The sequence below is a fragment of the Tinamus guttatus genome, unplaced genomic scaffold (genome assembly GCF_059628265.1).
Source record: "Tinamus guttatus ecotype Peru unplaced genomic scaffold, ASM5962826v1 Tinamus_guttatus_pri_ptg000076l, whole genome shotgun sequence".
Taxonomy (NCBI): domain Eukaryota; kingdom Metazoa; phylum Chordata; class Aves; order Tinamiformes; family Tinamidae; genus Tinamus; species Tinamus guttatus.
The window spans coordinates 779,835-851,923 of NW_028288610.1; positions in this window are offsets into that span (position 1 = coordinate 779,835).

The following is a 72,089-nucleotide window of genomic DNA, read 5'->3' on the forward strand; positions in this document are numbered from 1 at the left end:
TGCAAATGCAAACCTGACTTAGTGTTAAGGATAGCTTCAGCTGCTTGCATGTTAATGTCCTGACTCTGAGAATCACTTGAAAATTTCACTGCACTTAAAGATGCTTACATTAAATTAGAAATGTGAGAAGCCAGTATTACTACCTTTTACATAGCGCACCTATTTTCTGATTATGATGTGGCTCCTCACATTTTCGGTTAGATTCTTAGATTAGTACAGTGAAGATTATTGTTGAAGAAGGGTAGAATTTGATATAAAACTTAAATAATACAAAATGCTGATAACTGTTTTTTCATCAAATAAGATTTATCCCTAATTTCCAAAGTGAGTGTCCATGTTCCTAGTGCTAGCCTAAAGATATTATATGTTGGTCTGACTCTATGTGTTGTCAAATGTTTTATTTGGGCTTATCATCTTATCATCATACGGACATTTGAGTAGTGTCTGTTGGAGGGCAGAATCTGCATGATGGGAACCTAATTTTCACCCTAGATTTTGTAAGAACATTTTACAAAGCATGGATGACATACACAAGTTAAAGTAAACACTCATTTGGTGCTCACTATTCTTAAAAGCTAAGTTGTCTGTCTTTTCATGTTTATTAACTTAGATTTGACTGCATGTATCTGAGCAGAGCATGATATTAATACCTTTCTTAAAATATGTGCAGATCATTCTGTTCCTGTGATAGGAGAGTTACAGTGAGCAGCAGACCAGCTAGTGTTTGGGTTTTAATAGTAGGATCTAAAGGTTTTCTGCAAGCTCATTATCCTCTGTCATTTTTTTCCACCTAGATGAGGATATGCCTATACACCTAGTTCAGCCAGTGTTTTGGAATAATTTTCTCCAAAATGTACCACATCAGTTATATGATGTAATCCAAAAGGCTTATTTTTCTGACTTTGGACAGCTCATCAGAGACAGCCTCTGTTTGCACTCAGTCCCCGATCAGATATGGCACACTGCTTTTTAACTTTTTTTTGATGGTAAGTCAGCATTAAACAAAAAATGAGTGGATGGCATCAAAATACAGTTGTAGACCTTCCAGAAAAAAAGAAAAATACAGCTAACCTTAAAAAAGATTAAACTGAAATTATGTTAAACTTTTATGTAGCAGTTCATGCTTTGAAGTTCAAATATAAAAAAAATCTCGCAAGGTATTTAGAGGGAAAATAACAATGTTCCTTTTTTTTCTTTTCAGAAATTAAAATTTACTTATTTATATGGCATGTGGGAATCTAAGCTTATTAAAAAAAACAAATACAAACATGTAAAGAAATGTAAAGAAATCTACATTTCTTAAACACCTGAAATTACATTGAATTTTGATAAATGGCAATTTTAAGAAGAGCTGGAAGGGGAAAAAAAAACAGTAACTTGAAAATAATCCTTACAGTTTACACAGCAACTGTTGCTTCACCTGATACACAGCCCACTCTTTCACAGCACACTGACATGCAATAATAACAATGTAAATGAGTAAGTCATAGGAGCATTTTGGCATTAATTTCTCAGACTGAGGTTTGCAGAAAAAAGTACAGCTTGACCCTCAGAAGACTTATATAATATTACACTTCCATCTTTCCAGGCAATGGAGTCTTTCCTCAAAGAGTACGATTTCATAAATATAATAGGAAAAATTTAAACATATACATATATATATATATATAAATATATATATATTTGCAGACACCCAACACACCACACATATATAGAGAGAAAGAGAGAGAGAGAGAGAGAGAGAGAAACTGAGCTTTTAGAAAACATACATCTTAAGATTTTATGATTTATAAATGCAGTTGTGATTTTATCATTTCCAAATTCAAATTGGGCAGAGAAATGGATTGAAAACCTTTGTGATATTAAATCATTTGCCACAGAGAGTCATGAAGTCATGAATAGGACTAATTACATGCAAAGGAAATAGAACATTAAAAAGAAGCCTTGAATTTTTAATAAAACAATTAGAAGAACTATTTTTCCTTATCTACTTATTCATAGTCAGTTCATGTTTGCTATGTGTAGTAATGTAAAGTCTGCTTGTTATCAAAACAGAAGATAAATACTGCTCAAAGTTGACAGTCAACATGAGGAAAAATAAGAGCAACATGAAATATTATTAAACTTTGGACAAATACTGGAAGTACTAGATAGTAGATTAGAAGAGTATGATTCCCTCAGTAATTGACAGGTTCTGAATTCTAATAGTTATATACCTATAAATGGTAATACAATAAAAACTTTTTATTCTAATAATCAATATTAAATGTATTGGGTTCAAATCCAAGAAGACAGACTGCCTTCTCACAAAATTCATTTGATTTCCTCCGCAAGGAAACAACAAAGAAAAAATGTATGTGAAAGGGTTTAATCTGAGGAACAGAGATCTTCACTGTAGTTAAGCTTGAATGCAAAGAGTGATAAAAATGCTCTGCAAAATATAACTGCAGCTCATAAAAGGAAAAGATATGGATGTTAAAAAAGCAAAATAATGATAATAAGAAAGCAGACGGAGAGACAACTCATGCAGCTTCTGATTAGAGGGATACAACCTAAAGCAGAGCCAAGTGATTGGTGCTTGCCAGTTTAGAAAAAATAAAGAAACTATAAAACGTAATATAAATTAACTACTGGGAAAATTATCTCAGAGTTAATAGCAGAAAGAGAAAACTTAAGGGGAAGTAGAAATAAAAATTGATTAAATAACAAAAACCAAAAAACTATCTGTTAGTAAAGCTTCTGTTCGCCTCTCTTAACTTTCACTTTTATACTATTTCTTTCTTTTTTATCCATCTACTTTAATAAGTTTGACTATTATAAAATTTCCATTCTCTATCAACTTTTCAAGCCATGGGCAGTTATATTTAGTTCAAATATAAAGCAAGGCAGAATTCATCTGAAAGAAAACTGGTTGAGGACACACTTGACAGGCTCAGCCTCTTGTTTCTCATTCTCCGTAGGCCCTGCTTAGTCCTCTACCAAATTAAGATTGAATTTTGTCTCAATTGTTAATATACCCTAAAGTTTATACTTTGAAGGACTAATGTGCAAGAATTATCCGATCTGAACTAACTCCAAATGAGTCTATGATTCTATGATTTGGATGTTTAAAATGTATCTAAATCCTACATTAAGATCTTAGAAACTTCATTCAGGTGTTGCTGTTTTTTGGGGTTATTAAATTAATATTTCAGCTGAACTTGAGGCATCCAAAGTTCTGCATCTCAGCATGCCTGGAGTTGCCATACTCTTGTCTCTACAGAGAAACTTAGCAGCCACTCCAGGCAGCTAACACTGACAGAGTGCTTTACTAAGGCCTAGAAATTTTGTGTTCAAATGTATAATATTTGGCAGTTCTTTTTCAAGTATATAGTTCTCAGTTCTACAGTTTTGCATAGAGTATGTTAAGATTAAGTTGAAAAAAAATAGAAATATATTTGGTTTAATCTATGCTTATATTATTATATTTAATCTAAATAAACAGAAAAAAATCTGATTATACATTTTAAATAATCATCCTTTAGATGCTTTATTCTTTTTTTTTTAATCCAAATTTATCATTTTTTTAAAACTTGAAGAAAGAATGATTCAAATGAAACCATTAAAAATATTTAAGGAATAGAATTTAAAAGAACATTACTCATAATGTAGTATGAAAGTGGGAATGAAACTTTCAGTTAGATTATAAAAAATATTAGGAAAAGTTAATATAAAAAGCAAAATAATAACAATAATAACTTTTTTTCTTTTTCAGATAAAAGTTGATCTTCTTCTATTCTTAGCAACTGTAACTATCCTGAAGTCTGCCCTAAAATGGAGCTATATGATAATAGGCTAGATAAATTCTGCTTATATTGCATTAAGTCCAGAATTTGTTGTAGGGGGAGAAGATAAGAGAAAGAGGAATCTCAGAAGTATGTGCCAATGAGACTATTTTAATGAAAGGGTTATAAGAACCTTATAAGAAACTCTGAATTCATTCATCAGGAAAAGAAATTCTGGAAAAAAGCAGTGCCCCAAATGAGTTTTGAAATGATTTTTAATCATTTAATCATGATCTTGAAGTTTGTCAGTTTATAATAATAATAAAAAAGGTCAGTGTTCGTGAAACACTTTGCTCCAGATAATTCAATATTTTTTTCTGATTATTTTTTGAAAATGGGTTAGAATTAACCGTGAACATCATAGTGGGCTATGAAAGCTATAACTATATCTGACCAGTCTTTGTAAATTCAGAATTCATAATCCCTCTTTCTTAGAATGAACTCTTGAGTTACACATGCACAAAATTTACAGAGAAGGCTGAAATACTCCACAGAGTATGTTGTACTGTGTAACTTCTTTTGAGCAAATAGAATGCTTACTTTTTGAAAGATGAGATCATCAAAAAGGCAATTTGAAAAAAAAAGTGTCAATTTCTCATTTCTTTCATCCCACATTATGCTTCTTGCAACAATACTGACTGATACAGAAATGTTGATATAATTATGATACTGTGCTTGTCAGATTTCCATAGCTAGATGTTTATAGACGCTTTTGTTCATTTACTGTATTTGAATGTGATGCCCTGAAAGCTGTGCACTTAAATGAGGCATTCAGTTGTATATATGCCGTTCTGAAAATCTTTTCTTAGCTGTAATTGTATACAATTAGATTGTTAGGATGCAAAAGTTAGTAGTACTTGTACACATGTCAGTGATGATATTAGGTACATAGCAAGTTTTGGCAGCTGCCAGTCTCTCTGGCTGCGGTTAATTTTGCTTTGCTTTAGGCAATATGCATTGTATGATGTTTGAGAAAGATTTCAGTGTCGTATTTATTTGATGTTTGCAAATATGGCAATCTTTAGGGCATACACTCTTTTTTTATGTGCACTTAAATAGACTCTGTGATGTAAATATGACTAGCTCTTGTTGAAGCATGTTAGCATCTAGCTTTCTCTCTTCCAGCTTCCTTTTCGTAATACTAAAATATATGATTGACTTAAGTTTGGTGAAGTTATCTGTGACCTGCAGAAGGTCACAAGGTATGTCAAGTCTCATCAGGATCACAGAACGTTGTCTCTGAGTAACATTTTTTTCTCAGGGCCTAATTCTGACCTCTTGTATACGGTAAAGCTTCACCATCCAACTGGTGCAAAGCTATACTTCAGCCAAAAGGAAGCAGCTGCCACGGTTTCCAGCACAAGGAAGATGGGAAGTGCTCTGTGACATGTTTTTGTCTAGACCAGCTCTTGTACGGAGCTGCCCTGCCTGTGTGACTTGTCCAAGTGCCTGACTGGACTAGAAGTGCCTCCTAGGGCAATCACCACCCACCTCTCTGGTCCAGTCCTCAAAAGCAGCATCATTAACAGCATCTCTAATCTCCCAGGATTTACAACAGCATTTTAAATATCTGCTCCTTACTACTATGTTAATTTCTGTGAAGCAAGAATGCTAGTCCAGGCACCAGCTTTGGGTAGGAGCAAATCTTTCTATAAAGAAGATATTTTGGGGTATGAACCTACTGGACAAAAACTGGACAAAAACTTCAAGGAGAGCAGAATTAAATCACAGAATTCTTGTTTGAAATTCTGTGTGTGGTAACTTATCATAACATTGTGAATGGACTAATGGCCTGGCTAAATCTAATGGCATAATACCAAGGGCTAGCACAGTCCATCCTAATGGTTTGAAGAAATGGCTGTAATGTCTCATGTCAAAAAAGCACTAAAGTGTGTCAGTGAGCAGACAATCCTGGCTCAAATGGACAAATTTCAGAGTACTATGGCAGGGAATGAAAAGGAAATGCCTAGTGGTGACCTAAATTTAACTTGCAATGATGTGCTTTATTCCTATAACTAACACTAAATTAGAAAAAAGGAGATAACTACAAGGGTGGCAGGACCAAGGTAAACAAGGAAGCTTAGTGGTTATGGTCCTACAGTGTTTGAGATGTCTATATAAATAGTTTTATGTGAGATGTTAAAGAATTTTTTGTTTTTCCAAAAGATCCATACAATATTCTCATATGGCTTTTTTTCTCCCTTCAACTATAGTTTTCCTTGTTTTTCTGTATTTTACATGCAGGTTTTTTGGCCTTTATAAACAAGACAAAGAAAAGGAATAAGCCTATACTGATTTCAATCAACTGAATGTGTCTCATTTCAACTCCTCATTTTTTTTTGGTCTGTTTTACTTCTTGCTAAATGTGATTCGGTATAAAGGCTTTTGTCCTCCAGCTGATATTAAGTACCATTTGATATCTTTCTGTGTGCATCTATGCCAACAGGGCAGACATTTGGGTCTGAAATTATAACTTGGTACTATTCCAGTTTCATTCTTTGTAGAGGAGCAAACAATTAAATCAGTATCTGTGTTTGTCATATGAGAAGGAAGGTAATTCATTCTTCGTGTCTTCATAACCTCTTTGTAGCAGCCTGACTGGGTAAAATTATGGCATTTTAAGTGGCTGGACGTAACTGAAAGTAAAGACAGGGATGGTGCTGTCCTGTGTCCCATCCTCCTTAAAGGGAAGGGCCCTCCATACCTTTCCTCAGAGAAGACTAGCAGGAGACTTAAAGACCTCTTTTGGTTAGGAGAGGAGTAGGCCAAGAATCTACATTGCCACAGAAGAGAAAAATAGTCCTCTTTCATCCCTTCATGTGCTCCCACAGGCTGACTCATAGGCAAAGGTATGCAAATATCTCACACACAAGGCTGCTAATTGGGAGCAAATGTTACTTTATCCTGGAGCAAGTTCTAATGTCTGCTGGTCTGTCTTTTCAGGTGAACCTTTAATCACATAATAACCTCAAGGGTTGGAAACAGTCATGTTTCATGCAGCTCTAGCTTTCTGTGCTCTTTTAATTTTTGCAGGATAATGCAATAGTAGGGAGTCTCTTCAAGGGATAAATATAAAGAGTGTATGCATGATACAAACATTGACAGAGTAAGAATAGGTATAGGTAGATTTTTCTGGAAAAATGAAGAAGTCATTTTCTTCTGAGATAAGAGCAAATATGTGTCCCTATTTTTAGTCTTTTTCTCCATTTTATGCAAAAGTGAATTTCTAAATTACTGTAAATTGTTATTGAAAATATATCTTTAATTCAATAAGAAGAGTGTAGTGTGAATGTTGTTTGCACACTAAATAAATTTCACAATTTCGCAGCTCCGTTTTAGTATTCCGCTCCTATAATTTCTTTTGAGTTACTGTCTTTGGTGTCTCATTCAGATCTTGTCAAGCTGAAGACTCTGTTTACAAATTATGTTGATGAAATTCTCGGGGGAGGGGAGTGGAAAAGGATCTCTCCATTTCCGTTCAAATGATTCTTAGCCTATTAATATCTCTGCAGAGATAAAAGGGATGGGGTCTATTTACTCCTCAGAGCTGAGTAGGTACTGCAGGATCAGTTCTAAATAGCAGGTGGGAGTTGTTTTGAATTGAGCAAGAATCCCACATCTGAAATTTCTAGAGCTGGCACCTAAGTTGAAAAAAAAAAAAAAAAAAAAAAAAAAACCATGTAATGAGATTGAATTCCAATAGAGAACAGTAATGGATCTAGGAACAGTACTCCTGCTCCTACTACTCTGAGGAACATTATGACTAAACATCTGGCAGCTGGGCTCTGAATGTACTAGCCCACTAGCCTTTGAACCCAATGGTCACAAATTTTCTATTCATTTTGTGATCTTCTCACCAAATAAATTCCTCTCCAATTAATATATTGTGCCTTTTCCAAATCAGCAAGGACCAAGTCACCAAGTTGCCATGGCCTTTCAAAGATAATAAGGAAAGGCCTCACCATGATACTGGGCCAAGAGAACTGTCTAATTTAGAAGCATTTCTTATGACCCCATGGGCATCCATATGCCCAGGTTACACCTTAATTCAATTGTCCTCTATTGTGGGTAATATTTTTCTCCTCTGAACTTTGTCAGGTCTGTGAAAACCTGGAGGGAATGAAAGATGACCTTACCAGGAAAATCTGAAACAAAGGAGACTGCCATATTTCCATCCTTTTCTAGATCCTATTTTAGATTGTTCAGCTTTCCTTGGGACTTTTACAAGTGACACACATCAGCGCACTCTACTACAGCATCCTTCCTACTAGGACCCGTAACAAGCTTGAAGTTTGCTCCTCTTAAATCTGAGGTCATCATTCTCCTGCACACCTTCTTCACATCCCTTGGTCACTGCAGCCACAATTGTCATCAACCTTTATCTCCCTAACTAGCTTCTCCTTGTTCATGAATCCAACTGAGTGGCTTTCTTAATTAGTCTCTATACCATTTGTCCCAATAAATTGTTTTCAATGCACTTTTTAGAAATTGCCTGGATTACTTGTGTCCTGCCATGTTGTCATTTTGGAGATATCAGAGTTTTTAAAAATTTCCAGGAAAAAACAGGACCTGTGAGTACTGAAGCTCCTTAGTTTTGCTCAAAAAAAGAAAAAAAAAAAAAAGCTTTATTCATCTCTTCTTAGTATAATAAAACACCGTAAGGAAATCAGAAGAAATTCTAAATGTGTTTCTATATCATTGAGTGATATAGCAGCAAAAAAGAAATCATTGTTTTCAGTAAGAATATGGTCTGAAAAAGTGGTCTTTTAAAGTGGACAAACATTAAAATCTTGTTATATTTAGTTGCTTAAATGACCAGTATTTTGTAGAGGGACTGAACCATATTCAGCATTGACTGCAAGAATACTGAATGAGTCAGTAACTTCCACGGAGCTGCATATTGGCACTGAAAATAGCCTCTAGGATGGTCAGGGAATACCTGTAATAGGCAATTCCCAATTCAGAGAGATGTTGCAGGTGAAGAAAAGCATTGTTAACTTGAAGTCACTGTGCTTTGTCTATTCAGAACCTTTTTCCTGTGTATTTCAAATATTTTCTATCTTTGCATGTGAAGCACCCCCTTTGAAATATTTTACTGAAAAAATAATCCACACATACAATAAATGAGGAAAGTGTCTTTTCCTGTTTAAAAGAAAGAAATGAAACATCACTCTTGCAGACTTCTTTCCTGCAGAGAAGCTCATTGCTGTATACATTTGTGTTCTTGCTGCGGTAGTGAACTACTCTCACTACCTGCAGAGAATATTTTCTTCACCTCAGAGAGCTTGTAAGACCCGGAGAGCGAGGACAGTGATGGATGAAGGTCTTTTGGAGGCTTGACATTCAGTTTGTGAGAGGTAGTGGAGAATGTAAGCAGACTGCTACAAGGATGCATAGGGGGAATTACCCTTTAGCTGTAGAGAGCAGTGAGCTCTGTGAGCTGGAGATCTCAAAGCTTCTGTGAGCTGCTTCATGATCAGAAACCTCATTCCAATCAGGAGTGATATCAGAAAACCATAAAAATGAGACCTGAGAGATTTTCACTGATATCACTCTCTAGTGAAAACACAGTGTGTCACACAGATAGTCAAAACACTATCAGCCTCTAAAATCACTTTTTGATACTTCTATTTTTACTGCTTTCTCATATAAGCATGAAGTGTTAGAGCAAATATTGGTCATCACCTACTACAATTAAGTTTACATAATTGCTTTATTCTAATTTGATTTTCAGACAGGTATACACCTTGTAAAGCTTTCACCTTTGCAGGCAACATGTTTTCATACATTGTCAGCATTCCAGTATGTTACTGAGAAATATTGTTCATCCACACTTATCTGCCAGGAGACCAATAAAAATTTTCTGCAGGGAAAAAATAATTTTCTGCAACTTGTTTGAAGAGTATGATAGGGTAAAGGTGAAATTTGTAAAGGAGTTATCTGTCAAGAGCTTGCTTGCTCTTCTGACAAAATAACCTTATGGTGTTATGTCATTTAACATAATATTTACCATAATTTTATGTGTAGAAGTGAATCCTATTCAGTACTGATTAATCTAGATGTGACCAAATCTGCCTAAAGTGTGTGTTTCATTATGCTTTTGAATAGGAAGTGTTGGTCATGATGAGTGCAAAGAAAGTAAAGAAAAACGGAGTTCATCTTAGGAGTTCAATCTGTCTAGCACTGTCTTCACCTCAAGTGTGAACAGGCATATGGGTTTGAAAATAAGGTGTCATTAGTTTAAATAATAATAATTTTAAAAAAAGTTTAAAAAATATTGCTTGGGGTCTAGAATAACTTAGGTCTGGAAGATGGAATTCAGAATTTGACTTTGAGGACACCAGTTAGCATAATGCTGATCATGATTTATGCCTGCTCATACCATTTGCAAACGTATGTTCAGCATTGCATTAGGAACAATAAGTCATTTCAATGTTAAATGCTAATTTAGCATGATTTTCTACTGTAGAAAGGTAGTAGCTTGCTTTTGAGCTGACAGTACACTGAAAATGAAAAATCATATATTAAACTGAAAAGTAGAATTTAAGTGACAAAATGTACATCCAAGTAAGGTGATGATGGACATTATAGGTTGATTAATCAATTTTATGCATATTCATTTATTCTCTTGCCATTCGAGCTTTCATTTTCTCAAGCGAATTTCTTTATTTAGTAAAGTGTATGGGGCAGAAATGAAATCTCTGCGAAGACATGATATGTTCAGTATGATTTCTGTGAGAAAATAAGTCAGGGAAGTAATAACTCAGAATTTTCCTCACAAATATGTGACTTCTGACAGAAAAACTTCATTGCTGTTTGTAGCCATGCAGAAGACAATGGGGCCAAATATATCACATAGACACGGGGCATCATTAGCTCCTGATTACCATGTTGGAAAAGGATGTTAACAGAATAGAGTGAGTTTGTGCCTGCCTTAATGAGAACACCAAAAAAAAAAAAAAAAAAAAAAAAAAAAAAGTCTTCCCGTTCTCAAAGGAAGATTTTAAGGAATAAAATATCAGGATCTAATACGAAAACTAGTTGCCTTACAGAAAAGCATAAACATTTTTGATCTTGGCAGTGCTACAGTTCTTAACGGAAATCAACCAAGCCCAACTGACTTGCAGCTGGCATGCTAAGTTATGCAATTTCAGATCACCGACTGATAGAGTTTCTTGCTTTTTCACTTTGAACACATTAAGCAGCTTCAAAATTTGTGATTGTTTGTTTACAAGGTATAAGCTGAAAATAATACTACTTTTTTTTTTTTTGGTGTGTGTGTACTATGTCCATCAGCTGTAAAATATATAGTAAAGAGGACATAATTGCCATTCTTTAGAGACTAGGTCTCCTAACTAATGAAAGAGGGAACTTATAACCACCTTGATAAGTCATCCTTAACCATTTTAATTGAGGGGAATGCTGTTCTCATACAGATGAGAGACTCTGAAATCTTAAGGCTAAGAATAGATCAGCTTAAGAAACAGATTCCTCCCATCCTTGTGCACGGCTGTCGAGTCAGAAGTGACCTGGGAACAAGATTCTCAGAGTTATCAAGATTAATCTTTGCCTGAGAAAGACCCAAAGTTTCGAGTTACGAATTCAGAAAAAAAGCAAAGAAAGAAGTCCATAGGGACACAAAATAATGAAAATCTCCAGTGTGTATTTTTTTTAAGGTGCAACTGCCAAATGTCTGTCCTCCTTGAAAAGTGAGGGGGAAATTATCTGGATACTTTTTTTTCCTGTAAGTTTCTAGTGCCCAGTGAAACAGCTTCTATGGACAAAAGATTGTCCATGCAGGAAAAAAAAAAATCTCAAAGGCTGAACTACTTTAAGCATCTTTTCAAAAATCATTTTTCCAGACAACTTACCTGAAGGACTTCTCCTCAGGAGTGATCAAAAAAACTGTGAAGGGACCATCACATTTTTCCATCAACCAACAAAATAACTCCAGTCATATCCAAAGATCAGACTACTAGTGGTGAGAAGTAGGTTTGTTAGAAGGTTTTACTGTGTGACAAGGGAAAATAAAAAAAATAAGAAAAAAGGATGAATTAATCTCCACTATTCCAAAATCTTTAAAAATAGGTTAGAAATATGATAAGAAAGGAGTTTCCTGTGCTTAAATAATAAAAGCTACAAGCTACAAAACTAAAAGCTACATGGTAAAAGGCTTTTGGAAAATTCACCTCTAGCATATAAAGACTTGGCTAGGTTTGCCTAGAAATACTAAAAGTGCTCACTTGCAGTAAGTTGGTTTGATTCAGGCTGAATCTAAGATAGGTAATATTTACTATTCTGAAGATCTGTCATGTGCTCTGACAAAATATTCAGAAATGGACTCCTTTGCAGTCCATCCTGTATTTCCAGCTCATTATCTCTAAACACGCTGCTTTTACTCCCACATACGAACACAGTCAGTCAGTCAGTCAGTCACTCACTCACTCACTCACTCACTCTCTCCCTCTCTTCATATACATGTATATACCTCACACATGTATTTCCCACTACTTTACTTTATGAGGAAATAACATTCAACTACATAAGCCTAAAAGCAAATCCGTGTATATCTGTTTCAAATTTAAGGTGAAGGACACAGATGTATTTTTCAGTTGTGGTGGTATTACGAAGAACAAATGAACTCCTGCCAAAGAAAAGAAGGCTAAGTTGCCATCTTTTTGCTGTTAAGCAGCCATTTTCCTTTTCATTTTATCAGGAAAATCCACAGTTGTTAATGACAGACTTGAAAAGAACTTCCAAAAAGTATAACCTAGATCTAAATGCTGCAGACTTCTCAGATCTGGAAATTTGTATTTTATCCTTGTCAGTAACAGTAGTTCAACTTATGCCTCCAACTACTTTCAAGTCTTTGGGACGCTGGGCAGTTTGCTCTCTTTTTCTTATGTACCTGTGATGGTGAGATGCAGCAGTGTAGATGCTTTACAAACACATGATCACGGCTTGCACCAAAGAAAAAGGAAATATTTATTTCACTGCCATCATTGGATAAGGAGCCAATTTTCATTCTTCTTTGCCAACAAGGGGCAGTGGTGAGTTAGGGAGATTCATCATAGCAGTATTGCAGAAATGTCCTTTGAATATCCTTTGAATCAATCAAAATATTTTTCTCGGGTACATATGTTTGTGTGTGTGTGTGTGTGTAATGAGCCCATAGGTCTGTCGGGATTTGAAGTGTTTCCCCAGGTCACCCCATGGACAGGACCATGCCATGCATTTCACTGTCTGTTTCAGGGCCTAAGTCACAAAGATCTGGGTAGGAGAAGAGTATTTAGCCTTTCTGAATCCTGCTCTCTGCCTCTCCTTTTAACAGCTGAGCCTCACATCTTGCAGAATCAGTGATGAAATGAGCCTAGGGGTATAAAGGCAGTTGTGCAAGATTCAGTGCAACTTTCCAAGGTAGCTTAATGAATCAAAAAACTCTCTAGGCTGACTGAAAGAGCAGTGTAGCTACAACTGCACACATACGTACAACTGCAGTGTGTATCTCTGCCTGGAGATTGACAGATATTTTCCCAATATGACTGAGCCTTTACTGCAGCATAGCAAGCACTGTTCTAGCTCTTCAATCTTCACTTCATTTGGGGTTTTCTCTAGTCTTTGTAGAACTCCAGCACCTAGAGCTCCACATAGGAACTCCTGGTTTCTGGCAGTAGTCTGCAAAACTGTGCTTTAATTATTGTCAGCACTCATTTGAATGTTTTAATATTTTTCTTCTGGATGCATCTGTTTTAAAATATATTAATGATAAGCACATTGATAAAGTATTAATTTTACCTGTGCTTAGACATAAACTAGTTAGGCCTATAGGATATTTAACAATGAAACAATTTAAATTGTCTGTCTCTCTCTGCATACCGCTGGACAGAGAGAAAGCGAGTGCCCCAGTCACCAGGCAAGCCTGCTCTAGAGAGAAAGATGCTCTCCACATTGCTTGCTGCAGATATGCAAGTCATTTCCAGGTGCGAAAGTGGGGACATGGCTTCCAGCTTCTCTGTGGGATGAAAGGAGCTTGGCTTTCAGTGCAAAGTGAAATTTGCTTTCGTATCCCACTGCCGTTTCATGAAAATATACAATTATTTTCCCATTTTTTCTCCAAGCGGTGCTCCTCTCTGTAAGAAATTCAGCAGCATCAACAAATTCCATCCCTCTCTTACACCATCCAGCTTTTAAAGCAAGGGATGGTTGAGAGAATCTGTCCCTGTACAATTAATTCATGGGTTGGATCAAGTGTCTTGTTTCCAAATTCTGATCATCTGTTAATGCGAAATAAATTCAGATCTGTCCACACCTGTGAAATGTGCTTCTGCACAGTCTCACAGATCTGATATATGTACATTCGGATGATTTTGAAGCTAAAAAGTAAGGGGGTTGTGGAGTTACACAGTGTAAACCTACAGCAGAGAAAAGGTTTTCGGATCATCCTGGTTACAGATGACTAACCTCTGATGAAATTGTGCTTTCAAATTCTTAACTCCAGGATGTTGTCTTTTAGCTCATGAATGCCAAAACCCACAGCATCAATACATATACATTTACAGATAGAGAGTGTATTTTTACTTGTAATTTTAGTGCTTTTGCACTTATTAAGAGATTGGGGATGATAGAAAAATCTGTAATCAATATTACTTCTCGGCTTTGGACCACGATTAATTTAATGTGGTGACAGTAACAAAAGCAAACAAACAAACAAAAAAATCAAACTAAATGAGTAAAGAGGTCACCTAATGGTAACATTATAATAATAAGAAGAACAATAATGTGCTGCATTACTTGTAGTTTAAATACTCTTTCCACTGTGCTTTCTTTATAGATGATAAAACCCGAGATCTCTAATTTTATTGCCTTGCTAATGCTTCTACATTTTGTATGTAAAGTAGACATTGCACTACTTGCTCCTTATTAGATCCTAAAGGGAATCTTCATTTTTCAAGAGCATACTCACAGCAGTGTCTGATAATTAGCTTACTGTAATTGATTATGAAATATATTGAAAACATAAACCGTTCACCTTGGGTTCAACTGCTGACCATTTTGACAGAGTCTGCAGAATGATGACTCCTGGCAGCTGCCCAAGTGCCTTTACATCAAATGTGGCATCAGCTAATGTGGTATTCTGCATAGTATTAATTTTCTCTGCCCTATAGATAAGAAAATAAAAGGAACTGCAATAAAAATAGAATCAGGATGTTGTTAAATATAAAATTTTCACTATAATACATGAGGGATATTCTTATAAAGATGCATAACATCAAATGGTATGGGTTATCCATTTATTTAACTTGGTTTAGTCCAGGAGTTGATTGATATTTATCTAATCTCTCTGCTATGAGGCTGACAGCATGACAGATCCATACTATCATATTTGCAGAGATTTTTAGCACTTTCCGATTTTGAACAGACAGTACCTCCTGCTATGCCAGAACCACAGATTCTTTCAGATCTAAAATAATTATTTTAAAATGTTTTATTATGTTTTTCCTGCCAAAATAGCTATTTTAATTTGTCTTTTTCTGCTCATTCTACTTTAAAGAGCCATTACAAAGGAGAATTGACAGCTCAAACTGTAAATCATTTACAAGATAGGATTCTCTACTTCAAATAGAGGACCTTTAGAATAAAGGCAGTGGAAATATTTCTTCTTATTTCCTGATGTCTGTGATATAACTGATGTGTTACCTTTCTTCATTGCCACTATTTATTATCTTCTGAAACTCTGTAATCCCATGCACATTTCCAGTATCTCTGATTCCAGGCTTGTATGTAGCAACATTTTTAGTAAAATCCTTTCAAGTTATTAAAACATTCCATATTCCTTCCTTCCTTCCTTCCTTCCTTCCTTCCTTCCTTCCTTCCTCCCTCCCTTCCTTCCTTCCTTCCTTCCTCCCTCCCTTCCTTCCTTCCTTCCTTCCTTCCTCCCTTCCTTCCTTCCTTCCTTCCTTCCTTCCTTCCTTCCTTCCTTCCTTCCTTCCTTCCTTCCTTCCTTCCTTCCTTCCTTCCTTCCTTCCTTCCTTCCTTCCTTCCTTCCTTCCTTCCTTCCTTCCTTCCTTCCTTCCTTCCTTCCTTCCTTCCTTCCTTCCTTCCTTCCTTCCTTCCTTCCTTCCTTCCTTCCTTCCTTCCTTCCTTCCTTCCTTCCTTCCTTCCTTCCTCCTTTTCCTTCAAACTATAAGCCACCAAGAAGAGCTTTTCTCTTCTTGGGTACCTAAAATAGCTTATGGACAGTTGTATGGGCATAACGCTGTCTGAAATAATCAGCCATAGAAGCACAAGATTGAATTCTGATCCTCTCCTAAAGCTATACAAAATGGTCAGATCAGCCTTGACAATATCATCAAATGGAAAGCAAGATGATCATGAAGAATTAACTGGGTGATGCAGCTGCATTAAAGTTACTATCTCTACTGACAAACACAGTTCTCCCTGCATTTTCTGTGTTTTTAAACGGTAAGTTTTTATTGAAAGCAGCTGCATTTCTTTTCCCAAAGAAGTGGCAGTGTGGAACAACATAGTTAGGGAGAGGAGGATAAGGCTACTTCAGTTTTCATGGAAACACATGAAAAAAAAAATAGAAAAGTTAAACTTTCAACAATGTGAAAGAATTCAAATGCTAGTCCAAAATATTTCATTCTGGCAAAATGAGAGAGAAAAAGTCAGAAACTAGTATACAATAAACTCCTTTCCCTGTTGGTTCCAACAGCATCTTCTAAAGCAATTTTTTTTTCCTATATGTCCCATAATGACTTTTGCTATGGAGGGCCAGAGGCCCTCTTCTGTTAGATTTACATAGCAAGTGCTCAGCTGATACTTAAGAAAGTTTTACTTATCCTTGGTGAGGAGGTGTAGAAAAGAAGTGGGCGTCATGAAGTCTGAGAATAGTGTAGGAGGTGACTCATTAACCACAGAAGTTGCACAGAAAGCTGACCACCTCAGCACAGAGGGGACCAGGTCTTTGTTTTAGATGCACAACTATATCCATTGACTGGAGCAGGTGGTGTAAATATTTCTCTCTCAGTTAGCCAGATGAACATGGGAGGGAAAAGTACATATGAATTGGTCAAAATCATCCAGTATTGTGTTATAGAGATTTCTAGTGACAATCACACTGGTATGGTGATTAAACTGTATATTGCAATTTCTGTATTTTGCAAAGTGTATACATTTTTATTGTGTTTTCAGTATATTGCTGTATGAATCTTCTAAATCAAAAATTGTGTGTCACATCAAATATCTTCAAAGCAAACTTCTGTGTTAGACATTGTTTACATTAAACAGTTTTCATGTGTGCAATATCTAAAAGAATCTAGTCAGAAAGTTTTAAACCCTGATGGCTTATTGAGTTGTTTTAGAGTGCAAATGGGAAGGAATATTATCCACTTTTTCTTTTTTTTTAAATAGTAAATTCTATTTTAAAGGAAGGGCCTGCAGGAGGCACTAAATATACCTTCCTTGGCAGCAGAAAGAGCATTACAGATTTTTTTCTTCTACATAGAAACACATTTTTTGGGGATACTTGACGAAGGAAGATCAGAGGATCAGAAATCAAATCAGAAATCTACTGTTTTTTGAATTCCATGAGGGTTCAGACGGATCAAGAATTGAAGTAAATGTAACACTCTTCATACTATGTTTTGAAGTGATCTGACAGTTGATGATACAGTTGCATCAACTGTATGATCTTATTAATTCTCGGTGGTGATGCAAATGTGTCATTTTCTTTCTTATGTTCAGATACATCTGCTACAATTGAACGTGTGCTGACAATTATTCAAAAGCTCAAACCAATATTATATACAAAAGTTAAGCGTGAGCAAAACTTAATTTTGTAGGAGAGGAAATGAGCAGCCCAAAGTTCTAGGCTATTTTTTTTTTTTTTTGTTCTTAGTTATCAAATTGTTACCATCCATTTTTACCATTGCTATCTTTTTTTTTTTTTTTTTTGAGTTTGAGTTTGCATGATTATATCCCTCTTGCCTTGCCTGAGACAGTCCTTTTTTTTTTTTTTTTTTTTTTTATTAGTTTCTTAATTTAAAAGGATCTTGGGAAGATACTAGCTTAGTGACAAAACTGGCAGTTCCTACACCAAACAGGAGAAGAAAAAAATATTTCAACTGTCCAAGCAAAAACCCAACCCTTTTCTTCTTGCCTCCCTCATCATCATATTGGTCTCTATTTTGCTCTGTTTTGGATATGGCAGCTTCTGATTTCAGTTAGAATCTATAGAAAGACTCAGAAATAGCAGGTTAATTCTTTATTTTCAAAATATCTTCTCTGTATGAAAGTGGAAGTGCTAAAACATCATGGGACAGATTTGCTTTGAAGTTATTTCTAGCTCTATTGAAAGTGTGTAGACATGCAATTTACATAACTTCTTTTTGATTTCAATTTTTTTAATTGGTTTGATTTTGCCATTCTGAAGATGTTTGCATGATGTTCATATGTTATTCAATTTCCGTAGTGACTGCTAGAAAATGGATGTTGACATGTTCCTATTTCTGAACTTGAGCCTCAAACAGAAAAACAGGATGGCTTTGCCATACAAAATAAGAGATATACCTGGTCTGTGTACAGTCAGAATTGCTTCTTTTCTTGAGCTTTATCTAAGTTGGTAGATGGATCATTCTCTCTTTGCTTAAAGACATGTATCAGATGTCATCATACATTTTAACTGTCTCAGCAATAAGTATTGCAATATGTATAGATGGGATGTTTGCTAGAGTGGAGTTTCAAGTAGAAAGTGTTTTCTGCTTGAAAAGTTATTTTAGAGTTTTTTTTTCCTACTATTTCCTGTATAACAAAATATATGACTAGATCTTAAAAAGTCAGAAAATTTCTTCAATACATATTACTGTAGGCCTTAGTTTTGTGCAAATGATGTGGATAGACCTAAGATTCCACACTTATTAAAGCCTAAAGACAAATCTTAATCTTTCGCAAGAAAAAAAAAATGCTTGTCTTTATTAAAAAAGACCCTTTTATTTGGTGAGGAGGAGGAGACATATTATGGTGAAGGGTGGACATATAATGCATGGTTGTCTTATTTGAAATCCTAAACAAACAAGGTCATCAGAGCTTGGCTTTTAGTGTTACTGTGCGTGATTTGTACAATAGTGTTTAGATTTTTATAAAAGAGCACATGATAAGCAAATTTTGTGTTGTGGAAAATAAAATGTACAGAATCTGATTTTTCCCTTTATCCTAGCTTTAATCAAGTCAATGGTGTTAAGCAGACTTAAGGATAGAAAAATCTCTCAATCTAAAGTAGTTTCTTTAAAAGGAAACTTTCAGTCTAAATTCTGGGAAATATTAATATATCATTTGAGTTAGGAATTATATTTCCTAATGTGTAACTTTTATAGTTTTGTGCTGGGTTTCTGGCCACCAGGATAAGTAATATAATAGAACATATATTATGAAAAAATGTAGCAAGTGATCAACAGAAGGCAAGTGTTTATGCCAACATGAGGTAAACCAGTGTTTGTACAATTACACTGTAGGCACTTTTTAACTGGTTTGTCTGTTTTATTGTCAACTGTTATGGACACTAGCATGGTGGGACTCCTGTAGTGAAATCTGACCCTCAACAAACTGACAGAAGACTGATTTTGGTTGAAAAAAAGCTTAACAAATAAATCAGAAAAGTATGTACATACATTTTTGCCCATCATCTTTATTGTTACAGGAATACAACTGAAGTCACACTGTAAAGAAAGATAAGTGCCATTCCTCGATAATGAAGCAAGGGGACACAACTTTTATAGAAATAATTGCAGACCAATGCACTGGAAAAGCTTGAACTAACATTTATAAAATATAGTAGACCAAAGGGTTATTGAAAGTCTGCTAAACTGACAGATACTTAATACTTGTAGCAAGGTGTTGGGAATATGAGTATGCATAATATATTTGCTGTATGCTGTACCATCCTGGAGTACGCTCCAGGCACGAGCATATCCACACTGGGCAGCCAAAAAGCTGCCATGTAATTGCTTTTTTAATTATCTTTACCTTACAGACCATGTCCCCATGCATAAAAATATAGTACTTGCAAGCTCCTGAGGAGCCTGAGACAATAAAAATTAGGAAGGCTAGTGACTGCATTATCATTTAAACATTTTTCAGCATTAATATTTACTTCTTTTAGTTTGCTGGAACCTGAGTGAGCTGAATGTTACACATTTTATACTCTTAAACAGGGAAGGACCAAAAGTGGCTAGAAATACACTTACTGTGTATTTGGTATTCTCAGAGTTTGTAAAGTCCCCACATATATTGAAGCATTTTAGATGCTTCTGAAAACAACCTTTAACTTAAATTATTACGTTCCCCCTCCACCAGGGTTTTCAGAGAGGCAAAGCAAAAGGCGAATGACAAATCCTCCCATTTGTTTCAACGGCTGGATATTGCAGAGATGATTCTTTTCCTGGAGCTGACATTTTCTAGAAAAAAATGCATATTGAAATGTGTAAGAAAGGGCAGAATTATTAGATTGTATCAAATATTGTATTCTAAAGAGTAGCCATAGTTTCCTTATATGATTAGCCTTTAACAGTAACACATATTATAATGAAGATAACTTGGGTGCTGAAAGGGGCATAATACCAGAACTGGCTTGAATTATAGTATAATGAAAACCTAATCATATTAGAATAAAAGGAGCAAAGAGGAACTTAAATATATCTTCAATTTTTAAAAAGAGAAATAAATAAAATAAAACACCCTATGGCTGAGACAAAGAAAGGGCAATAACCTTTTGCGGATATGCTGGGATTGGCTTCAAGCTACATTTACAAATTATTTGAAAGATGCTAATTATCAACCAAGGGAAAACGCTCTTGGAAATATTTTCCAGTATACTCTTATGACTCTAGATATTGTCTTTTTTATAATGTCAAGTGTACAAGTTATCATGGTGAAGGCCAAGACTGCAAAACTGAAAGCAAAGTCACATTCAAGTTTACTGCTTGGAACTCATATCAATGCGGTGTTTAAAAAAATTGTTCTTATGGCCATTATATATTTTAAAATTCAAAAATCTCTCAAAGCATAACATGTTTCAATAACATTCTATAAACTTTGAAAATGCTTACTTTGGGCTGTCTGAATAGCAGCATAGCTCAGTTGGAGGCAAAAGAAATGTAGGAAGGTGGTTTGAAACACCTGCATTAGCTTTTTGAAATGAGTTCCAGCGTTCTGGAGGTACTTGATTTGTGTCCATTTTGTTGATAGGCATTCTTACAATCTGGGAAGTCAAGGGATATATCACCTCAATGAAAACACCTGAAAACAAAGGTCCAGAGCACTCTCTAACTGATGCTGTTATGTGGAAACTAAAGTGTTTTATTCCCAAATTAGAAGTATCTCAATGTGGAGGCATAGTAGCTTGTCAGTAGATAATAGATGCCTTGTTACTAGAGAGTTAACCCCAAGGATGTCAGTCTTATCAGCAGATAAGGAGCAGAGCAGGAAAAGGAGGAGGATTGCAACCTCCATGCAGAATGTCTTGTCAGAAGGCAAGAAACAAAGCCAGGAAAAGAAGATGTTTACAACCACACGGGTGGCGATATGCTGATCGGTTGTAAGCTTTGTAACACTTGCGTTAAGTGAATATAAAAAGAAGTTGGTTTGAAAATAAAATTGTCTCATTCTGTATCCCAGACTGAGTTCGTTCCTTCACAAGGTGCAACATCTTAATTCAAAAAAAATTTAGTTTAACTGTTATTATTAATATTTTATATGCCTTGGTAAAATGCAAGTTTTATGCATTAGCAGATGTATGAGACCTATGAAATAATGTTTCTGATATCAGTGGTTCAGCAGGGAAAGCGGTTACATTTGAGGTTATAACAGTACTCTAAAATTGCTTTGGTTATCTGCTTTTTTACTTGTTCAGCATTTGAAACACTATCATATCAGAACTTCATTTTCTAAAACCACAGTATGTGGCAGTATTGGAAAACATATTTTAGAGCATAGTTACATGACAATACTCTAAAATATGATTTCATTTAAAGTTTTATTTATGTAAGATTTTTACAGTTCCCAAATAATTTCTAAAGTGTCTTAGTTCTTTCTTTTTGTCTTTTTTTTTCAACTAGTGATTCTTTGTTTCCCTTTTAAGCTTTCCTTTTCAATCTATCTCAGAACGGGTTTGTTGCTGTAGAGCTGAAAGAGAACACTTGGGAAACTTACTTGGACTTCCTTAAAACATGTCGAATATCAGAGAAAATTGGCATTTCTGGTCAACTGCTTAAATTTAATTAAATCTTTCAGATTTATACTCAGTATTGACAGGAGAATTTAAAGGAAAGTCTGGAATTAGATTTTGTCTTTTATTTTTCAGTCAGGATTGTGGATTGAAATTCTGAGTATACAATGAGACATTAGTATATGTTGCTGATGGTTGTTGGCATTGAGATTACCCAATATTACTAGACATTTAGCTTAAGTACATAGAAACTGTGGATTTATTTCCATTCTAATAAACTTCTTTTTTTTTTTTACACTAATACACTAATACACATTCTTCATACACTAATGTAGAGTGGGAAGTTTCTTACCTGGCTAGAGGACCTCTTTTTGTTTACAACTGAGTTCAGCTGAATCTTACACAATAATTGTAATGATTTCTTTTACTATGCTGGTACAAGGAAGAACACAGAAGAGAATAGAAAATGTTATTCCCTCCCACTTCTCTACAAAGGATCAAAATAAAATACTTTGATCTATTTAGCTCCAACCTTTTAATCTACTTATTTGCTTATTTATTTTAATCCTTGCCATGGCTAGAGGAGGCTGTAAGATATTTTACCAAACAACTAAAGACACTACGTGTTGCCAGCAGCTGAACTTGACAGATGACAATTGAAATGAGCCAAATGCCTCTTGCATGGGAAGTCCGTGTCTTCATTTTTGCACTGGTGTAGCCAGTTGGATCCCACACTGCTGGTTTCTGTTTGTACCTGATTTTGATAAGTTCAGGGGTCTCCAAATGCAATGCTGTCATATGATCCAGCAGCAGATATTAACATACAAGCAAGTCTTCTAGTCCTATTCCATGAGACCGTGTAATGAAAGAAACATCTTTGATTTGCCTGAGCACTGTTAAGCTCTAAAGTAAAGCCGATATCTCCGTCTGAGAGATCTTACAGTTTAACAGGTTTGAGCCAATTATTTTTTCAAATTGTTTTCAATCACCTTCTATGACGTGTGAATTTTCAATGCTTCAGAATCTGTCCAGACTTTCAATAAATAAAATATCAATTGCATTCCCTTATTAAAAAGAAACTACATGACTGAAAACAAGTTCTCTGTTAGAAGAATTTTTTTAAAAGGGCTTAAGTATCTTGAAACCAACCCTTCTTCATTTCCCAAGAGTAATTATCTCATAATAGACCCTAGGCTTAACTCCAAGAATGATTCAAATGTTTTAATACAAGAAGCATTAAAAGATTCTTGTACAGCAGAACAGGGCCACCTGGGGATACCTCCTAAATGAGATCTTATTAAACAGTTTGTTATGTGAAGAGTAAGGCAGTAGTTTTGGTACAGAAGCCTCGAGAATAATTCATAAAACTATTGTACCTTCATTAAAATAATTTTCCTGTTGCATTTGTGAACTAAAATCTTCAGTCTGCATATGTGAGGTTTTTTATGACTTTAATGCAAGACATTAAATGTAGCACAGCTTTAATCGTAGGAAGTAAGAGTGCCAAAATAACATATTTATCTGTGTGCTGTTCATAAAGTATGCTTCTATGCCTAGCTGTTTTTCCCACATGCACTTGAAGTGACTGTAAAAGATTAAGAGGCAATATAATCTCAAGAGTTCATGTAAATGGAGGAAAAAGTCTCTGAAAAGGGCATATACAATTTCCTTAATAGGATACATCACTTTCCATTTCTATGTAGATAGATCCAGTAAAAGAAAAAAGGAAAAATAAATTGGGAGAAGGATTTAGCCAGCAATGAATGAAAGAAACAGAAGGAAAAATCTCTTTAGCAAGTGAATCTCTATGCAACATATGAAAAAAGTACTACTAAGAAGTTTAAAAGCCAGATAAAAGACAGCATTAGATTCTAATCTTAATTACACTGATGCGAAATGAGGGCTACTTTGCTGGCTGTGGTGGCTCTTTACTTATGGAACAAAGATGAGTTCTGCAATACTTATACTTAAGTATACTTAAGTATACTTAAAAGCTAGCATGTTAGAAAACATTAATAAATACATTTCATGATGCTGAAAAATACAGACAAGGTGTCACAGGGAAGATCTACCCAGTTCATGCTGTTAAATCAAACCAGAATCAAAATAATTAGCTAGCTATCAGTGAACTGAATACTCGAGATCAACTTCAGTAATGCAACAGATAATTTGCCACAGTAGAAGCCTCTTAGGCAGTGTTAATGAAGATGTGCACATTTCTAAGTGCTCCTCTACAATGAACCCCAAGCAGTGTTATGCCCTGTGTGTTTGCATCTGTTTTCTGGGGATGTGGGATCCTGACTGACCCATGCTGGGGAGATGGGATGCTCCAGCTTTGGGGATATCCACCAGACTCCCCACCACTTGCGAAGCCACAGGCTGGTGTCTGCCTTCCTGGGCCACTTCGCACTGTTACAAAATGGGTTGCACTGGTTTTGTCAGCTGGTTATTTTGTTTTCAGCCATATTATACATGGATATAGTTTGGGATTGTGGATAGATACAGTTTGGGTTCTTCCTGAAACATACAGGGTTTTCCTTGTGGCTGATTTTAAATTATGTTAAATCACAGAATTGCTCTGTTACCCAACAATGCATTTCTAATTTTCCAGACAGGGAAAACTGTAACAGAGAAGCTTGCATGTGTGTACATTCTTTTTATTTATTTATTTTATTGGAACATTCAAGAAAGACTTATTTTCTTACTTTTTAACGAACACAAATAATTTGTAAAGACATAAGACATTCTCTGATGTCAGAAGGCAACATCTGGAGCGCAGAAGGAGCAGAACCATTCCTTATTTTAGTACATGTTCAATATGTATGCAGCAACTTTTTGGGTGTAATTAGTCTGTAAAAATCAATATTGATATTTCTTATTCTAATTCAAGGATTTCAAGGAAAAGGATTTTTTTTTTTTGTACATAGAAAATAGTAGTGCTGAATTGTTTCACTGCTTGTAATGTAGAGGGGTACATCACTGGTCAAAATGACTTTGGGTAATGTTAATCTTATTTTTTAAGACTAATAACAATTCCTTTGTTACTTTTTACAAGCTTTGGGTTTGCAAAGAAGAATCTTTACAAAAAACACATAAAAATTCACAGCAGTGTAAAGAAAAAAAATAACAAAAAGTAACAAGCTTATGTTACAAGACTTGCCTTCCTGCACTGCGACAGGATATTATCCAGGTGGAAACGAAACTCACTTAATGTGGAGTCACTGAATTTCCATCAATGTGCCACAGCTGCAAAAGAATTTTTTGCTATGTGAGTGTGATCTACTGTGAAAATGAACAAATTATTCAGTTGCTCTAGAAATGCCTCATTTGTTATTTATAGCGAGAAGCCCTGATGGATGAATCACAAGTTTTACTTCACTACCTTCTCCCTGAATATGATTACGTGTCCCCTTGTGTCCTATTTCCACATAGTTTAAAAAGTCATAAGATACATTTTATTTTGAAGTAATTCTAATTCTGCTCAGGTTCTCTCAGTTATGCCACAAGAAACTCAGGAGGCCGGCAGTATTTTTGGCATATACATGTAGAAATCCAATGAGCTGGAAGGGAGCCTGCTCTGGATCAATACCTCACTGCTTTGGAGAGTGCAGAGTGGTCCTTGATGTTCAACCAGGCAGCTGTGCTGAGCAACACAGAAGGGGATCATCAAACTGCCATCATTTGGCTGCTTTTCAAAGATAGAAGCATTACAGACAAGGAATTATATTGCTGGGGAACACTGTTATCACTTTAGGCTACACATATAAGAGCTGGTCAGAATGCTTCCTTAAATGACTACTGGCTATTTGGATTTTGTTCTGCTGGTTTAAGAAAGGAAACTACTGCTGAGCTGAAGGTGAAATCTTGCTTAGCAGTGTGCAGTATTAAAAAAAAACTATAAATGTATGCAAAATAAATGTATCAAAATCCTTCGTATTAAAAAAAACTGGCAAAATTTTATACGTTTAATGTTTTAATATATTAATAATGTTTTTAAATATTTCAAGTTCTGAAATATTTCTGGAACTTCAGTTTTTTTTTTTGTTGTTGTTGTTTTTTTTTTTCAGAAGAGGAAATGCAGGGTTTATAGCAGCTCTGGTCAAGTTTGTATATCAGATTGGATGCATATGACATAATTACAGCAAAACAGAAACTGAAAATCTTGTTTGTTTGCTGCCATGGTATGTTTGAATAGACATTACCTAAATTCCTTTACCTACAGATATGAAGAAATTGTCCTGAAGAGCAGGAAAGAGTGTGATTAAATTGTTCAGATTTCTCTTTAGCTCAGATCTGCAGAAATTTGCAAAAATGATTCCTCCACAGTTTGCAGCCCAGACAGAATTTTAGGTCTTTGTTTGCTGGAAGATAAGACAAAAGTAGGAGAAAGGAGAAAAAGGAGAAAGGGAGAAAAACAGTTCAAGAGAATATATATATATATGTATATATATTTCTGGAGAACAGATGAAGAAGAATTAGAGATTTAGATCGAATCAATTTCACAATTTAAGAAAATGACTATGTTTTATTATTTTTGTTTCCATTACCAATCAGGTCACAAATTAGAATATGAAGCTCTACCATGAATAGGAGCCCAGGATAAAAAAAAAAATGTATTCTCTTCAGCTGCAAATTGAACTGTGACTACCTGAACTTGCTTAATATCTCTAGGATGCTTTTATGTTGTAAACTCCTCCTTAGCAAAGAGGGAGATAAGGAAAGCATGAGAACTGACTCCTTTCCTGCTAAACCTGGGGAGTGCATGGTGCATTTCCGCAGAGTTGCCCCTGTGAAGACTTTAGGAAGAACAGGATAGATCAGATAGAAGCAGGAGAGTGGGAAAACTTACGATATATATACATACTTTGAAGTAGGGTCAGTAAACTGGCATTTTGTGGAGGAATAGATGAATGGGAGGAATTAAAATAAAATGAAAAATACTGAACCCTAATATTTTTGGAACTCTGCAGTTCACGTTATCATCAAATTTAAGTTCTCCTCCCCTGCTTTTCTCTGTTAGAAAAGTCATATTGGCCAACAGAGAAGAAAGGATCAAGGGAGAAAAAAAAATGATGCAATAGCCACCCTTGTTTACTCGGGAGGATTTTTTTTGCTGCATTCCGATTTTTTTTAGTGCTTTTGATTAAGCACAACATGAAAGATTAACATACTGCAAATCGTTGCTATGCTATGTGTTTAGGAAATGCTTTGGACTACACCAGCCTTCTTGGAGAGATATTATTGGAGAAGCTCATGCTTCTATATCTCCTGTGTCCTGATACCAGTGATGAGATTTTTATCTCCTGCAGTGCACTGCATGTGCTCAGTCAAGCAAGAGACTGCTATAAACTGACATGATTGCCATTTAAAAAGAGGCTTCTCATAAAGGAAGGTGGAGTCAAATTGTGCCCTTTTTTGGTAACTCCTATGAGACAGTGTGCCATTTCAAAAAAAGGCATATAAACATGAAACTTGTCTGTTAGGAAATGTGCATGGTCTCAAAGCTGCCAAGGATTTTTAGCAGATCAGTCTTTCTCTGTGCTTTTATACTCTACAGATTTGCATAATACAATGTTGATATTTATGGAGCTGATCCAGGCTTTTGTAGGCTTCAGTGAACTACAGATCAAGCTTTACATGCAAGTGTTAAAGTAGTATTTTTTTAGATTCAGGGAAATTAAATCCCTAATTTAGCAGTATTTTTATTATCTCAATTATTTTATTGACCTCTCAAATTCCTGTCCTTTCTTCTCCCTTTCCCTTTGGTGTTTGGATAATTAAAGATCTATGTTGTCCTTAACATGAAATTTAGAATGATAAAATTCCCTGTAATCAAGACATAGGCTGGTAGATAGGCCAACCCACTCTTATAAGATGGTGGTTCATTTGGTGTAAGATCATGGTGGTTTAGAAAAGGCTGTGTCCTAATTTGCGCTGAGATTTGATAATTTTCTAAACAATATCTTAAAATAAGAGCTAAATTTCCACAAGTGGTTTTCTCCGTGCCATAATCCCATCAGATGTTGAAAAAATGGTATATAGCTTACTTTAATTAATAGATTATTTTATTTCATTTTATGGAAACTTTACTGTCTCTGAAATACTTTGTAACTGCTTCTCTTCTTGTCCTCTAGATTTTCAGCTGAAGAGCTTTAAGTAGAAAAGCTGTCTTGCTGGGTAAGGATTTAACATTGTTTGGTGTATGAGTAGGTCACAGTAAATATAGTACAGGAAACTTTGCAGCTAAGTGATATTTATGATTGTCTACACAGGAGGATAATATTAAAAATGTATAGAAGGAGGGAAAAGGCAGGTACAGAGCAGCTAGTTGATACATTTTAAATATTAGCTGTTTATGTAATGTACTCAGTTTCACCTGAAAATATGTTAAGCTGAACAAAATCTTTTAGGGTCAGCTACTGAGGGATGATGTAGACATGTTGAAGCATGAACAATTTAACTTCAATGAATCGAATTTATTTTGTTAATGTCTCCTTGGCATTTTGGCCCAAACCTATGAAATGGCATGTTAGTATGGAGGAGATTTCTGTCTTGAAAACAGCATACATCTTGTCATCAAGCAATCAGTATGGAGGAAGATTGCAAGAAACTTGTGGCTATGAACAGCAAGATAGGATAATGCTGCTAAATGACGTATTAGGAGGCAAAAGCAAGGCATTTATCAAGGCAAGGTGGGGGGCACCTAGTAATGAAGGTAATGGAGTTAAGAATGCTACATCACTCCTTCCCTTGACACCTTATTCCTCTGACATATTCTCCTGAGAATCTGATTCCACATTTGTTTTTCACTTATCTTTTAAAGGGAAACAAACAAACACTGTATGAGTTTGTTCTAGCTATCTTCTTTATTACTTTTTTTGCAGCCAGGCAATTAGTCAGGGGAAAAATTAGTAAATTTCTTCTTATCAATGTACATAACAATATATCTTGTTGGTAGCTTTGGCTACTTCTTCTTTACAAGTTCTCTTTTACCTGGATAGTGTCTGGATTGTATCTCGCTGTCCTATCTCAAGTCTGATGAACTCTTGAAGAACACATATCTAAACAGACATGGCACAGTTTTATTAGTGGAGATAAAGCAAGCTGTCTAGTCCTTGGCTGTACTTATATTACCTTCATCATTGAAAGGGGGCTGCAGACTGTGGCTATACTAGATTTAAGCTTTCTAACTGTATCCTGCATTTTTCTGCTTATTTTACCTGGACTGAATTTACACAGTTTAAAATATATTTTTGGATTGAATTCATTTAGGTACTTTTTCCTAAAAATAATGAAGATATTTCTGAAGAATAGAAATGAAACTTTTTTTAAATTAAAAAGTTAAGAAATAAGAAGGTGGTATTTTTTAAAGGAGTTATACCAAAAGTAAATTCGATGTAGCTCCAGTGCAAGCCCATCTAAGAGGCATCTGTACTATGACTTCCCTTTCCTGTGAAGGTAAAGCAGCTCATCACTTTACATCCTCAGAAACAACCTGATGAATAAATTGCAACACTAAAACATAGGGGAGATATATGAATCTTTTTGCTTCCCTCACCTTTTTCTGACATTTGTAAATCAGGGAGAGAAACAGAGATGCATGTTCCTGTTTCTTTACTATCTGAAACATAGCTTTCTAGCTGTTCTATCTTAGTGCCTATGTTGAGCATGCTGGGGGTATGTTTGAAGATTGTCAGTGCTTATGTCACCACGACTGCCTGCTTGCAAATTTGGGACCGGAAGGAGCATTGCACAAGGGACAGGCAGGATTTCTTCTGGTAAGATAAGGCTAGTAAAAAGCCTTGATTTTCTGGCTTGTTGCTGTCACAGCGGTAGCACATAGTACAATGCTGCTAGCTTTGTGGAGTGGATTGAGGGCCTCAGTGCTCTCACACAGGACTCAGAAATAGTCTGAAACTGTCAATATTTCCTTGGCCTAAAAACATTGTTATCTCTCTGCAGATGCCCCCTGAACTTATTTATCCTTCCACAGGAATTGCCAAGAGCATTTTGGCTTCTTAAACAAGTCTCTTTCAGGGCTATAAATGGCCTTCCTGAAGCCTATACTCACACCCTGCATGAACAGTAAGGGGAGAAGAAGGATCAGGGACAGAGCAGAGTTTTGCTCTCTCCTGTGCAGCTGAATTTTTATACTCAAGTTTTGTTGGATAGTCTCAACCAATGCCAAAGAGCTGAGGGAATATTTTGTACAAAGCTTTAAGGACTGCCTTAAAATCTAACATCAACAGTGCAAGCAGTACTCGAAATGCAGTTTAAGAAAATTAAAAGTGAATTCTCTTTATTTTGATTTATCTTCATCACTTTTTATTTCTGTTCTCACCAGTGTCTGACCCCATCCTGAAGTTCATACATAAGCAAAACGTATCTCTTCCAGTGTGCTGCAAGAAGCCTTTCAGGGATGGCAGAACAGACTGTGCAAGGTTGAGCTCACTGCAAAACCAAGGAAGATCACTTTAGGCCTCCTGTGCTCTGATCTATGCAGGTGCTCTATATATGTCTATGCCAAAACACAGTGGACTCCAGGAGGTTTAGCATGGGTTTACTTGATAATAAGGCCACACAGTTCTTAACCCAGGTATCCAAGGCCAAACTGACATGCCCAACAGAATTCCTGGTTTTGCATGTTCGAAGTATTGATATAATAATGGTGTTAGGCCTTGAAACTGCCAGTACTTATCTGAGGGACAAAAAGGCTGCTATGTGGAAGAGAGAGGGCGTGGGTGGGTAAAATCTGGCTATTCTGTGTAGAATGAGAAGAGCACGACAAAGCAAAGAATATATGTCAAACAATGCTAACATCATTCGTATGCTGTGGAAAGCAGTTTCAGCAAAGTATAGGTATGGAGTTCACTGTAGTTTGTAACTTGAAAAGCATAGTCAAATAGAAGTACTAATGCAGTTGACAATCAAAAATCAAATAGTCCTTTATTCAAATGGGAACTTCTGGTGCTACTTCAGCTCTTAGCTGAAAGGATTGCTAAGGGGATCAAATAGAAAATGACTTTTTTTTTTTAAAAAAACCAAGCTCCCCAAACTATAAATGCACTAATAATAGAATTCCTGTCACATGCTAACAGCTGCAAGGTATCTACCTACCTTTTGTTCTACATATGTAACCTGTCAGGCTGTTGGAGATTTTTTGAGCATGTATTCCTATCCATATGTGTACTTGTTTACTATACCATTTGCAGGCCAAGTAGCACACAGATGGTGCACAACAAAGTGAATAAAAATTAATAGATTCCTATTAGTCTATTATCTTTATTCTTTTATTACAAAATCCATTCTGTTTCCGTCTAGAAATAGTTGAGACAGCAGAAGAATGCTTAGCAACTATTAAATGTAGATTGCAATCCAAGTTCTAAAGCAGAGTAATCATGTATAATTTAATAGCCTCTCAATTTGATGAAGATTGGTTGCCTGATTGTTTAATCAAAAATTTGTCATTGTTTGTGCAATGCATTTCATTTTAAAATATCAATAGTCTCTCCTTTGCTTTATAGAAATCCTGAAGAAAAGCTTCAATAAAATACAACCATTGTAATATGGTTGTAGTTCATTGCAGAATACTGTCAGCCCATTCCACTTACTATGGATCGTTACATTTCGGGTGAAGTTAATGGCACATGTGGCAGAAGCATTCTGCAAGTATTAAGAATATCTGACAGAAAATACAAATGTAGTTTGAAGCTTATTGAGAAACTGTTTGCAACTGTGAGCTCTTTACAAAGGGTGATCTTTATATTCCTCAATAATCTTATTGATACTCTTAGGATGTCCATCAAAGCTGTGAAGCAGAAAGCCAGAAATGCTTAAGTTACAGCCTTTGATAATTTATATTGGCCTCCAATTCATGATGTGAATTATCAAAGAAAACCACAAATTGTAGCACCCACAAAATCTTTGATGACAAGCCTGGGTAAAGACGAGTTCTCAGAGAATTTTTGTTCAGTTGCATACAACCTGTGAAACACTTTTTTATTAAAAAAATATTCCAGCAACAATGTAAATCCAACAAGACTAAAACTTATGTCTCTGGCTTTACAAGTAGATGGTTGCCTATTGAAGAATCTTTAAGTATTGTCAAAATGTTATAAAAATGTATGAAAATCACCAGATCACAGAAGCACAGAATGGTTGAGATTGGAAGAGACCTCTAGAGATCATCTAATCCAAACCCCCTGCTCCAGCAGGGACGCCTAAAATGTTATATTACCAGCAATTCCACAAAACTATTCTGCAGCCAAATGAAGATACTCAGGAAGAGTTGTTCAAAATAAAGATATAGATGGAAGCTTTGCTTTGTGAGATGGCTTGGAGACAAAACTGTAACAGTTCAGGAACTTCAGACAAATCATACACAGATCAAAGACAATAAATTTTGTATAAAAATAAGGAGTGGGATCAATGCTCTTTAGAAGGATGAAACCATTTTTCAATTAAATCATCTGGAATGATCCTATTAATTGCAAGGAAAGATGGGTCAAATAATTGAGTGCACTTTCAGGAATCTACATTCTCACCTAACTTTAAATATATGAATGATCCTATTAAAGTAATAAAATGAACAATATTTTGAGGGAAGATTTTAAACTCGAGTGACTCTTATGAATTGCCTTGCTATTGTCTTGGAGCTAGCTTATCAGGTACATTGCGGTATGTTTACAGGAGTTGAGAAAACAACCATGTCCATAGTAAAATACCAATGTTCCTAAATATTGAAGGCTCACTTTATTTGTTGGAAAAAAGAGAAATATAAATGCATACAGAAGTATGCATTATGAAGTATGCATTATGAATTGCCTTGCTATTGTCTTGGAGCTAGCTTACCAGGTACGTTGTGGTATGTTTATAGGAGTTGAGAAAACTAAATATTGAAGGCTCACTTTATTTGTTGGAAAAAAGAGAAATATAAATGCATACAGAAGTAAAGGTGATTGTTACACTGCAAAACCTTTTTGAATTTGGATTTTTTTCCCAAAATTTCCCCAAATTTGTATTTTTTCCCCAAAATCTGACATTTTCCAAACAAATATAATCTGTGTAAATAAATGCCCACTCACAAAGCCAATATTCCTGAAAGACCAGAAATAGTTTCAAGAGGAAATTATTATGAATGCTGATAACTTTTTATGTGACTGCAAAATTCATTAACAAATCTCTTTTATTTGGTGGTATGAACTTTTGCTGTTGTTTTTTAGCTCCTGAATGGGATTTGACTTTATCATGGCACTTAAAAAAAAAAAAAAAAAAAAAAAAAGTATGGAAATGAAATGGACTTTGGGTTCATTTTAAAGGAGGAAGTTGCTATAAGGAGGGGATATGCATTGGCAGTCAAAAGAAATTGCAGCATATGAATACTGGAATAATATATTGGTGGACTGAATTACTGGATGGAACTTAATCAGAAAGCTATTGTATATTCAGTGCAAGAAGCAGGCTTGCTGTTTGACATTCTGTTTGGATGCTCTACTGGGTGGCTCGTTTTCAGATGCCATGGGCAGTCTGCCTCTATGGGCCTCCTGCTGGTGATTCATCTGTCATTGATGATACTGTGAGTCTTGCCATAGACTTTGAGGAGAGTTCATCTGAGTTGCCAAGCTATAGCATTTCTTTGCATGAATATCAATGGAAGCTGCATCTAAATGGCAGATTTCATTTTATTCAAATGCATCCCACTGGATAGAGTGCATGTTTTGATCATTCAATGAGTATGAAATACTGCGACCTGTCAGAGAGATATCAGATGCAATTATAGCACATTTAGAGTGCTATGCTAAGAGAAAATGGTTTCAGAATAACTACTAATTTGTTCTATGTAAATTGCTTCAACTGCACACTGCAGAATGTGTAATTGACAGCAATGGATATTGTAACAATGTTAGCTAAATTGTGTTAAATGAAAGATAAATCAAGGTCTCCCTTATTTCTTTGAAATGATAAGTTATATATTTTGTTAGATTATGTGCATTTGTTATTTGTTCCATCTGTAAGATGGAAAGAGTAGTATAGTCAATATAAGGATGCAAGGACAATTTCTGATTATATTTCTCATTATATGAATAAATTATTCATTGGGAGTTTTCCTCAGCAGGCATTTTCAGTTTATCTCACAGAAAAAATCTTAAGGTCCTATTCTTACAATTAGTGAGGGTGTATTGAGGAAGAGAAAGACTCAGTTTAGGGCACATCTTGAGTGAACATTAAATTATTGTAAAAAAAAGAGTCACTATATGAAATTAGACAGATATGAACTCTAAAAAAAAGTTGCTATAGCAAAGAATCAGTGTATGTTAAGCAGTTTCCAGAGATCACAGGTGTTGTATACTTTATCTAAACCTCTCTTTGGCCTTGATCTTTGTCCTTGTGATGTGTGTACAAATAAAGGTGAAGTTCGAAAAGAGATATGATGACTTCTTTGAGTACAAGGGAGGCATTATCAAAGAGAAAATGCTTTTTACAGGTCACAGAATGGCATTTTACAAATCAACTTAAAGAATTAGACAAGGTGCAAAAAAGAATCACTGAATGATTTAAGGAGCAGGAGTAAATAGTTTTTAGTGAGATGCATAAGGAGCTCACACTGTTTACATTTCAGAGAAATGCCTGAGAAGTGACTTGATTACAGTTTATAAGTACTATCAAAGGAAGAAAATGCCAGTTGCTAAAGCACTTTGTAATTTTAACAAGACATAACAAAATCTAGAGACAGAAACAGAAAACAAACTAAAGCATACATTTTTTAACAGTGAGAGTGATTAAACCCTGAAACAAGCATTAGTGGATCCTTCATTTCTTCAGATAAACACTGTCTACATTCTCAGAAGTATGGAGAAAATCAAGTTACCAAATTTTATACATCTGTAATTGGATGACGTGTAATATTTGATCTAGGAGATGTTTGGCTGGAACAGGCAGGGAAAAGGAAGACTTGTATTAATTGATTTAGCCAACTTAGCTTTTCTTTTCCTTCTCTCTAACATCCTTGGAAGGCTCCAAGAAAAGAGTGATCTTCTCTAAAGTGTAATTTACAGCAAGAGCCTAACAGAGATGCTATGAATTACCCTTTGGTAATTGAATCTCTCTATATTGATTAGAGCAGGAGAGTAGATAAAGCTGGTGTGATACTTCTGCAAGTTACTATTTTGCTAAATGAGAGTTTGGGGCAAGAATTCTGTTTTCTAGGGAAAAGACAACTCATCTACTGCTATGACAATATTTCTTAATTGCTTAAAGCAGAGCTCCCTGAGTTGGCACACATGACAAAAGATGGATCTTAAATTAGAAGACACACAGTATTAACTAATTGACTTTTCAGAGGCACATTGTAGAGTATAATTCAGTATCCAGTATAAATCAAATGCTTTCTCAGTTGCTTTCTCAGTTTTGAAACACCTATTCAGAAAGAATTTTGGGAGTGTCTAGACACCTTCCTGCAAAACTACAAGGGCAAAGAAGTCTGATAGCTCATCCTATTAACCTTCAGTACCATGATAATAGGTTGTTACAAGAAAGATTTTTGAGGAAAACAATCAACCTTAATGTTAAGGAGCAGTTAGAAAAGATAATGAATGAGAAAAAAGTGTGATTCTTCAGAGAATGTTTCCTAGATTGAGTTTGCTAGCTATGAATTTCAGTGTTGAGATTAGGTGTGTTATTCAGAATTAGCGATTGACAAAGGACATCAACAGACTAGGTGTTCCTAGATATAGAGAGGTAAGGGCAGAAGAACTATTACTGAACACAGAGTCCAGACAATTTAAGGTTTCTGTGATGTCAATCTAAGTTTTGCTCTGAAGATAAGAACGACATGGGACAATCTGAATTTTGCAAAACTTGAATGAAAATAAAAGAGCACTTAAAATTAATTTTATAATACCTCAAAGATTTTTAGACACATTTCTGAATGTGACTTCTGCTGGGGGGATAAACATCTTGCCTTCTGGTTGGTTTCAATGTGCAGAGCTTCATATTGTTTTTGTGACCTCATGGAATGGACCAAATCCTTACTGCAGGGCTCAAAAATGTGGCAACTTAAACAGATTAACTAAAGGATGAATTTAAGTGGAGTAGTAGAAAAACTTTAAGTACTTATATAGGCAATCCCATCCAGGTGGAAAAGGTATTCAATTTCATGCTTTGATTGTGAAAGTAGTGTAATCTCTTAAATAATGATTATTTTGTACAATATCTACATGAGCAATTATTCTCTTGAGGGCATTCTGGCCAAACTCTCATAGAAAAACAGTGCTATATGATGTTCCTCATAAATTTGGGATTAAATTATGCTTTATAGACCAATAACCTCATAATTTTCATTGTTTCTATTGGGTGGACTCTTTAGTTCTTTTAAACCTTAGTATTGGCTTTGCCTTTAAAGGAACTTCCAACCTTGGATAGAGAAACAGCTTTATAATATTATGTATTGGCGAGGTGATTAGTTTCCAAGTATAAAAGAGCACTGGAACAGGGAGCCCAGAGAGGCTGTGCAGTCTACTTCTCTGGAGATCTTCAAAACCCGCCTCGATGCCAGCCTGTACCACGTGCTCTAGGTGACTCTGCTTAAACACAGGGGTTGATCTCTAAAGGTCTCTTCCAACCCTAACCATTCTGTGATTCTGTGATAATATCCATGAGAGATTTCTACATGTAGCATATACTTCCTGGAATAGTGCTATGCTTATTACCAGTATCCCTAGCTGTAAATGAAGGCAGTATCAAAATTTCAGTGAGTCTCCTAGTTAATCTTTCATCTATGCTCTTTCTGCCTTTCTTGAACATGTATATGATACTAGCCACCAAACGAATAAATACAGATTGAAAAACCTGGACAGAACAAGTTATACATATATTTACACATACATGTATAGTAATGATGAATGATGATAATCTCTGGGTTTCTGATTAGATCACAAATAAGTTTGCTTTCCTCTTTTACTATATTCTTCCATTACAGTTCATATTATGTTAAATAAGACATAAGCTAAAAGCAATGAAATATTCTAATGCTTTCTGACATGAAAAATAACTTGAAACAGAACCAAGTATTAAATATGAAAATTATCCCCATAGTATTTTTCTTCAAGCAGAAGAATAATTCTGATAACCCCTTCTTACACCTTCCTTTCTTGTAAAGTTGACGCTTTATTCCCACTTTAAAATGTTTGAAAATGATGGGGATGTGCTCAAGATGTAAAAGTTGATATTAAAGAGATGGTTGTATATTGCACTAAATTAAAACTTTTTCTTGGGTTCACTCTCAAGAGGAGATATAATATAAGCAAACAAAAATATGTCCATTTAGAAACAGAATTACTCTTCTTTCCAGAACACTGTAGCAGATTTTAGTAATTTACTCTATCTTGTCTTTACCACAGAAGTGGAAACTTGCAAAACAATGACAAAACACTCAGCATAGCTATTGACTTCTAATACTGAAAGTTACTTCAAGGTAATCTCCACAGTAATGAAATCCTCTTGATGTAATTATTCCTCTTCAGTTTTTTAAGCTTTTCTGCTTTTATTGACTTGTTCAAATGGACAACTCTTTTGTCTTTCTTTCTTCTTCAATAACAACATTGATTTTTCTAAAATAAAATGGTCAGCCAGTGTTCACTGAATTTTAAGTTAATTAACAGTTAATTAATAGGTACCTCCTCAAAGCAAACTCAGGTTCTGAACAGTGTTCCCTGTTTCACTTCTAGTAACAGTTTTCACCTGGAATGGTTCGCACGTTCATACTTAGAGATCTATTCACTACTGAAACATAAAATTGATTGTAATTGTTTCACCTGTGTTTTCTATGAAGATTTCATAAATCAATGTTATTTACATTAAAGTATCTTGCACTTGCACAGTGAATAATATTCTTGGATTGAAGGTTGCCAGGTAGCAAACTTCAAACGTTAAAGAGAGCAAGCAGTTTTGAAATAGGCTTTGCAGAAATCTGGAAGAAATATGATATCATTTCCAACTCTAAGATTAGCATCAAAAAGCTAAATTAAGACATTAGATGCTACTATTTCTTTAAGTAATCAAATCTGATTATCTCTTCAGACAACTTGGGGTAATGAGTTTCATTATATTCATAAGCCTTAGCATTTCATATTGTTTAATCATACATAATCATAATTAATTTATGAATTTTGCAGTAAAGTATTTCATTTTATTATTATTTGAGTATAAACCACCCACATGTATAGCTTGTGCTGTTCATAGTAGCATATACTTGTTGCCACATGAAAAAGGACTAATAGTTAAGTCAGAGTTGCCTGGTGGGTCCTCTATATCTATGTATGCCTCTTAAAGAATAGCTGTTAAGGAATGAGTATAATCAATATTGACAACGTAAGACAATATTGTAGCGAGTTGGCTCCTCCTCCTTAGATAAAAAGTAGAGAAATATTCAGGCAGCATTACAAAACAGTATTCACAATCAGCATTAATTTTTACCCAGCCTTTTGCCCAGCCTTTTGGATAAATTCATCCATTAATACAAAGTTTAGAGAATTTCTAGGAGTTGTTAATTTAATACACAAGTTACTCTGCTTTAATTATGGTTTTCTTCCTCAAGCCTCCAGAAATAGGATTAAATGAAGTCTGTTGAATGTAGTGGAATTAAAAGAAAAAGACCTGTTAAACGTTCTAAAAAAGCATGCACATCAACTTTTGGAATCTGATTTTAATGTCTCTTAACCTGCTAGAAAATGGCATGTGAGCAAGGTGTGTCAAAATGGAGAGCAGATCTGAGTGAACTGTGAGAATGAAAGTAGTCAATTCTTTCTCAAAATAAATTGAATGGTTGCTTAAAGGACAGATGGAAATGTGTAGGATAGGTCTGTTCTGTGGATATTTTATTTTTCTGGATTTTTTTCTTATATATCCGTTAGGAGATCATTATGATTTATTAACATTTATGACACTGTGATCTTGAGATCCTGCATCATGGTTAGGCTATATTCAATTTCAATTCATAACATCTACACTGAAGGAATATCTATACTGAAGAATGACTGAGGTACAGTGTATTATTAAATGCTGTCATCTCTGTTTTCACTGTTTTTTTGTTTTCCTTTCTCATGTTTTTTAACTATTTTTTTACCATATTTTTTGAGGAACAGAGTCAAGAAACTAATCTTGTTTTTCAAATTGTCCATTTTTCCACCACAGTGAATATATAACTGAGATATAATGTGATCAGTAGTCATTTGCATGGGTTCACAATGAGAAAATCATGTTTAACAAACCTGATAGCTTTCTAGGATATAAGGCCTGACTGGGCAGATTGGCAGGGAGCAATGTGTTTTGTCTACCTTGACTTCAGTGTGACACTGTATCTCATAACACCTTTGTAGGCAATATCTAGATGAACAGGCAGTGAGGTATACTGAGAACTGACTAAAAAGTAGAGCTCCGAGGGTTGTGATCAGGTGCGCAAAACTCAGTTGGAGGCCTGTAGCTAGTCGTGTCTCCTGGGGTCAATACCTGGTACATTCCTGTTCAACTTATTCATCCATGATCTGTATGAAGAGTCAGACTGAAACAGAGGAAGTTTCGTCTGCATATGAGGAAGAGCTTCTTTATTGTTAGGGTAACAGAGCATTGGAACAGGCTGCCCAGAGAGGTTGTGGAGTCTCCTGCTTTGGAGATCTTCAAAACCCTCCTGAACCACATGCTCTAGGTGCCTCTGCTTGAACAGGGCAGGGTTGGACTAGATGATCTTTAGATGTCCCTTCCAACCTCAACCATTCTGTGATTTTGTGAGTCTGAGCACCCTCAGAAAGTATGTTGATGATACAAAATGGGGAGGAATGGCTGATACTCACAGTGTCTGTGCTGCCTTTCAGAGGGACCTATACAGGGTCCTACAAATGCATGGTCCTGCACCTAGGGAACAATAACCCCATGTACCATGATAGGCTGGCAGTTGACCTCTGCAGAGAAGGATCTGAGAGTCTGGTTGACAATCAGTTATGTGACCATGAGCCAGCAATGTGCCCCCGTGGCCAAGAAGACTAGTGGTATCCTGTGTGCATTACGAAGAGCATTGCCAACAGATCAGGGAAGGTGATGCTGTCTTTCTACACAACCTTTCTTGCTGAGGCCACATCTAGAGTGCTGTGGCCAGTTCTGGACCTCCCAGTACAAGAAAGACATGGAGCTACTGCAGCAAGTTCAGTGAGGGGCTGCTAAAACGATTAAGGGATTGGAGCAGCTCTCATATGAGGACAGACTGAGTGTGCTGGAACAATTCAGTTCTCTTTCAGAGAAAAGAAGACTGAGGTGGGATAGCTCTAAGTATCAATAGGTGCAAGTATCTGAAGGGAAGGTGTAAAGAGAATGGAGCCCGACTGAAACACAGGAAGTTCCATCTGAACATGAGGAAAAACTTCTACAATAAAGCATTAGTAATCAGTTTTCTAGTTCAGTGTTTGTCCTCTTCCATGATTATTAATGATTTTAATCTTTGATGCCTTTTTAGGCTAGACCTTTGATTGAACTGAGTTCAAATGGTGCTAAAACTTTCTGATTGTTTTATCTCTAATGGAAGCCTCAGGAAAACAGTCTTAAATGAGAGTATTTTTAAATGAATTGTCATTAGCTTATGCTTTAACTTGATCAGGATTAGCATTTCTGTCAGCTACCTTTATCTGGATGATATGACACATTCAGGTTTACTATTTGTATGGAAGTAAGCAGAGAAGTAATTTGCTAAGTGATGAAGTCTTAGGTAGATTCAGATACTTCTGTACTGAGGCTATATGGTTTGCTATGAATATCTATGGAATTAATATTTTTATTGTTTTCAGTATTGTGTTTGCTTCATATATTTGTTTCTGCCTCTACAAAGTCGTGAATAATATGCAGTTACATTTTAATTAGTTTCTACCATTCTACTAACTTGTCATGTCCAAACCCACCGTGTTTTTCAGATTTTCTTCAAGTGGGCTTTGACTGGTTCTCTAGTGAGGGTTCTCTCTGTAAAACTTATTTCCTCAGCATACTTTTGCAAAGTTAGAAAGTTCTGCCTTATTGGTGGTTACATGTCCAGCCAGAACTTTTCATTGAGTTCATCACCAAGTGTACTTAACAACAATGCAAAGTAGTTAAGAACTTAAAAAAATCTCACTAGCGGAGTTTCTATGGGCAGGATTCATTTACTTAAGTGGAAATACCTAGGGCCATTTTAGATCCCCTGTTCCCACCACAGCTGAAGTACCACAGGACTGTTACTTCTTTTTTTTTTTTTTTTCCCCCTGGGAAATGTGCTTTCTTTGGGAGTGAAAGAGGGCACACACATGATAAGGCATGCAAATCACACCCTGTCTAACTCAAAATGAATAGTACATAATAATAAAGGAATAATTCTTTAATCCAAATATGTGTGGTAAAGTGCCTGTTTGTTTGCATAATTCCTTTTTCTCTGGCATCTTTATGAACATTTAAAATTTTTTTTTCACAGTAGGTAAAAATGCCTCACTAATAGGTGCTAGTGGCAAATTGTACTGTATTTGGAAATTTATATGTAGATCATTTTCAGTTTCCTTCCTTCCCTGCTCTTCATGCTGTGCAGAGATTTAATGACCAGTTTAGGAAGGGGAAAAGAGCAAGTTTGGGCAAGTCACAGAGCAAGCAGGTGTTTCACATGTTATCTCTGACACAACTCTGCCAATGTACTTCAATCCTATTCTTTCCTCAATCCAATCCAATACCAAATTTCCAGTTTATTCCTAGGATCCTCTTGAGATGAGATGACTTTGTACAGAATTGTGGTTTATGTTGCAGAAAATGAAAATTCTGCTCATACTTCCACATGTATTTTCAGTTTTCTTAATTTGGTCTACTTTGCAATATGGAGTGTTGCTAGCTACTGTGCAATTATAGTCAAAAGACTGACTTACCTTTACAGAAGCTTTTTTTGCTTTCATTTTATTTTTATGTTTCTTCTCACATCAGTTGTTGGTCTCTAGAATGTCATTATTTTTTTCCTCTCTAATCATCCAAGGCAGCAGGCATTGCTAGTTCTCAGCAACTGTTAACAGTAAAGCTGATTCTCAGCTTTGTGAGAAAATCCAAAAAGAAAAATCTATGATCATAGCTTTATGCAGTCTCTTTTAAACATTCTCTGCTGTGCTACAGTACTCTTTCTAGAATAAGGCTAATATTATGTCTTAGTGGTTTCCTGGGGCTGTCCTCAAGCATACATCATATTCAAACAACAATATCCCTTATTAGAGTAGTATTGAACTAATAATGAAACCAGCATGGCTCAGATATCTCAAAAATACGTTAATGTGGTAGAAAAACTATTTCCATCTCCTGCAATATCTGTAGGTATTATATATCCTCTTGACTATTAGGGATAGTCGATAAATGGAAAGCAGGAAGAACATGGTGGTGCTCAGATTTTAGCTTTGAGCTATGGGTTGCGTGTGATACACTGTCATTGAGCAGGCAAGGACAACTGAAAAAAAAGAAAACATAAGAGGTTGTCTGCAGTACAGGATTTGCTTACTGCTTCTGACCAGATAAGAACAGGATTGGAATGCTGGAGTAATTGAATGCTTCTTCCCATGACGTTTCTCCCTCTCTATGAACGGTATATAACACAAAAAGCAAGGTCCTACTAATTTTAAAACTCTGTCTTTCAAGGTAGTCTTCAGTCGCCGTATATGTAAATTTTTTAAAAAAGTCTTTTATTAAAAAAAAAAAAGTACTAGAGGCTAATAGGTTGTTTTATTCCTGTACTCTGGCAGGCTCTTAAGTCTCAGTCTCTGCATCACCGTTATTTCGCAAGATGGTATCTTCATGTCTTGCCGAGCATCCTTTCCTTGCTTCATGGCAAGTGAAGTCTGCAGAGAAATACAATGCGGAGATGCCAGGTAGAGTTAGGTCTGCCAGACTGTATGTTAGTTAAATTACAAAACTCTAGTTTGTTACAGGTTGAAATCCAGTCTGAGCCACAGCTCCAGTCCTGGGGAGGCAGCAGCTAATGCAGACTAATGATAGAGCTTTCCTGTATCCTGGGCAAACAGGATGGTACACACTTTGCGAAACAGCCTGAAAACTGTTTTTCACACAGATTAAGAAGGATACTAAAATTAGAAACCTCGTTTATGGATGAATCCACCTTCTGCTATCTCCAGAAACCGAAAGCGGCTGGCTCTGGCATTTTGTTCAGAATAGTAGCTTTTAATTTGAAATGGGTAGTGCAGATCATGGACTTTGAACCTGCAATACAGAACTTTATTTGAAGGGCAAAGATATGGCTGGCAATGGTAGGAAATCATAAACGTGATATAGTAACTCCAGGAAAAATATTTCGACACTGGTAATAACACAGTGCTCATTAAATATCGATTTCACATTATAAAACAATTTGTATCATGCTGCCTCATGATAATATAAAAATAGATGTAATTAATTTCAGCAACAATTAAAATAATTATCAACAGAAATAAGATGACATTTATAATCTACATAGAAAATAATCTTCTCATTAATGCTCTTTACTGTAGCCACTTTAGATGTGATAATGCTAAATCCTTCTTTAAACAACTTTAAGGCTCTTATTGGTCTTGTTAAAACCCTTCTTTTCATGTTATACACATATTGTTTGAGCTCCTTAGGGTTTCCAGCAGCACACACGGATTGGTTATTAAAGCTATATAGAATATGGCTATCCTGACCTCCTTAATAGCAATTATCTCGAGAAACAGCCAACCAAAACCTAAATGAATGAAGTGTGGAGGTTAAAGGGAAGTAATGGAAGTTGCTGCAATTTCAAATATCTTTCAGATCTAATTTGTGTAAGATTCTTCAGAGAGACAACCAGACAGTTTAGGTGTTTTTTCATTCTTTTTCATACAGACTTGGCTGCATATTAGGCTCTTATGTCTGTCTCTCACATGTGATATTTGTAGGAAAAGCTAATGTTTTTTACACTAATTTTATCCTTTTGTCTATCTAAATTTGTATTTATCAGTATAATTTAACATCTTGATATTCCATCCCACCAGGCAATAAGAAGGTAAACAAAAACATAACTTGGATTCATTATCAATGTTATGTTTCATGCTATATGAATTTCTGGCTTTTGGATGAAAAAAATTTGGACTCTTTTTAACAAAGGGAAGTCTCAAATCTCTTTCACCCACTTCTTTTTTTGTGGAAGAGGATTTGCAAAATAATGTAAACCGGTTTAAAAGAAAGGAAGAGTTCCCCTAATACCCATTACCTAAGCTGCTTACTGGCGTGACTCCGTCTCCCCTTTACAGTAGCTGCCTAGTTGTGGTGGGGATGATTTTTGGAGCATAAAAAGCTATTTCACAATGAGCCGTGGCAGAAGCAGGAACACCACTGATCCTCCTGAGAAGTAGTCCCTGTGTGATGCTACGAATGCTGCTGAAGCCTGCTATTTTTTTCATTTTCAACAGAATTTGTTAATTTATTTGTCATTTTTGACAATACTCAAAAGACTAATATGCGATTGCAACTGAAGTCAATAGAAATTTTGGCTGATATTTTACTGAAAAGTGGCATAGAAAATCACATGAGGAAATTAATAGCTTTGTCATCAGAACAGCATTTGAATAATATGGGATGTCTAAGGCCTAGGGCTATCCAATTAATGATGAAGAAAGAACAGCATACCAAATAACCTTTCCCTAAATGAGCACCATCCATTTTGCGTACTAAATGAGGCAAAGACATAGGAAGAAGGAAAAACGCGAGTCTGTTAATATGACTGTACCTTAACATGCATTCACAAAGATTTTGAATTATGTTGATATATTCAACAGTTACTAATATGACAAAAAGTTCTTATTAAGATTTTCTTTTTGAATTCTGATGTAGAGCAAGCACGTTTTCATTTGTTTTAAATGTCTGTTGTGAAAATCATGGTGGCTAAAATTACAGTCACTTTGTTTTTCAGATTCCTTGCTTACTTTTTCTAAGTAAGCTTCTGGTTTACAGAAGAAACGTGAAGAGAGGTCTGGACAGGGAGACCATGGGAGCTGTGCTTGTCTCTCATTTGACCGTCTCTTGTAGTATGTTAGCAGCACTGTCAGGCAGTTAGCTTCAACTGTCAGTTAAAGCATATCATTACGCCTGGCCTGATATGACAGAACAGTAAGAAAAAATGCAAAGAATATTAAAATAATAGACTCAAATATTTTTGCTTACTGCTTTCTGATCATTTCAAAGAACATGTTTTTAGACGTAGCAGCCTATTTGATCTCTTTGTAGGAGACTCTGACTCTTCTTAGACTTACCTGTATTACAAATCGGTAGTAGTACACCATATTATTGCGATTTTTTTTTTCCTGATAATTTAATTTTAGAATACAGTACTTCTAGAACATGTTAATACTAAAATTATATGAAATATTAGATGATCCATCCACCTAGTTTGAAGCCTGTCCAGTGCAATCTGGTTGCTATCTGATGCTTTTGAAAAAAGTTTCATTTTTTTCCATGTACTTAAATGAAACACAAAATTTGCTCCCACTGGGGAGACAAGCAAACTTTCAAAAACAAAAAAGTCTGGGAAAAGAGAACTCCCTTTACAACTCCTATTTGGGATATAACATATATTTAGAATGGGTTTGATTTAAATTCCAACCAACCAATATTAAAAAAAAGATGAAAAAGTGCAAAGCTTAAATTATTTTTAAGCATGGAATTCATGATCACATATCTTAAATCTTTTGAAATAAGCAGGAATTGCAGATGATCCTTTATTCATTAAGAATCCATATATCAAACATTTTAGAAAATAGCCCCAGCTCAAGTGTTGCAAATAGTTTCAATAGCTAAGATGACTTGAAGTCTTAAAGAGTCTTTATTTAAGATAGTTTAGCACTTTGAAGCTGCTTAATCTGCAAAGGCTTATTGTGATAAATCTTTAAGGCTTAAAGTTTAAAACAGGTTACACTTCTCAAATCTGGCTACCCTTTTTCACCTGCATTCAAAATAGACTCACTTTTGTAATTCGTTTATGAATCCAATAGTTTTCAGGATAGATCACAATCTAGCATGCAGGTCTAGAGGAAGCATCTGCTTCTAGCCTTGTATTTGCAAGCTAGCATTTGCAGGTCTGAGCACCGAATTGTTCTTATGAATTTTCTTTTTTGCCTCTCTCAGGACTTTTTTCTCATTTTGTCTGTGGATCTATAATGATGGATCTGCAATGTGGATCTGCGTTTAAAGAACAGAACTACCCACTACTTACTGGTAGATTCTTTTTTCCAGCTCTGAGGGATTAACTGTTTGCATTACTCTCTAGTTATTTTTTAAAGACTTTTTTTTTTCTCTTTACTTTTAATAATTTAGATACTGTCTCAAGGACTTTCAACATATTATATCTTTTTGTAGTTGGTACAGTGAGTAAAGGATTCTTTTCTGTCTTCTATTTTTTTCCTAGAGATCAAAAGACATTGCTTGTCTAGACCCTGTTGCCGTTCATGCCACCAAACATCTGTTGTATTTTTTTATAACTACCTTATGGTGTGAGATATTAAATGTCATTGAAATGGCAGTCTGTGGAAGCTATATACAACAAATGCTGGAGGTGGCTGGACTCATCTCTTAATACAGGTATCAAATACTGTGGTACCTGTAGGCCTGATTCTGGCAGTATCGTATTTACAAACCATTTGTCAACTGTAGGTCTGATGATAGACTTCAAAACAAGTGGTTGAGTTCATGAATAGCATGATTTATTCAAATGCAACATTTACAAAGCAGGCTTCAAATGCAACATTACAAAGCAAGTTTTGGATGTCAGTACAGGAAATTCTCTTACTACACTGTGGGATTCTTTGCTAGCTCTAATATACAAATGTGCAATAATCACTCACCCAAGAATATGGGAGAGGCTCTCAGTCTCCAGGAATCTCCTCAAGCAGCATCCCAACCCAAGTGGAGGAAGGCGGTTTAGTCCATCGACCAGTCTCACAAGTTGTGATGGAGTTTCCCAACCAACTCAACTCCTTCCCTCCTTAGTTCACTTTTTTTTTTTTTACTTACTTACATAAGTACTTACTTACTTTATTTACATGCTTACTTTTGTTACTGATTGGTGAAAAAGTCTCTTGCTTTCATTTAAAGATGTAGTCAAGCAAAAATCTAGAGAGCATGCTCACTGAGAACTAGTCATACTTTGGAGATGGGTAACTTTTGGGATGGAGATGTGTGCTTGCCTTATAAAAAGACTACAGTGAGTAAAGTTCAAGCAAAGTCATCCAAAATGAGTGATTTGCCACCATTACTGGCTCAGCATCGGGCATCTTGTTGTATATTTTCCACTGGGCAACTACTATGTGTCTTACTGTCCCTTACTCCCTTACTCCTCTTTGCAGCTGCTGGGAGGGAGCTGCTTTTCAGAGAGAGACATGGAGGAGCAGAGTCTGTGCATACCAACTATCCTGAAAGTGGCAACGAAAGATGATTAAGAAGACCAACATATAAATTAGTGATTTCTAGTCAATGAGGTCTAAGTGTTGCAGTCCTAATATTCCAATAATTATTTTCTTTTCTCTTGCCAATCATTTAGTTTTCCTTTAGACTATTCAAAACAGTGTTTTAGAAACAGCAGTTTGTAGCTACCTTCTTTTGTTTTCCTCTATAACCTTGATGACTAAGTTGACCAAATCTTTGAAATACAGACAGATTTTACTCCACTATTATCCTATATTGATTTTTTTGGCTCATAATTTTGTTTCATTAAGAAGAAAGATGGATGAGGTAAGATCGATGGAAAGACTAGGAGTCTTATCTTGGGTAAATGCACAAAGCAAAATGCCTGCAGCTTTTTTTTCTTCCTTAAATTTATTAATTTCAGACCAAAAAATGGGATGGAATAACCCTGACTGAGAGCAAGAGCGGCGCTGGCGGGGGGACATATGTGCAAGTCAATCAGAGTTTATACTAAGAGCCAAGTAGGAAATACAGCATTTTGAGCTCAAATGAAGAATGATCAACATGTGAAATACAACTCATTCTGCTATTTTCCTTACTGATGCACTGAGAGGTTTTGATTATTGGATCAGAAAACTGGGTATTTTAATTTAGGGCCTTTTTTTAGGCATCAGTTGATTCTGTTTACAGCACATTATTTTGCTTTTATTTAGAAAAATGCATATGTTACATAATGTATGTTTGTCTTGCATTGTCAATTTTGTTATGCTCATTGTCAGCTATATTTTGCTCATTGTCAGCTATATTTAAAGCTAAATTATGTCTTTGATTATATTATTCGTTGAAGCATTTTTTTAACATTTGTGGGTTAACAGTCTGTTATGATGCAAACTTAAATTTTTATATTTATACCTTAAATTACAAGCTTTATTCAGACAACTTAAAATTGACTAAATGCATATATAACCATATAAAACTAAAGTTCTTTATGAAGTCTTCTGAAGATTCATGCAGAGCTAAAACTTAATTTATTAAATATAGTGGCAAAGAAATGCATAGGAAAATTTAATATTTTAGATAGGTAAATGTATGACAAAAGAAAAAATAGGCATGAGTTGTGTTTTGTTACCATACACTGTTACCCTATTATCCTTGTTTTGCATACAGAAGATTTATCCCTGGATGACTAATACATTGTTGTTGCTTGCACTTACTGTAATTCAACAATGTCAAGTTTGGTCAGACTTGTGGTCCTCTAGTTTTACGTCCTGTTTCACACCATAGTTAAACTAGAGATTTTAAAAAGTAACAGTTTAAACCCTAGTGTACGAAGCTGAATGTTTAATTTAATACATATTCACTCTTCTATACTTTTGCCCTCCAATGCATTTTCTGAAGCATTCTGGGATTTGCCAAAAAATGAAATAGGAAACCAAGTGACTTGATGATTTGGGTACTCTAAGACAGCATACAGAATCTTCTCAGGTATTTTTTGTTCAGGTGTTTAGGGTCCATGATCATTAAATTTTATGTTATAAAATAATATTCAACCAGGCTGACTGAGGAGAACCAGGTTCTCTAACTCATTTTGTGGAACCAAGATCATATGAGCACTTCTAAGCTAGTCAGTTTCTGAGACCAGATAGCATTCTGGCCTCCTCCCTTTTTTTTCCTCTGGCAAATAATAAATTATCTTCAGAGGACTTATTTCATCTTAATAAAGTATTGAGTGTAATAAAAGGGGAGTGGGGTGAATGAAGTGTAATGGCTTGTGATATACAGGAGATTAAATAAGAGATTTTATAGCCCCTTCTGAACTTAAGGTTTATGAAACATATGTGAAATATGCCTTTTTGAGCTTTGCATTGATGCTACTTTTGGGGGAAGCATTTTAGTGAATAAAAAGCAAGCAGCTTCTGTTGAATGAAGCCAAGTGGGATGCTAATACCTGAATTTTGTTGAGGGAGATTCTAATGAAGTTTCATTTTCAAAGTATTTGAATATTAAAGCATCATTTCAGAACTCAATTAAACACATACCAAGGGCATTTTAACTAGTTTTAAGTAGGTAGATCTAAAGTAGCCCTCATTTTACAGTAGCTCTTTGGATTTTTTTCTTCTTCTTCTTTTTTTTTTTTTGGTAAGGAATAACCGACATTTTTTCTGAAGCTTTCATAATTACTTAATTACATAAAAACAGGAGGCTGCTTAACAGTTAACAGTTCATATTTAGGGGATTTGAGTGACCCCAGTTGAAGTCACTGAAGCCATCTCAAGAATAAATTGACCTTTACTGAGTGACTGAGAGGAGGCATCTTTGAATGTATATATTTTGAAGCCTTCTGTTTGGGTGGTTAAGCATTGTTCCAGTCAGCTTCTGAATCTGAGAAATAATTCTCTTAACTCATCCAGCCAGGTTACAATAACAGCCTTAAGGATGCTGGAAATAGGAATTCAGTGTGCTACACTGTGTTTCAGTTATCTAATCATTTAAATCTGCTCTCTTACTTGATTATAAGAAATACCCAATATCCTGAAACAACTGCTTATGAGTTGTAACTATTAATTTCTGCTCTTGCGTCTTATGCAAAATGACATTTTTTTAAAAAAAATTAAGTACTACCTGCCCATTAAACATCAAGAATACTTTAGTGAGAGCAAGCAGAACTTCCTACTAATGTAAGTACTCCCATTTAGCCCACAAATCGGTTTATCAACTTAACTTATTGCTGAGAGGACGGTGAAACTGTGCTTCCAAGCTTCCATTAGGGATGTTGGTTTCCATATCTGCGGTCCAGGTGAACCATTGTGATCATCTGAATAGCACTCCAGATGTGGGACAATTTCAGTCAGAAGTTTTACATTTGAAAACTTATCAGCTCTACTAAAAATACACAGTTCTTGAAACAGAAATACATTCTCTTCTCAGATATGACAAAGCTCATCCTTTCTATCTTAACTGATGAAGTAAGTTTTTGTGCAATCTTTTTTAAGAGTGAAAGATTCCTGTTTTTTTTTCATTTTTCTCTCTTCTAGGGAAAGTAATTAGCAACTGAGTTTAACAGATACTTTGCAATCACTAATGAACTGGAAGGTTCCACTTTTTATTAAGTGTTGACATTTATCACATTTTCTTCAATATGAATTAAAATTTTAGCAGATTTTATGAAATTAAAGGTGAGGAAATTATAGATTGTTTTTCAAAGTAGATTCTTAGCAAAATGATTTTTGAATGAATGACTTGGGTGGAAAGAGTAGGAGGATGCTGATAGGACATGTAGAGAGGAGATTAGAAAGACAAAAGGTTGGCTGTAACTTAATCCGGCCACCATTGTAAAAGACAACAGGAATGTTTCCACAAATACATTAACAAGGAGAGGAGAGCCAAGGAGAATCTCCATCTTTTATTGGATGTGGTGGGGAACATTGCCACCAAGGATGAGGATAAGACTGAAATACTTAATGTACCTTCTTTGCCCCAGTCTTTAACACTCAAATCAGTTATCCTCAAGGTACTTGGCCCCCTGAGCTGGAAGACACCTATGGAGAGCAGAAGAACACCCCTTTTAATGCAGGAGGAAACAGTTAGTGATCAGCTACTCCACTTCAAAACTCACAAGTCTATGGGACCAGATGGGATTCACCTGAGGGTTCTGAGGGAACTGGAGGAAGTGTTCACCAAGCCATTCTCCATCATCCATTCGCAGTCTTGATCAACAGTGGAGGTCCCAAATGACTAGAGACTTGCCAATGTGATGCCCATCTACAAAAAGGAGGATCTAGGGAACTACAAACCTGTCAGCCTGCAGACCCCAGTTCCAGGGAAAGTTATGGTGCAGATCATCTTTCAAGTGATCACACAGCATGTGAGTGACAACAAAGGTATCAGGCCCTGCCAACATCGGTTCATGCCTGGACCATGCAGGACCTGCCTGACCAACCTGATCTCCTTCTGTGACCAGGTGACATGCCTAGCAGATAAAGAAAAGGCTGTAGACATTATCTGCTTAGACTTCAGTAAGGCCTCTGACACAGTCTCCCACTGCCTTCTCCTGGATAAGCTGACATCTTATGCCTTAGATAGGTGGACTCTTAACTGGGTGAAAAACTGTCTGCACACACATGCCCAGAGAGTGTTGGTGAATGGAGTTAAATCCAGCTAGTGACTGGTCATGAGCAGTGTTCCCCAGGGGTCATTGCTGGGGCCAGTCCTCTTTAATATCTTTTCCAATGATCTGGATGAGGGGATTGAGTACACCTTCAGCAAATTTGCAGATGACACCAAGCTGCAAGGAAAAGTTGGTCTGCTTGAGGATAGGAAGGCTTTGCAGAGGGATCTGGAAAGGCTGGATCAATGATCAGGGACCAACTGTGTGAGGTTCAACAAGGCCAAGTGCCAGGTTCTGCAGTTTGGTCACAATAACCCCCTGCAGGGTCACAGGCTTGGGGCAGAGTGGCTGGAGAGCTGTGTGGCAGAAAAGGACCTGGGGGTGTTGGTCGACAGCTGGCTGAACATGAGCCAGCAGTGTGGCCAGATGGCCAAGAAGGCCAAGGGCCTCCTGGCTGGTATCAGGAACAGTGCAGCCAGCAGCCAGGGAAGTGATCGTCCCCCTGTACTCAGCACTGGTGAGGTGGCACCATGGATACTGTGTTCAGTTTTGGGCCCCTCGCTAAAAAAAGGCATGGAGGTGCTGCAGTGCATCCAAATAAAGTCAACGAAGCTGGTGAAGGAGCTGGAGAAGAGATCTTATGAGGAATGGCTAAGGGAGCTGGGATTATTTAGTGTGGAGAAGAGGAGGCTCAGGAGAGGCCTTATCGCTCTCTACAACTATGTGAAAGGAGGTTGTAGTGAGGTGGGGGTTGATCTCCTCCAGAATAACTACTGATAGGACAAGAAGAAATGGCCTCAAGTTGTGCCAGGAGAGGTTTAGGTTAGACATTAAGGAGTATTTCTGCATGGAAAGAGTGGTGAAGCCCTGGAACAGGCTGCCCAGGGAAGAGGCGGAGTCACTGTCCTTGTTCAAGGACTGTCCTTGTTCAAGAAGCATGTAGATGAGGTGCCTAGAGACATGGTTTAGCAGGCACATTGGTGATGATGATTGGCTGGACATTTGATCCAAACATTACGATTCTATGATTCTATGAAAGCTATCCAACATTTAACTAGTACATCCGTCAATGATCAAAAACAGATGGAGATCATGTTCCAGGTTTAAGATATCATTTATCTTCACCCAGGTAGTTTGTTTGTACCCTTCCAGTGTGAAAGCACCTTTACAATTTTTTTATGTTATACTTTGAAAAGTCCTTTGTCTACCAACATGAACAAAAAGGCATATATTTAAGAATCCCTTAAATCCTTATTCTCAATAATTTATACTGAGAAATATAAACTAAACATCAGTTTATCTCCTCATATTGGCAGCTAACAATCTTCCCAGGGACTGATTGTCTTAGAATTCAGATTTCAATGAACACTTATAGATGTAAGTTTCAAGGATGAAATATGTCTGATAGTCTTGAAAACAAACAAACAATTAACAACAGCAACAAAAACATATAGTAGGCAAAGTTTCAGTCAAGACTTCTGTTGTGTAATCTCTGAAATTACCAAACTGTTATTTTACTTGGATATGGCTTGAATATTTTGGTTTAGTTTGAATATTTTCCAGGATTTTAAATGGTTCTTTGTAGTACCACTCTATGTGAAATGATTTGAAACCTTAGGTGAAAAAAAGATGAAAAGTGCTACTAAATACTTTTTATGTAGGTGATGTAGCTTTTATGATTTTTTCAGATTTTTCAGTTGAGTTTCAAGGCTTTACAGAGAGAACAAGTACAGGATAACGTTAGCTAGAAGTTTATGTTCTGAAATGACAAGAGGCTATTTTGTAGTTGGTTCGATATTTTGGTTGTTATGTTATTTTCATATTAAAAATAAAAAACCCCAAAACTTCAGTATTAGGCCTATGGAAATATAAGGGATAGTCACATCCTATAAAGCTTCTTCTGATGCCACAGAGCTTTGTGTAGATTGCCTCCCTCACAGGAAGTTCCAGGAATTAAAATTTTGCTGTATTCCTATGTGAAACTGATAGTTTGGCCTTATCAGCCTAAGAGAAAACTCTGCAATTCTCTCTGCACTGTAGATTTTCACTGCACACTCTATTTATTTTCTTTCAAACTTTTGATGTCATCAATGAGAATTTCTTCATCAAAGAGATGAAGGATATATTTCACTGAGTTTCTTGGTCATTCTGAAATTCTAAAACATATGTCTGAACAGTGCTTTATGCAAAACAGATCTGACAACCTTACAGAAGACACAAACTTTATGTTTTTGAAGAACAAAGCAGGAAGCATTGTATGCTAAATTATCTGGTGTAGCTCAGACAACACTAACTGTTTTTATTACAAACATGTGAGCCATTGCAGCTCTTCAGTTCATAAAGGTGTATTTTGTGATTTTGAAGTGTAATATCTTTTGCAACTGACTCCTTAAATAAAAGATTAGGAGAAAAATAGTGAATCCTCTTTTTTTTTTTTTTTTTTAATGGGTTTGTGTGGGAGGAACAAAGAAGAAAAAGACTTATTCGTATAGAATAATAGCTGTTGTCAATTGTCTAAGCTCACTGATGTCTGAGTAGACTCCACTGGGGTCTTCCTTTGAATTTAGAATGTGAATGTGAATGAATCCAAATATCATACGGAGGGATTTTGTAATCTTAAAGAAAAACTAATGTTTACTAATGTTACTAATGAAAGGATTTTTGTTTTGATTTAAGAAATACATGTGCTAGAAAACCGATGTTTAATTCAATTATGTTATCAGTTGTGGCATCACTACTAAACTATTACTGACCTCTGTATTAAAGTGGCTTAACAATTTGATCTAAATTGTAAGGAACAGAAATGATGTATGTCAGACAAAAACTAATTCACTGATTGATTTTAAAAGGAAGTTGGTTTTGGTAATACTGCTTAATAGAGCTGTTTCCAGTTAAGTTCCTTAAATATCTTTTTTTTTTTTTTCCTGGCCCAATGATATTTAGCCAGTGCAGATACAATAGAAGATTCCTGGATTCCTGCCCTCCTTTACAGAAGACACAAATATGGTATAAAAAAAAGGTAAAGAGTAAGATTGGGCAAATCACTGGAGTGCAACAGGTGCATTTTAATGTTGTTAAATATACGCTAGGAGCAAAGATGACCAGAAGGATGGGAAATCATTTTGGTGAATATTGTTTTCAGTTCATTGTGTTTGGCTCTTGCTCTTCATGTTCTCCTTAAGATGCAAAATAAGCCATAAGATGAAAAGTTTAATGAGCTCAGCACATCTTGTGTCTTGTGCCAAAGGCTGATGCAATGTTTTTTTTTCTGGTGCAGCGAGAGAAGGTGTGATAACTTAGGGTTAACTTGACTAGTAATGTAGTCGCAGGTTCCAAAGTCTTCGAGAGGGAAATCCAGTTTCGATTCCAGATTTCTAGGTAGAGAAATCTAGTTTTGAAATCCATTAGTTCTGCTTTTGAAATCCACCATTGAATTGTCCTATCAAAGAAGGACGTGTATTTATCTTTACCGTTAAGTATAAAGCCTTTAAATTGACCATGGAAAATTGTTCAAAGAAAAGCTTGCAAAACTTAAAGCAGAGTATTAATTGTCATGGAATTATTTTGCTTCCTTTATCATTTCTTCCATGCTCTCTCTGATGTCTATTAATGCTTGAATGAAAGAAATGGTAGAATGACCACAAATTTGTTATAAGTCAAGTCCACCTTAGTTGACATATGTGTGCAAGAATTTCTTACTTAAAGAAATATTTTCTTCCTAGCTTTTTATGTGGAAATATATATATTCTTTTATATATAAATATAAATATAAATATATTTTCTTATATATATATTCTTGATATGTCTTCCGGTAAGCAATCTCCTTTTCAATTCTCAGATTCATTAAATGTTTAACATCCTGTAAGAAAGAACACTTATTTTAGAGATATATATGTTTAGGTAAAAGTGTAATTTATACACTGTACGACCCCCAAAAGAGTGGTCCAAATATCCTTTAAACCTATCTGTACAAATGATAACATGAATGAGAGTTGAGACTGTACTGAGACTTGTAAAAGAGCAATTGTATTGAGCATTCATTGTCCACAGCAATATCAAAGGTAGATGATCAACCTAAAAGCACAGGTTTTGGTTGGACTTCTGCTTGGTTCCGAATTTTTTGAATGCTTCCTTTCCATGTTCTTAGAGTAGATTATTTTATTGCCAATGCAATGAATTTGCATTTGTTTACAGTCCTGTGCCATGTGCTCTAGGTGACCCTGCGTGTGCAGGAGGGTTGGACTGGATGACCTCTAGAGGTCTCTTCCAACCTTAAGCATTCTATGATGCTATGATTCTATTTCCAGACTGGCTGAAAGTTATTTTCAGCCTGTAGCTGGCTTATATGGACAACACTTTTTAGTCCTGGTCCAATGGTCTATCTATGCTTATGACAGAAAAGCTATTCGCTTTTTACAAAGATTCCTTTAGTGGGGTATTCCTAGGACAAAGCCTGGTTTTAGAGTGCTTTCTTGCAGCTATTTAGCCTGATCAGATACTGCCATTCCAGATCACAGAACACATCCATCAGACTCTTTCCTTTTCATCACCAATAACCCACACAGCACTTGATTCTCTGGCAAAAAACAAATACCTTTACAACAGAATCTCTCTATTAGGTAAGGTTTAAAGAAAAAGCATAAGAGATTTTCCTGCTGAACTAGATGCCAGAAGATCTACAGCAAAATAGTCTATATACTAGGGGCATAAAGAATGGAGATTTAAACAGGTTTGGAGTTGTTAATCTGAGATATGTGCTTTGATTTTGTGGCTGTTAATTTACTACCTCCAGCTCCCTTTTATAAGAAAAAAATAATATCCTTTTTCACTTGTAGATGAGAGCAGAACTGTAGGTTTAAGCTCTTCAATGAAGTGGGACATTTAAATTGCCAGCACAGAGTCACAGTTTCATATTAGTACAGACTTACAGAAGTCCTCCTCTCCAGCTTGCTTAAAGCAAGGTCTATGCTGAATTCAGGACAGGCTGTTCAGGGGTTTTGAGAACCTCCAGACACTGTAAGTCTCTCTGGGCAACATTTTTCAATAATTATATTCATTTCATTTTCCTTATATGCAGCTGGACTGTTCCATATTTCACGTAATGACTGTTGTTCTAACCAGGATTAACTGGCTACAGAACAACCCTTTTGGAGGTCAGTGGGTTGTGCATTTCCTTAGATCTACTGTCTCTCTGTAAAGAGAGACATAATGTGTGGAGGGGGAAGGAGATACCAAATACAGTATTAGCTATCCGCTTGACTCTGCATCCCTGTGTGTAAGAAGTCAGGCAGAGGGGGCAGGAGACCTGCGTGGATGAGCAGGGAGCTTGTGGCAATGCTCGAGCAGAAGGCGGCGGTATACAGAATGTGGAAAAAAAGGACAGGCCCCTGGGAGAAATACAGGAACGTAGTCAGGGAATGCAGAGATGCGACAAGGAAAGCTAAGGCACATTTGGAACGTAATCTGGCAAGAGACGTTGAAAATAACAAGAAAAACTTCTTCAAATATATTAACAGCAGAAGGAAGATCAGGGAAAACGTGGGTCCGCTGGCGGACGGGATGGGCACCCTGGTTACGAATAACACAGAAGAAGCAGAGTTGCTGAATGCCTTCTTTGCTTCGGTGTTTACCAAGGGCAGCCCTTTAGAGCCCCAGGCCCTAGGGACAAGAGAGGAAGCCTGGAAAGAGGAAGCCTCACCCTGGGTAGAGGAAGATTGGGTCAGAGAGCACCTAAGGCAACTCGATACCCACAGATCTATGGGCCCTGATGGGATGCACCCCAGAGTGCTGCGGGAGCTGGTGGATGTCATAGCTAAGCCACTCTCCATCATCTTTGAAAGATCCTGGAGAACGGGGGAACAGGCTGTTCTACTGGAACAGGCTGCCCAGAGAGGTTGTGGAGTCTCCTCCTCTGGAGATCTTCAAAACCCGCTTGGATGCAGTCCTGTGCCACGTGCTCTAGGTGACCCTGTGTGTGCAGGGGGGTTGGACTAGATGATCTCTAGAGGTCCCTTCCAAACTTAAGCATTCTATGATTCTATGATTATTGGATTCACGAACAGTCTGTCAACTGTAGGTCCGATCACTTTCCAAACAAGTAGTTAAGTTCACGAATAGTGTGATTTATTCAAATGCAACATTTATAAAGCAGCTTTCGGATGTTAGTACATGAAAATCTCTATTACAGAGTGCTAGCTCTGATGTACAAATGTGTAATCATCACTCACCTCAGAAGATCGGAGAGGGCTGTCAGTCTCGAGGCTCCTCAGGCAGCATCTTGAATTGAGGGGAGGGAAGCGGGTTCAGCCAATTAACCCATCCTAGAAGTTACGATGGAGTCTTCCGTCTAACTTCTGAGTCTCCTCAGGCAGTGTCCTGACTTTACGGGAGGAAAGGGGCATCAGCATCAGCACATTAACTGATCCAGAAGTTACGATGGAATCTTTCCTCTCACTTCTTCTTTCCATAATTCACCTTTTATCCTTTTTCCTTACATTAATGGAGCTTGAGTGACTATAGTCATACTTAGTATGACTTATCAATTGGTCGAAAAGTTTCTTGCTTTCATTTAAAGGTACAGTAAATTGAAAATCAAGAGTGCATGCTCAGTGAGCAATGGCCATGCCTTAGAGGCGGGTAACTTTTGGATGGAGGTGTTTTTTTGGCATTATAATGAACTTATAATGAGCAAAATTCAGTCAAAGTTCATCTGAAGGAAGGGATTTGCCACCCTTGCTGGCTCAGTAACGGACATGTTATTGTGCAGTTTATCAGTGGCCCAGCACAGGGAGTGCAACAGAGTTTGGGCACGGTGTCTTCACTCCGCTCCAGCCTCTGTTAGTCCTCTTTGCAGCTACAAGGAGGGCAGCCTAGGGAACCGTGGAGGAGCAGAGTCCTGCATACCAGCTATCCTGGAAGTGTGTATCACTCCAAGCAAGCTTCTGTAATGCCCAAACTTCTGTTAAGCCCTAGTGTTTCTCTAAGTTCCCCCTTTTCAAGCAATTCTTCCACAATTGTGAAGAACCTGGCGGGGAGTAAGCTCAGACTTACCAAGCATCCTGCAGGATCAAGAGAGCGAGAGGTCCCGCAGATGGCTGGAAGCCTATATTAATTTTATCCTTAACACAAGATGCACAAACACAGTGAAAAAGTGCAAGTTTTGGGAAGTCTGTGATTTTGAGGTTTTGTCTATAAATTATTTCTCTGTTGGCAAGGGGAAATCTGCTACAGGAAAATCAGGGAAATCAGCCATTCACACATCCAGTGGCTTTGACAGTTCGGATTGCTTTAGAGACTGACTTGCAATCAACTAGACTTGGATTGCAAGCCTGGAGAAGGTGATTTTTAATTATTTATTTATTTTTGTTCTCTGTAAAAATTTTGAAAAGACAGCATGCTTCTGGATCAGACTTAACCTAACCTTTGCGTGTGTGGATAATGAAAAGAACAACAAACAACTTCGCCTTTGTGAATTTCTCTTTTCTTTTGTTTTGCTTCCAGAGATTGAGATGGTTTGCCAAATCCTCTTGTATGCTCTGGTCAAGCCTTCTCAAGGAGCCTGGCCAGTTTGTTACTATAAATCTCTGAAAGAACTGCTTGCTATGTCTTAAAATTGCAACTGGCTGAACAGCAGCAGGAACCTGCACCAGGGTTTGTTCATAATACATTACTTCTTGAGATAAAGTTAGTAAAGTAAATGGCAGCATTCACAGTTATCACTGGTGAAACCTCCTTAAGAAGGGACTGAAGAACTCAGAAAGAGTAGGCTGCCTTAGTTACAAACAAACTAAACAAAAAATTAATTGAAAGAAGCTTGTCTTGACTTGCACCTACGCAAATGGAGAGCTCTCAGTCACATGATGCTTGACTTCTACAGGTAGGACCTGATCCAAAGCAAGAGTTTAGTAACATGACCTTCTTTTTCTGTAGAAATATTTGGCTCAATTTCTTTCAACTCTTATTTAAGAACTAGAAAACAACTTTGATTTGAAACTACTGAGGCTTGAGTAAATAAATTATTAGAACTATTTTAAACATTGCAACTATTTGGGGAATACCTTTAACTATTAAGAAAGATTTTCTCTATTTTTTTCCGTTAATTTTACAAATATTTTATTTACTGGCTGTAGTGACATTGATAATGGCTGTGACTTTTAATTTCTCACACTGAGGTTCATTCCGTCTACTTGAATTATAGGAAAATGTTTAGCTTTCTGAGGATGAGCTGGGCTTGTATTTTGTTCACCAACACTTAGAAAATGTATTTCTCACTGCTTGCAATTTATATTTAAATGCGTTCCTGTAGTCATGTTATTACTGTTACAAGACAACCAAATCAAAAGCAGATGATCCAGTATTACACCAAAAAGAAAATAGATTAAAGTTTTGTACCAATTACCTTTCTCACTATGGCCTAATGATGAACAAATCCACTCATCTGTGAGCAAGCCCTGTTAGTACAGGAAGCAGACCTAAATGAATCCCAGCCATGCACTCTTATCTTATTTTAATCAAAAAATGTTCAGTGCAATATTTGCAATTTTTTCATTTTACACAGAATAGTAATCATGAATGAAGTAATGATGGAAAGCTCATACACTAAGGAACATTAATTGGTTTAGACCTCAGAGGAAAAATTCAATATTTCATTTAGATATCCAAAGTGGGAAAATTCCATTAGTACTTTCAGCAACATCCACTTCAAGACCAAAAATCAGAAAAGATTTTCTTTGCCTTATAAGATGAACAAAAGATATTGGCTGGGCTTATAAAAGTTGAGGGAGGTTGAGCTATCTGGCCTAATTACTTTTACCTCTACATAATTATGTCTCTTAAGACATTAAAATCTCAGTTGAATATCCCTACCTAGGTGTGTCTTTATTGTGTAGTTTGTTACCGGGAACTAACGCAGAGTACAATGGTCAAGTCTAAAATGAAGTATAACATCTTGAAATTAGGGAACAACTTTTTAAATAATCCCCCGCTTTTCCTATCTTCCTTTGGCTGAAATTATATATATATATTTAATTTTAAAAATTTGTTTGATTAAAAAAATACTCTTAGATTTGCTTGATGATTACTCTTGTAGTTCTACAATAAACATTAATTCTAAGTAAAGGGGCACATTTATTTATGCATGGAGCTATGAAGACTTTATTCTTTTCTTCTAATGGCATAACTTCCTGTTGTATAATTTCAGTGGTTGGAATTAGAATCTGATTCCATTTGTAGAATGTCAGAGATTGATTCATATTATTCTATTGTAGAATTGGAGTAAATGTAAACAAAAAGCTTTCTTTTTTTTTTCTTTTTTTTTTCTTCTTTTCCTTTTTCTGGAGGATTTTCTTTTTTTGAGGCGAAAACCTCCCGTGCTGATTGATCATACAACACAAGTGAAACCACTAGTATAATCATAGTAAATATCACTACAGAAAAAAGAAAAAAAAAAGATAAGGATAAGGATATGAAGGATAGACAACATTATGAACATTATGTTTTGCAATTCTGCTATGTAGGCAGGAGTTTCATTAAAGTGGCAGGCCAATTTACGCTGCTAGGGAGCTCATAGACATGAGAGATTAAATATTCAAGATAACTTAGTATTTTGCTGTATGAATTAGAATGTCACAAGACTACAGTTTTTATTCATTTCTGTAGTGTATTTACCTCATAGTCACATCAGGGTTACTGGTGTGTGTGTGTCCTATTTTCCTATTCCCAAGAGCAATTCTTCTCTCAAAATAGATCCACCCCTAAGAGTTTTGACCTAGTATTGACAATGTCATGCAAGAACTTCAACATGAGGCTTCCAGTTAATGCATTAATTACTTTGGAAAGTGACATTATTCTGTAAACAAAATAAGTTAGTTTAGAAGATGAGAAGGTAAAATTGTTTCAGTGTTATGCGAGCCTAGAGCTATGATAAGGTTTAAACCTAAAAGATCGCAGCTTGTCACACTAAAAAAAATATATTTATAGCTAGAGTTTTGGGGTTTTTCCCCTTTTTTCAGATTTTAGATTTGCTTCATTTTACTACTGTCTAGTTCTTAACTAGAATAATTAAGAAAAGCATCTTGGAGAACTAGCAGCTTCTGAATGTGAAGTTGGAAATGCGAGAAGCAATGTCATTTGTAAATATGCATATTTATAGCCATGTAAGAGTCAGTGACAGCATTTGACTGTCTACTGCATCAAAAGAGAATGGAGTAGTGGTTGACTGTGACAGAGAAACAATGAGGGTGAACTTTGTCCCTGAGCATTTTCATGACTGAATGGATCTTGGTGCCTATACAAGTGAATGGGCTAGTGCATGAATTAGTTTATCTCAAATACAATTTGTATTGAAATATTTGGTTCCCATTTTGATAGGGCATAATTCAGTGAAATTAAATTCCAATTTTTGTCACTTGGAAGTGTGGTGCAAGCAAGCAGCCTGTATAAGACAGGAAACAAAAGAGTTAATGCAGATGACCAAAAAGCATGTGGCATTTACTCTCTTGGTAGAGTCTTGCAAACTCTTTTACTTTCCAAGTATTAACATTATAGGTTAGTGTCATGGAAAGAGTGCTTGAGGGGATCAGTGGTACAATGCACTTCATTCTTATCAAAGAAATATTAATAAACATATTAAAGCATTATTAATACAAACAGTGGTTTTAATGAGATTCTATGGCAAGGTCACCGTTATTTAGTGCATAGAGAATCAGTTTATGCAAAATTAACAGGAAGACCCTGCTGTTGAGTCACGAGGTTCAGACTGGACCCCCTTTATTCCCAACCTCCTTAGAGAAGCCTGAGTGTGTCTGGATCCAATCTTAGTCCCAGACTTGGTCGGTGATTCTGTTTATTTTTCTGGTGTCTGAATCCTTTAAGATCTGCACAAGGGCCTTTCCTTTTTAAATTACTTTCCTTTCCTTTTTAAATGAGTTTTCCTTTTTAAATGACCTTTCCTTAACTTTTATTTTGTTCTAGTTGTTCTGTTTACTATTATTTAGATTAGTTTTATACTATTTAGATTAATTTTATAACAACTACTGTTGCGTTATAACAATTACATTACATGTATTAGTATTAATACATGAAAAGGTTCTGGGAAGCTTCAAACAGCTACAAGGTGTTACTAGGCATTGAACATTGTATATAGTCTGAAATAGGCTGAAATTACTTAGATTTTTGTTTTATATAAATTTTATGCATAAAATGTATGTTATTTTTTTATATTATAAATTATTCTTATAAGTAATATATATAGTAATAAATTATTGCATTATTTTTATATTATATATTTGCTTATTCTTATGATTAAAAGTTTCTGATTAAAAATTCAACAAATAGCTGAGGGAATAATTTGATCATGGAATGATCTATTCTGATGTATTTATTTATATATTTACCTTCAGCGTCATCTTTTTACTGCTTTTCCAAATTGCTGGCACTTAAAGGGTAGATATTAGCTGTTATCTTGAAGTTAAGCCTTATAAGGCTAATAAAATTGATTAGGGCAGCCATTAATACCTAATTTGTGGAGGAAGTCTCTATCTAACCACTAGGAAACAAAGTGTGGGCTTATTCTCTGACCTTCCCAGAATTTTCCTTCTGGTGTATAGCATGATCTTTCATTTAACTATTGATGGTATCTCCTCTGGGATAGATGGCTGAAGCCTTTAAGGCACTACATTTGTAGTCCAGATCTTCATTCACTGTAAATTAGAATAACTGAGACTTTACTGAGATTATGATGACCTATTTTAGCTGAGAAGGTGGACCATATTCCCAGAGAGATAAATCATTCCTTTTTACAGAAAAATCATAATACATTTTTTTTTTTATTACTATTAAAAATTCAAATCGTGTGCCCTGAAGAAAATATAAATGATGAAGCCAGGTCTACATTTCTGTCCTGTGAGTGTCACTTTATAAGCCAACAGGCTTAATCACTCATTTTTCAGACAGCTTTTCATCCCATTTTCATTAAACTTTTTTCAGTAACACGTGCCTATTTTCATTTCATGTTTTCTCAACTGAGCGAAGCATTCTGTTCTCTTCTAAACTCATGTGTGGATTCATTTCATACTTAGGGTTAAGAGCTAAGTACTCCCAGGCTGATTTCCTATTTATCTGCTTTCCTCATTACTTCTTACTCATGCTCTCCAGAATACTTTTCTTGAGGGCTAGCTGACCTAATTCTCACTGGGTCTTTAATGGAATATGATCATGGCAGTCTGTCTTTGGAAGGAACTAAAAAAGTTCCACTCTTACGTAACTGTGTATGTGACACTAATGATATTTATGGGACACATATGATGATGAGAAAAATGGGAGTGAATATTCCATAAACACAGAGTTAACATAATTTTCTGTTATCAGTTTATTATCAGTTTCCCCTGGAAAGGAGATTCCTCTAGGTTAATTTTGGTATGATATTGCATAGCAGTACAAAATTCTTGAAACCTGAGGTATAGTGAGTGGAGCCTGTAAACCACTTCTGCTTTTACATGTTCTGTTTATTAGCAGCATTTTTCTGGCTTTGTACAATATATTTAGTGCAATATTAAAGATCTAATAGGAATGGTATTCTGTGTTTTGGGGAACCTTTGTCTGCGTATGATGGGGAAATGAAGAAATGGAATTAACTGTATTTTCTGGCTAAATAAATGTCCCTTCTGTGGAGCTTTTTTGATTGTATAAAACATTGCAGTGGAAAATGAGAGACTTGGGCATTATATGTTTTGGGTTTTCTTTCTAAATATGACAGCAAAGTTATAAGGTTTTCCGATGTGAATGCCTATTTCTGGCATTTTTTTTGGCAATTTAAAATTTGGATAATATGCATCTCTTTTTAAGAAATCTATTGTTCAAATTATCTGTTATTCTGTTTGCATTCATATGCAACTATACAACACTCACATTGTTGATTGTGGCTATAGATTTGTAATTTGTTTAATTTTTGACTCTCACAAGTCATATTTTCACTTCTGGCTGCTTATATATGCACCAATACGTCCAATTGAACTATGGGAAAAATAATAATCCTGGATGGATACATTTCTGTATAATTACTATAAAGTAAGAACTTACAAGAGAACCGTAAAGAAAATGTTATAGCAAAATGGGCCCTCTTGTTTTTTTTTTAAATAGTGCAAATAAAAATTGCCCTGTCACGGTACTATCAATCTATAATGTCTTTTATAATGCATCAAAAATTTAACATCATTTTCCCCCGATTGTTTTGATATTCCACTCTTCAGAGAGTTGCAAAACTTCTAAAAGGGCAGCCTAAGTGTGTGAAAATACTAGTCTTGTTTATAGCAAAGTTTGCCTTCTGTGTAACTTCTTTGTGACTCCTCCATTCATGCCACCAAAGCCCATGGTAATAGAACTAATTGAAAAATCAGCCTACAATCAGAACTCGACTGAATGGCATCACAGAAATACTGTAAAGCACTTTAATTAACCCCTTGTACACCAGGGAAATATGCAAATTAATTTGCTTATTTCCCCAAGCTTTTTTTGGGGGGGGGTATCTAATTAACATGTGTTTGTAAATTCTGCACATTAATAGTAGCCTTACAGTTAGGGTATAGAGGGAATTAGCACTGAACGGGGGAAAAATGCTCTGTTTTTTATTTTTACTGATTAAACTTAATCTTCAAATTTGGCACAATATATGTCTAGAGGATCATTAAGTTTTCTGTGTAACTTTTTTGAGGCAGTGCTTAATAACATTTGCAAAGAAAGCATTTTGAAGCAGTTTTGTTGTTTTATTAAAAAAGAAACAAAAGCCAAACCAAACCAAATAAACAAAAAAGCTCTCTCCCAATACAGTCATGGGTATTGCCTGTGCTTGGGGAGAAATTTTTATTTGTGGAGACTGCAGTCATCAGAAAATCTGACAGAAACATTGTGTAAAGTAAGATAACAGTTTGTTTCCCAGATATCGAACACTTTCCAATTTAGGCATTACAAACAAGCAAATGTGGCAGAGTGTCTGAGAAGAACTGACTGAATACCAGGGAAGTATTCTTCCATAAATAAATCACTTGACAAGTACTATTGGTGTTCACCAAATAATTTATGTGACAAATAGGAGATGGTGTGCCATACAGCAACCTGAATACCAAAACATACGTGTTAATTGAAAAAAAATATATATGAAAAGCACTAATATTTACTGGCTTTTAAATGCAGGAGGTGTTACTCAATCAGGCTTACTAAATAGCAGTCAGAAGACTGCACTGTGCTGGTGAAAGGGCATGCTGACATTTTAAGAACTGAGGAAGATTTAAACTTTCCTGTTGTGCTCTTTTCTGTCATGGGTCTTTCCCTAATGGCTGGTGAAGGAACCTCCTCTGCACCTGAGCACCCTGTAGTGTGCAGGAGCCCTGCAGAGGACTTCTCTGGCTGGGGCACTGTGGTTATTATCCAACAACATTGCCACAGGAATTCTTGTCCCTTCGTGCTGTTGGCAAAATTTCTGCTGTATACCTCTACAAATTGATACATAGCCATGACTTGGTAGGAAACAGCCAGTTTACAACCAGAACACAGTTCAGGCCAACAGGAGATAAATTACCACGGGAGCTATGAGCTGCCTCCGAACACTGTATATCTACTTCCTCTCTTGAGGATTAAAAATATATTTCATTATCCTCAAAACTCCTCATATCTAATTCTGAACATATGAACTCAACCTGGTAATTACAGTAGAGAAATGAAAAAGTATTAGGTGAATGAAAATGAAGGAAACCCTATACTCTGGGTTTGGTTTTGACAGGGTATTTGGCCAGGTACGATGTATTTTCCCTCCTTCATGACATTCAGGTTAAATCTGAATAAGGGTTTAAGGAAAATAAATTTAGGGCTCATCAATGTGTCTAGTGACTGCTAAAGTGTACTCGGATATCTTTAATTAGAAATATGTCACACATGCATTGTTCCAGTTTAGCTCAGTAATTTACATCAAGGTCTAACATCTTCCTCACAGTCAGAGAAAATGAAGAGGTAATTTAATTATCAGATGTCTGGAAGTATATAGATTGGGTCTTCTGCTTTTATTTACTGAATATTCAATAAAATCGCTTGATGATTTCCAAATTTTTTCTATACAGATCAGCTCTTTAGAGGTTTAGGGAATAGCTATGGGTGCTAGCATTCATCTGAAACTGAATAGTAGAGAGTTTGTTTGCATTCAGGCATTTTAAATAAAAATTCAGTTTCCTAGGGAGATAATTATTGAAAAGTAACCAGTAGTACTAAATCTTACCAAAAGTAAGAAAAGATTTAAACAAAAGCTAATTTTCAGTTATTGTCAGCAATTTGGTAGCTCATTGGAGGGCATAAAGCATATGTAGATGTGCGATGAGTACACATTTAGGGCTTTCCCTTTTGTGAGAGGTATAATGCCTTATGTGAGAGGGATTGTGTCCCGATTAGTCATGTGATCCTGAACTATATTTACTAAAGAGGCAGATTATTAAATGTTATGTATCTTGAAATAAACATGTTTCTTTAAAATAGGTTTACTTAAAATACCACTCAGATATTCTAGATATAACAATTGAACTTGGACTATTTGCAAAGGATTTTATCCATTTTAAAAAGTATGTGTCATGTTTAGAAGAGGAGATAGATCAGAAAACTGATATGACTGCTCCATTCTTTTAGTCTGACCTTCAAAAGAACAAATTATTTCTCAGTTTATGGCTAGTAGCTTTGAATGGACAGCAATCTTTCTTCTATGAAAATCTTCCATCTTGAAGTAAGAGCTGTAAAGGAGGAGGAAACAGTATAATCTTTCTCCTATTCTTCCGGAAATCTTTCTGTATTTTTTAGATATGTAATGCAAGAGACAACAGTCACCTCTATCCAGAGCTCCTTTCTTTTGAGTCTTGTATATTCAGATGTAATAATCCTGCATGAACATAAGAAGATCACAACACAGGAGGGTTTGCTTCATGAACTGAGGAAATCCCTTATGGATTGCTTATATAAGAAAGTCTCTTACTTTCTCCCAAATTTAAATATTTGTTAAGCATTTACAATCTCATGGAATTATTAAACATACAGGTGAAGACATAGCTCTGTACCCTTTAATGAAATTACAGGGAACTTATGAGGTTTTAATTTAAGCTCTTTTTTTTTTCACTTTATTTCATAATATAAATCTCATTATCAATGAAACAGTAAAGTCAGGAAGATATTGATCACCCGGACTCTTCAGAAAGTCTTTTAGCTTATCCATACTACTGGAAACTATTGATATTCAAATCTCCATTTCAGAATTAAATTTTTGGCTCCACTCTCTCTCCTTCAGGCTTCTAATGCATAATATAATAATATATAATTTAATACATTTTACATCTTATTCCTCATTCAGATGATTCTACTGGGATACTGCTTTTCAGCCAGTAAACATACAGATGAAATAGCTCTGTATTCTTTAATGAAATTACAGGGAACTTATGAGGTTTTAATTTAAGCTCTTTTTTTTTTTTCAATTTATTTCATAATATAATTCTCATTATCAGTGAAACAGTAAAGTCAGGAAGATATTGATGACCCAGACTCTTCAGAATGTCTTTTAGTGTATCCATACTACTGGAAACAATGCATAATATAATAATATGTAATTTCATACGTTTTACATCTTATTCCTCATCCAGATAATTCTACTGGGAAATGGATTTTCAGCCAGTGGGACATAGGAGGAAACTGGAATAGCCCTGATCTCCATTGGTAATTTGTCCTCTGCTATGGCTGGCCTCAGGAGATTAGTTCGCAGCAGTGATGGTGCATGAAGGTATTAGAAACTGACATAATTATATTAAGCTATGTTCCATATAATTTTGAGTTTTTTTCTTCATAGTTTCTCAATAATATCTCTTTCTAAAGGAATATTTTGAATAATTATTTTGAAATGGACTTGAGAAACAAGTGAGCAGTAAAATTCACAAGAGTTATGTTTTAGTTAACCAGAGGATTTTTTTGATGTTCGCTTTTTAATGTGGTTTAGATTTTTAACTCTTCAAAATGAGAACTTAGTGAATAGTCAGTAACTGCATTCAAGTCAGCATAAAGGAAAATGACAAAATGACTTCATAAAAATCCCAACAAATGCAAGCTAAAGGCGTTTTCAATTTATATGCCAAGGCTCTAAGCAATCATTGAAAATAGCTTTGTGATTTTACTTTCAAAGCGATTACCCTGAACCTAAATAAGTATCTGTCAGTAACTACCAGCCAGAATGTTGACCTTTTTCTGTCTAAGGAAAATCAGTGCGGGTCTGTGGAAAGATATGTCTGAGATGCTTGCTTCCAGCATATCAGATGCCATTAGCTCATGCTTTTTGACTTAGCTCTGAGGTCAGCACTCTTGTCATTGCCTTTATGACTGTTCTGCAGCGTTTTAATGATAATACACTCAATTGCTAATTGCTGCCTACTTCTAGCCATTCTTAGAGGAAATTAGCTAAGAAAATCTGGATTATTTTAATTTAAAACATCAGTTTTTTAAAAATAAGTCCCTATTTTACTTTGAGAAAAAAAAGTCTTTTATATGTTATAGATTCATCGTTAAGAATACCGTAGTTCTGAAAATGATATTGCTGCTAATACTCCAGCAGGTATATAAGGAATCACATTATATTATGTCACTCATACCACATTGTCATGTCCCATTATGCAATGTGAAAAGGCTTGCAAAACTTGCTCAACTTTGCTAACCTGGAGAATAAGATTGACAGTATTGGTGCAGGTTGGATTTCTCAGGAGAGGAAATGTTCTTTTCAAAGCTGTAAGTACGACTTACTGTAATGTTCATTTCAAAAATATAAGCACTACTTTGATTACTAAGTAAGCACCTATTAAATATAACCAAATTTCTCTAAGCTTCACTCAGATTTCCGGTTTGGCTTTATTGATTCAATTTTAGGAAAGACCTAAAATCAAATTTTTGAAGTATGTCACTTCTCATTTAATTATGTACTACTTAGTTTAAACAAAAAAATAAAATAAAAAAAGCTGAAAAAAAAATTCACCTCAAAGATTGTAACTACTTGACTTTCACTCAAGCTGTAAATGCCATTCCTGGTGTTAGAGCCCCTTATGGAGCCCAGTGATTTATTAATGCTTTTCTCTTAACCTATTTTTAGGCTCCAGCAAGTGAGTTTTGGAGGGAGGCCTCTCATAGCAATTGGATTTTCATTCTGGGGAGACTATAATGTCTCAGAGTCGAGTTTGTTGTTCTTTTTATTCCCATTAACTCATTTCTTATTTTTCCATGCAAATGTATCACTGTTTGTTGTTATGCTGTATCCAACTGAAAACCAGATCCTTGAAGTTTTTGATGCACTGGACTACTACTAGGAACCTTTACTAGGAACTTGTACTAGGTTTCTATCCGTCTTCAACATTTCATTAAAATCTTTTCTTCTTAGCTCTCCTCTACCCTTAATTCAGGAATCATCTAGCCAGAAGTGGACATGATGTCCATGGATCTATCATATTGTGACCTGACTTCTTACTTAATTTGTTTACAAAAAGATGGCATGCTCCAGGTGGTAAAGACAAAGTCCTGGTAAGTGACTTATGAAGGAGACAGAGGGTAGAACCCCTATTTTTTACATTTGGGAACTGGCGTAAAGAACATAACTGTTGCTAGCTACTTTCATCTGTAATAATATAATATATGCTGTAGCAGCATCTGAGACTTCTGTCCCATAAAATTTGAAGGGTTTAGTGGCATGGATTGTTAGGTCTAGTTAAGAAAAAGCAACAATTTTCTCTTCAATGGCAATAAAAAACATGCCAAAAGCGCCTTGAAAAGACTGTAAGCTTGCTATAGCACAAGTGACCTTTTGGCACTGTTTATTTTTTTCAGGTTTGTTTTCTCAATAAATACATAGTCTGCTAACTGTTAGTTTTGCCTCATCAGGTGTAACTGTATAAACAGAGGACTTTTAAAAAAACAATTTCTCTGTCAAGAATAAATTCTTGAAGTAATATAACCAGACATTCAAGCATTTTTTTTTTTTATCTCAGATTCGTGGAAGAGAAGTTTGTTTTAATGTAGTTTGTGACACCTGTGAACTTACATATATTTGTACACATAAATTTTAAGTTTTGGAATGGATAAAATCTCTACCATATGGGTTTCCCAGGGCAGGAAAAGAAAACTGCATGTCCCTGGATAATACCAATACTTCGACAAAGTTTTGCTTTGTTATATAAAACGGGTGTTTGATAATATAAATGACTCCTTGTTTTCATTTTATATTAGTCACTTGGAATATTTAAACCTCTCTTATCTGTCCTAATTCAAGGGAATTACATTAAACAAGTGCTGCTAATTTTTGTTAACAGCTGCTGTTTTAACAATTATTTTGGTTATCAGAACAAAGCTGTTTAAGATACAAGAAACTTTTCACTTTAAAGTGGAGGATGTCAAAAACGTTAAGAAAGCAATAAATTTTAATGCATAATTTAAAAGTTTCCATTGGTGGCAAGCATCTTGACAATGTCTTATGAATTTATCTAATGTCACAAACAATTTGCAAAAAGATTTGTTAAAGTATACAAGCAGTTTTCTATATTTCTTGCTGTGATTTCTTTTCTTCTCCTGAATGTTATCCATAAGAGTTGTTATTTCCAAAGCCTAATTATATGAATTACTATCTGAAAAATTGAAAAGTTCCAAATATCCTTATTAAACAAAGATGTTTCAGGAGGTAATTGGCTTGGGTATTAACATTAAAAAAGGAAAAAAAAAGTAAGACAAAATAAATAAATAAAATTGTCTTATTTCATTTGGTCTCAGATCAGCAATAATAAATGCAACAGTGACTTATATTGGCTTGAAAAAATATGATTAGAAGAGCATATGCTGCATATAGTCTTTCTGTGAATTTTTTTCTTACTACTAATGGCAGGCTAGGGCAGGTATTTGGCAGAAAATGTGAAATCAAACCCTACTCAGATCAGAGAAATGTTGTCATGTACTCACTAGTCTAAAGGCTTTTCTGCTGTGATGTGGGAAAAGTTTGCTAGTGGTCTGTGGTGAGCCAGTTGATAATGTATTTTGACTCTTTTACTTGCACCTGATAGGCTGCATTTTTAAAAGGCAGAAAATATCCATTAAATACTTTCCTTGTTTTTTTTTTTTTCCTAAGTAATTTATGCAATGAGAACAGAGACCATTAGTACAACGCATTAGTGTCAGGAATAGCAGAGGAAGTGGTCTAGGAAGTAATGTTGTCTCAGACTGTGGCCTACTGCCGAGGCCCACCCCGCCAGACGGAATGAACAAAACTTCAATGTGAAGCAGGTTCAGTTCGCTTTACTATTGTCTGCTATGTAGCTTTATACAATTCCAACACCCGTAAGCGCACACACGCGCTAAGCAACAGCATTCCCATTGGTTAGGCTATAGTGTCCATGCATAGCTAGCTTGCAGCTGGCTGGTGCTCTTCCCAATGCTCTGATGCTGGGCCTCCCGG